The sequence below is a fragment of the Cryptomeria japonica genome, chromosome 8, assembly GCF_030272615.1.
Source record: "Cryptomeria japonica chromosome 8, Sugi_1.0, whole genome shotgun sequence".
NCBI classification, from domain to species: domain Eukaryota; kingdom Viridiplantae; phylum Streptophyta; class Pinopsida; order Cupressales; family Cupressaceae; genus Cryptomeria; species Cryptomeria japonica.
Genome location: NC_081412.1, coordinates 422363073 through 422435161, shown reverse-complemented (window position 1 = coordinate 422435161; position 72089 = coordinate 422363073). Strand labels below are relative to the sequence as shown.

The following is a 72089-nucleotide window of genomic DNA, read 5'->3' as shown; positions in this document are numbered from 1 at the left end:
CTCTACAAAACTTTGCAATATATCCCGGTTTATGACAATGATAACAAGCCATACCAGATGCTCTCCAAGGTCCAACATTGCCTCTACCAATTCTTCTTTTGCAGTTCATAGCTACATGGTCATAGTTATGACAGATTGTGCAAACCATATTCATCCTCTTTTCCATCTCATAAGGGCTAGACCGGTTAGCATAGGGTCTCTGCTAGTTAGGACTTCTCCAATCATTAAAGTTTCTTTGCCAACCACCACCAAACCTATGACTCATGTGAGGTGTAGGATTATTTTCTCCTTACCTGCACTCAATAGCTCTATGTCCATGCATGTTGCAAGTGTAACAATAACAATTAAAGGTTCTCGGCTTATATCCTTGATATGTATTAGGTCTATAACCATTAGTAACATCAGATATGATTCTACAAACATTAGCAGTATGTCTTGGTTTATGAAAGTTGAAACAAACAAGCTTATAGGATTTCTTACTGGTGGAATTTTGAATCTTAGGCGTAGATTTACCTTCATGCATGTTGTCCTTTGTACCAGAATGCTCACCTTTCTCAAATGTATTGTAACCCAATCTAGTTGTATCACCGCTCATCCTTTAAGATTGTATTTGTTCATCAAGCATGGTAGAACTTTTGTTAAACTTATCAGCCAGTTCTTGTGTAAGGTCTTCATTCCTTTTCATAAGATTCTCTCTAAGAGACATTGCCATATCTAGTTCTGCCTTTATTTCTTATTTTTCTTCTTTCTCCTCATGCCAATGTGCATATAGAGTTCCATTTTCCTAATTTATCTTAAAGATCTCATGTTCTTTCTCTTTGATCTTGTCTTATGTTGCCCTCCTCACTTCAAGTTCTTGACTCATCTGAATAGTTAGGGCTTCTAGCTCTCTCCTCAAGTTAGTCTTCTCATCATTTAGTTTCTCCACTTCATCAATAAATGTACCTATGTTTGCTTCATCAAAAGAACTATTCTCAGAAACTTCCAATAGTTGTTTGGTTAGCTCTTTTCTCTTAGCAAGTGAAGCTTTATACTTGCCTCTCAATGTTTCTAGGGCTTCCTTAGTTTCTGCAATTCTATTAGACATCTCTCTATAACCCATATCCCCCATGTCTACCTTAGGAATTCTTCTCAAGTAGCTAAGCCTCAAAGAAGGTTGAATCTAATACCAATTGATAAACTTATAAGGCATAGAGAGGGGGGGTGAATCAGTGCAAGCAAAAACAAAATAAATATGATCACCAACTTAAACAGCTCAAAACTTAACAAGCATAAGAGGAATATCACCACATAAGCTAATACCCAATAAAATAAATTCCACATAACATACGAGATTTATACATGGAAACCCAAAAGGGAAAAACCACGATGGGAGTTAATACCCATAAGATTCACTATCTATAGAATACAAATCTTGACCGGTTAAGGTCTTACAACTATGCCCTTTTAGGAGCAAACCCAGTTAGAAGCTTTGACATGTTAGGATCAACCTCGTAAGAGGATTTAAGACTCTGATATAGATATACCCTATTAGGGGATTTACAGATTAAGGCATGTCAGGACATACCCGATTAGGGGATTTTACTGTTGTGATAGTTAAAATAACAACAATTCAAATGATCTTCATATAACACCTCCGTTTCTGATAAGATCCACTTCAGATTCTCAAAAATTCAACAACACATTAATATAGAGCTTCACTAATCATCAGACAATCAGAATTACAATATTCACCTTCGATCTCATCAACATACACATGTCTATCTCTTAACTCATCACATTTTTATAGACATCAACTTAGTCGGCTACAACCTTGGAACAATTTCCTAGGTTCAATGAATCTAGATAAACTAACATTGCACATCGAACTTATGTCAGCCACCGACATAAAAAACTAAGAATAAAACAAAACTTGTTTCCTTTTACCGATGTAAGTGACTTTATCACTATCGGTTAAGTGTTCGTCAGAATGCTTGCTCTATACATCAAATCTTGCTTTTCTGGTTGAATCTGCCAATGCAGTCATGAACATAGCTCCAAATACCCATCTCCATCATTGCATTAAAATTGCATCATTCAACTCTTCATCAATCGCTTGTACCGGTTGCATGAATGAAACTTTGTTCTTGTTTACCAATTGAGGACCTATTTTCTAGTTCACTAGTAAACTGACATTTGTACTGCTTATACCTTACTGTTTGGCTTCCAAGACTTAGATGACCACAAAGACATTTTTTCTATCAAGGACAACACAAGAACTAGTCATAAAAAATGAATCTCAATCTCTTCATCACATTTACCAATCCATCATTTACCAGTTCAGTCAAATGCCAACAGACTTACTGGGTCAAAAATCAATTTCTGACCCCATCAACTAACCAAATCAAATCCAATCTATCTCAACCACTTTCAAAGGACCAAGGATGAGTTTCATTACTCTGCCATGACTCTATAGATGATTCTCTTAGGTCTCCCATGCTCATTTAATGCAAATTGAATACTTTTTGGGCATGACAAAGGACATTTTGAAACCATTCATGCAGGGATTCTCTCCTTTTTTAGGGATTGTTTCTCTTTCCTAGTTCTGGGAGATATTTTCAAACATGCAACCATGAAATCAATCTGTCTGATCTGATCCTCTTTGTTTTGTATCCTAACCCTAGCTAGTTAAGGTTCTTGAACCTAGCATTCCATCTAAGTTATGCCTGATCTATAACGGAAAACTTTGTAGCTCTTTCAAAGGGTTCTTCTCACTTTTCTATTGAATTTTTTTTGTGTTTTCAGCAATTGTAAATTTCCTTAACTTTATGTTAATAAATAATTCGTCTTAGCTTATCTTTGTTTTCCAATACACTATGTGTTGTGCACCTCTTATTCTGCAATCTTTCTCCATTCCATCTTCTAATTTCACTCTATGTTAATTATTTCCTGCGTATGTTGTTTGTGGATATCTCTCAGTCCCTCTCAACAGTCAGTTAGGTTCTAACATTCCTATTTTCACTTGAAGATACTTGTTAAGGTTGAGATTTGTGTATAACATTGGGTGGTTTATTGATGTTGATTTAGAGCCCGACCCACACACCTAAGGATAAGCCCAAACAAGGTTAGACTTCTGACCTCTCAAATTATCACAAGGGTCCTGTAAGGACTATTGGCATTTTGAGTTTGTTGGTATTTTGCATCAATATTGCATTAATGATATGTTGTCATTGATGTCAATTGAACCGGTAAATGGTATTCATGTTATTGCTGATATTATTGATTTTGATATTCTGTAGTAACCAATAAAAAGAGATTTGTAGAAGATGTTATAAACCTATATGTTAAGTTTGTGAGTTGAACCGGTGTAAAGAGTTAAACATTTCTATGTAATGTAACTGGTAAACCCTATCAGCTCTTAAACCCTAACTGACTAAGTTTGATGGTTTGTTCTCTGATAAGTAGTAATGATGGAGACACATGTGATCATTTGATTAAGGAGATATTCAAATCATTTTGGCGAGTTTGTTCTTGTCTAGGGAAGGAGAAAAGTGGATTGCATCTAATGCACAACATGTGATGAGTTACAAAGTCCAATAGAGTGGTGATCATCGAGTGGTTGAAATTGTCTTGAAGAATGTGAAGAGATTAATCACATTCCATTTGGAAGGTAATGATGAGATGAGTAATTGTTTTGTAGATGTAATGAAAAATAAATTTTAGATGTCATTGGTAGGGGAAATAAAAAATTTCATAGGTTTACATATACAACAGATGAAAAATGGTATTTTCATTACTCAATCCAAGTATGTGAAAGAGGTTTTGAAGGCTTTCAGTATGAGGGACTGTTAACTAGTTGGAACCCCAATGGTTACAAGTTGTAAATTTTCTAAGGAAGATGCATCTAAGTCTGTAGATGAAAAGGAATACAAGTCAATGATTGGCAAACTACATTATGTTGTTCATAGTCAACCGAATATTGCCCATGCAGTTGGTCTTGTTGCTAGATTTCAAAAGAATCCAAAGGAGGCACATCTGATGGCAACTAAAAGAATTTTTAGATATCTAAAAGGTATTATTGACTATGGGTCGTGGTATCCATATGGTAGAAATTTTGATCTGAAAGCATACACAGATGCTGATTGGGTAGGAAACATTGATGACCGAAAAAGTACTACTGGTGGAGCATTCTTTTTAGGAGGAAGGCTAGTCTCTTGGAGTAGTAAAAAGCAGAGTTGCACTTCACAATCTATTGCTGAAGTTGAGTATGTTGCAGCTTATATGAATTGCACACAAGCTATGTGGATGAGGCATATTTTGGAAGGTTTAAAGATATAAATCTTAGAACCTATAAATATTTTGTGTGATAATACAAGTGGAATAAACATTTCAAAAAATCTTGTTTTTCATGCAAGGACTAAGCACATTGAATTGAAATATCACTTCTTGAGGGAAAAAGTTCAAAGTAAAGATGTTATCTTGGAGCATGTTTCTACCAAGGAGAAGCTTGCAGATATCTTTACCAAACCTCTTCCTAAGACCACTTTCGACTATCTTAGAAGTCAATTGGGGGTTGTCCCTCTTCATGAAGTTAGTTAAGCATGATGCTAATTGTATTAGTCCCTGAACCACTTGTAGAATCTTATATGGATTGATGAAGGAGTGGATGTATTCCATAGGGGGAGCATCAACATCATAGTGAGAGAAAAATTACATGTTTTACTTTCATTTTGGCATTGCTATCAAAGGGGGAGAATAATTATGTGATTGGGGAGAGGAATTATGTGATTGGGGAGAAGAATTATGTGTCTGATTAAGTGAACCAGCGACAGGCTAAAGACAGACAGAGCAAGGTGAATATTTGGTAATGTGAACCAAGATTCCTATTCACCAATCTGATCAATCTCAATAGAAACCAAAGGCGTTGATATTTGTATCGCCATCAATACCAAAGGGGGAGATTGTTGGCATTTTGAGTTTGTTGGTATTTTGCATCCAGATTGCATTAATGATATGTTGTCATTTATGTCAATTGAATCGGTAAATGTTATTCATGTTATTGCTGATATTGTTGTTTTTGATATTGGCTAGTAACTGGTAAGAAGAGATTTTTGGAAGATGTTGTAAACCTGTATGTTAAGTCTGTGAGTTGAACCGGTGTAAAGGGTTAAACATTTCTATATAATGTAACTGGTAAACCCTACTAGTTGTTAAACCCTAACCGACCAAGTTTGAAAGTTTGTTATCTGATAAGTGGTAATGATGGAGACACGTGTGATCATTTGATTAAGGAGATATTCAAATCATTTTGGCACGTTTGTTCTTGTCTAGGGAAGGAGAAAAGTGGATTGCATCTAATGCACAATGCATGATGAGTTACAAAGTCCAATAGAGTGGTGATCATGGAACAATTGAAATTGTCTTGAAGAATGTGAAGAGATTGTCATAATTTCTAACGGTCAAGATTGTACCAACTTGTTTGTAATCTTGATGATGAGAATTAGGTTTTTATTGTGTTACCGACCTATTTGATTTCTATTTAAGGTCGATGAAGTTGTTTGTTAAGGTTGTTGGCAAGGTTGGTAGAAAACCTATTGAGTGTATAGTTTCCAAATTGGTGAATGGATCTGCACTTTGGGTAAAGGAGGATTGAAGGTTATAAAAGGATCTGATCAAGCAAAAGTAGTGTTATTCAGATAGATCAACTAAATTGTTGTTTTCTAACAATTATAGCAAAAGTTAAATCCCTTAACCAAGTAAGCTCTAACAATCTTGGTTATTCATTAAATCCTCTAACAAGGTGGTCCATTAGCTTGGATTCTTAAATCCTCCAGCAAGGTTACTCCTAATAGGGTATTGTGCTTCTGACAAGGCATATTTGTAAATCCCTTAGCTGGCTGATTCCTAACCCGAATTAGTTCTTAACAGGACTTATTGTAAAACTCTAAGTGGCTTTGGCTCCTAACAAGGTAAACTTTGAAAGAGTTCAAATAGCTATCCTTGTGAGTCTTATATCATAGTGGTTTTTACCTATTTGGGTTTTCCATGTATAAACATTTGTGTCAAGTGGTGAATGCTTTTGTGGTTGTGATCTTATTTGTTGATTTGGTGAATCTTTGATAAGGCATGTTAAGTAGAAGCATTAAGAGATGAATATGTTGAGTTATGATTAAGCATTGTTGATATTCACAAGATTGAAGTTGTTTACTGTTAAATTTGTCATAACAGTTAAATCGGTTGATGTCAAGTATTCCTATGAATATTGATCTTGACTGAGTTTGAGTTTGGGAACTTTGCATCAGTTTTTCAGTATATTGATTCAACCCCCCTCTTAGTATTCTACCAGATACTTATTCTTTCATCATACCATCAATTGGTATCAGAGCATCTCAAGTCCTCTTAATCTAAAAGACTAACAACTTCAGGAGAAGATCTTGTAGATCATGATGAAGAAATAAGGTTCAAATTACAACAAAGATAACTATACAATATGGAGTGACAGAATGAAGATTTACATTAAGAGTCTTGGTAGTCAGTATTGGGAGAATATAGAAAATAAGTATACTACACCTACTGGACCTTTGATTGATGATCAGAAGAAAGAACAACAAGAAAATCACCAGGCACTAGAAGTTATTATCAGTTCCCTGCCTGATGTTGAATATATAGATTTTCATGGTCTTGAAACTGCATATGAAGTATGGAAGAAACTATAAGAGATTTATAGTGGTGATGAATATGTTAAGATTGCCAAAGAGGATAGTCTAAGAGGCAAGTTTGATGACATGATAATGTCTGAAGGTGAGAATATCTATCAGTATGGTCAAAGGATTAAAGAGATAGTTGGTGAGATAAACAGTGTAGGAGGGAAAGTGGAAGATGCCACAGTAATCAGTAAGGTACTGAGAACCCTGCTATCTAAGTTGCAACTATTCAGGAGCTGAAATCCATTGATAAGACAAAGGTAACTCTTGACTCTATTATTGGCAAACTTACTACTTTTGAACTAAATGGCTATGATGGTAGTGTACTGAAATCAGAATCTGCATTTAGACCTTTTGTCTCTAACCCATGTGTGAGAAGAAGTAGATATATCAGCCATAACTATGAATCTAGACCCAACAGAGATGCTGAAGATGAAGACAACTTAGTAGAACTTGAAGCATTGTTGGAAAAATGACTGCCTAGAGGTACTGGTAAATATAGAGGTAAGCTACCTTTAAAATGTTTTGCATGCAACAAGATTAGTCATATAGAAGCAAATTTCCCTAATGGTGAAAATGAATACAAGAGAGACAAATTTAAGAAATACAAGGGTATAGGTAAGAGAGATTGTCTTGTTGCTACTGATAGTGGTGTTACTGATGAAGAATTGAATGATGATGCTAGTGAAGGTATTGTGTTTGTAGCAATTAAGGAAGAAATATCAGATCAAAAGGCACTAGTATCTAGAATGGATAACTCTGATGATTGGATCATTGATAGTGGTTGTTCACATCACATGACCAGTGATCAAAGAAAATTTCTTTCTCTGAAGGAATTTGATGGCAGTGTTGTTAGATTTGGCAATGACTCACCCTGTATGGTTAAAGGTAAGGGAGTTATTTCTCTTAATGGGAAAAGAAGTGCTAACGATGTCTATTAGGTTGAATGCCTAAAGCACAATCTTCTTAGTGTGGCACAACTTAATGATAGAGGATACCCATTAGAATTTGGAAATGGTATATGCAAAATATTTGACAACAAAGGAGAATTGATTGCAACTGGTAAACAGACTAGAGGTAATCTATTTCATCTAAACCTAAAATTAGCAATTGTTTGATTGCAAAAGTGGATGATAGCTGGATCTGGCATAAGAGATTTTGTCATATTAATTTTGACAATATTATTAAAGTAAGCAAGTCTAAGACAGTAAGAGGTCTGCCTTAGCTAGACAAACCAGTTAATGCTCTTTGTAAATAAAGTCAACTAGGAAAGATGACTTCTTCAACTTTTAAGAGCAAGTCCTTCTCAGTAGGGCACTTGTTATATTTGGTTCACACATATCTATGTGGACCAATAAGAACAATAAGCATTCAAGGTGACATATACTTCATGATCTTCACTGATGATTGTTCAAGGATGATGTGGGTCACATTCTTGAAGGATAAGAATGAAGCTTTTGGTAAATTCAAGGCATCCAGAGCCTTAGCTGAGAAAGAGAGTGGTAAAATGATAAAATGTCTAAGAATAGATCAAGGTGGTGAATTCACTAAATATTATGATGATAATGGTATCAAGCGGCAGCTTTCTGCAACAAGGAAACCACAACAAAATGTTATAGTAGAAAGAAACAACTGGTCAATGGTTGAAGCTGCTAGGACTATGTTGATACAAGGTGGTGTATCAAAAAAATTTGGGAAAGAATCTATAATTACAACTGTGTACACAATGAACCGAGTTCTGGTAAAAAGAGGTAAGGACAAGACCCCATATGAGTACTAGTATGGGAGATCACCTGATGTTAGCTATTTTAAAATATTTGGTAGCAAATGTTTTATTAAAAGAGGTGATTACATAAGCAAATTTGAAGCTAAGAGTGATGAAGGCATATTTTTTGGCTATTCTACCAAGACTAAGGCCTATAAATGCTTCAACAATTGGACACAAAAAAATGTTGAAAGTGTTGATGTTCATGTAGATGAATGTCCTGAAATTACAGAAGGAACTAGTTCTGAGAAGAAGGATGAAGATACTTGCATTTTGCTTTTGGAACCTGAAACTGTTAAATCAGAAACTAGTAAAGAAAATCCTGATGAACTTGTTCAACTGGAATAAATAAATTCAGAGGAAGATGACAATGATGAAGTTGAACCTGAAGAGAATGATCATGTTATTCCGAGGTATGTGAGACTGAATCATAGTCCTGAACAAATAATTGGGGATAAGGATGTTGGAGTACTAACTAGAAGGAGAATAAGAGAGAACTCTTGCATGATATCCACCTTTGAACCTAGAAGTGCTAAAGAGGCATTCGATGATGATCATTGGGTGAAAGCTATGGAGGAAGAGTTAGATCAAATTGAGAAGAACAACACTTGGACCCTGGTACCCCGACTGGTAAACAAGAATGTTATAAGTACTAAATGGGTGTTCAGAAACAAGTTAAATGAAGATGGTGTTGTAGTTCATAATAGGGCAAGATTAGTACACAAAGGTTATGCACAAGAAGAAGGAGAAGACTATGGAGAAACTTTTGCACCAGTAACAAGACTGGAAGGTGTCAGAACATTGCTTGCATTTGCAGCTCATAAAAGTTCAAGGTATACCAGATGGATGTTAAGTCTGCATTCTTGAATGGGATACTGGAAAAAAAGTTCTATATAGAGAAGCCCGATGGTTATGCATTGACAACTAAGGAAGACATAATATGCAAATTGCATAAAGCCTTGTATGGATTAAAGCAGACACCTAGAGCATTGTATGAACAACTTTATACTCATTTCATGAAGATGGGCTTTACTAGAACCAGTGATGACAACAACATTTATCTCAAGTCTGAAGGAGATCAAATACTGGTTAGTGAAGTATCTGTAGATGACATTATATTTGGAGGTAATGATGACATGAGTAATTATTTTGCAGATGTAATGAAAAATAAATTTGAGATGTCATTGGTAGGAGAAATAAGAAAATTCATAGTCTTACATATATAGCAGATGAAGAATGGTATTTTCATTACTCAATCCAAGTATGTGAAAGAGGTTTTGAAGACTTTCAGTATGAGTGACTGTAAACCAATTGGAATCCCAATGGCTACAGGTTGTAAATTGTCTAAGGAAGATGCATCTAAGTCTATAGATGAAAAGGAATATAGGTCAATGATTGGTATACTACACTATGTTGTTCACAGTCAACCAGATATTGCCCAGATATTGCCCATGCAATTGGTCTTGTCGCTAGATTTAGAAGAATCCAAAGGAGGCACATCTGATGGCAACTAATAGAATTTTTAGATATCTAAAAGGTACTGTTGACTATGGGTTATGGTATCCATATGGTGGAAATTTTGATCTGAAAGCATACATAGATGTTGATTGGGTAGGAAACATTGATGACCAGAAAAGTACTACCGATGGAGCATTCTTTTTAGGAGGAAGGCTAGTCTCTTGGAGTAGTAAAAAGCAGAGTTTCACTTCATAATCTACTTCTAAAGATGAGTATGTAACAACTTATATGAATTGCACACAAGCTATGTGGATGAAGCACATTTTGGGAGGTTTGAAGATAGAAATATCAGAACCTATAAAGCTTTTGTGTGATAATACAAGTGCAATAAACATTTCAAAAAAAATTGTTTTGCATGCAAGGACTAAGCACATTGAATTGAAATATCACTTCTTGAGGGAAAAAGTTCAAAGTAAAGATGTTATCTTGGAGCATGTTTCTACCAAGGAGAAGCTTGCAGATATCTTTACCAAACCTCTGCCTAAGACCACTTTCGACTATCTTAGAAGTCAATTGGGGGTTGTCCCTCTTCATGAAGTTCGTTAAGTGTGATGTTGATTGCATCAGTCCCTGAACCACTTGTAGAATCTTATATGGATTGATGAAGGAGTGGATGTATTCCATAGGGGGAGAATTAACATCACAGTGAGAGTAGAATTACATGTTTTACTTTCACTTTGGCATAGATATCAAAGGGGGAGAAGAATTATGTGATTGGGGAGAGGAATTATGTGATTGGGGAGAAGAATTATGTGTCTGATTAAGTGAAACAACGGTAGGCTAAAGACAGACAGAGCAAGGTGAATATTTGGTAATGTAAACCAGGATTCCTATTCACCAATCTGATCAATCGCAGCAAAAATCAGAGGCATTGATATTTGTATTGCCATCAATGCTAAAGGGGGAGATTGTTTGCATTTTGAGTTTTTTGGTATTTTGCATCAAGATTGCATTAATGATATGTTGTCATTGATGTCAATTGAACCAGTAAATGGTATTCATGGTATTGGTGATATTTTTGTTTTTGATATTGGCTTGTAACCGGTAAGAAGAGATTTATGGAAGATGTTGTAAACCTGTATGTTAAGTTTGTGAGTTGAACCGGTGTAAAGGGTTAAATATTTCTATATAATGTAATCGGTAAACCCTATCAGCTATTAACCCTAACTGACCAAGTTTGATGGTTTTTTATCTGATAAGCGGCAATGATGGAGACACATGTGATCATTTGATTAAGGAGATATTCAAATCATTTTGGGCGTTTGTTCTTGTCTAGGGAAGGAGCAAAGTGGATTCCATCTAATGCACAACAGGTGATGAGTTACAAAGTCCAATAGAGCGGTGATCATGAAGCGGTTGAAATTGTCTTGAAGAATATGAAGAGATTATCATAATTTCTAACAGTTAAGATTGTACCAACTTGTTTGTAGTATCGATGATGAGAATTAGGTTTTTGCTGTGTTACCGACCTAATTGATTTCTATTTAAAGTCGATGAAGTTGTTTGTTAAGGTTATTGGCAAGGTTGGTAGAAAACCTATTGAGTGTATAGTTTCCAAACCAGTGAATGGATCTGTAGTTTGGGTAAAGGCAGACTCAAGGCTATAGAAGGATCTGATCAAGCAAAAGTAGTGCTATTTAGACAAATCAACTAAACTATTATTTTCTAACAATTACAGCAAAAGTTAAATCCCTTAACCAGGTAAGCTCTAACAAGCTTGGTTACTCATTAAATCCTCTAACAAGGTGGTCCATTAGCTTGGACTCTTAAATCCTCCAGCGAGGTTACTCCTAACAAGGTATTGTGCTTCTGACAAGGCATATTTGTAAATCCCTTAACTAGGTGATTCCTAACCGGAATTTGTTCTTAGCATAACTTATTGTAAAGCTCTAATAGGCTTTGGCTCCTAATAGGGCGAACTTCAAAATATTTCATATAGCTATCCTTATGAGTCTCATCTCACCATGGTTTTTACCTATTTGGATTTTCCACGTATAAACATTTGTGTCAAGTGGTGAATGATTTTGTGGTTGTGATCTTATTTGTTGATTTGGTTAATCTCTGATAAGGCAGGTTAAGTAAAAGCATTAAGAGATGAATATGTTGAGTTATGATTAAGCATTGTTGATATTCACAAGATTGAATTGGTTTACTATTAAAGTTGTCATAACAGTTAAACCAGTTGATGTCAAGTATTCTTATGAATATTAATCTGGACTGAGTTTGAGTTTGGGAACTTTGTATCATTTTTTTAGTATACTGATTCACCCTCCCTCTTATTATTCTACTGGATACTTATTCTTTCATCATACCATGAAGGACTCAACACCTTGGATGATTCTACACTCCAAAATTGGTCTTAACTCCAAAATTTTCCACACACCCATACAAAAAAGTTACCATTTCAAACACCCTTTTGGAAGTTGTACTTATTCTCAAAATGGTTTGATCACATCTACAATTACAAGGTCTGAACCCTTTAGAGGCCAAGAGACCTAATAGGGGCAATCGGGCCTATTTTTCAAAGCAACTACCAAACAAAGGACTCAAAATAGAAAAAAAAATCTATGGGAATGTGGGATATGGTGAGTAACCTCCAATTACAGGGTTTCATGCCTAGAATCCATCACTATGATGTTTTAGGATGACTGTCCTAAATCTTGTCCTAGGTAGTCACATAGAGATGCCTACCTAATTTTGCTCCTTTCTCCACACAGCCAAATTTCCCCTGCAAAAACCCATGAAAACCTTAAATTACAGAGGCCTATCCAGCATACCACCAAAGGAAGAGTCTTCTAGTGGACTAGAATACAGGATAAGGCCATTTTTATCCAAAACCCTCTCCAAACCCTCAATTTTTGAGTTACAGTCAGAAGAATGGAGGGTTCTCACTACTCCGGAACAATTAGGACCTCACACCACCACCAAAAAAAATCTATTTCACCCCTCTATATACTCCATGGATGGAGTGATTCAAACCAATCCATATAGGCACATACAACTCCCGCAAACTCACAATTTTTGGGAAAACTGCAGTATTTTAGTGCTTTATTGCTTCACAAACTCCAATCACCACAGTAGCAACATTGGGAATCATGTCCACAAGGATTATACAAATCTCTAATAGTTTCCTACCAAATTTGGAGTAGGTTGGAGCTGTTGAAAGGCTTCCCCCAATTGTATTTCAAAAAGTTGCACTTTTGTACTCAAAAGTTGCAATTTTGCAATTTTGCACAAAATGTTGTCAAACTTGCTAAGGTTGGGCTCCACACACATGGATCAATGAAAAAACTCCTAAAACATGTCTGAAACCTAAAAAACACAAGACTATACCATCTACTACCCCTATTGACCACATTGTCCCAATTGGCTTATCAAATTGCCTAATTGGTGACATGGGCTTACAAGGTAGGGTTTATTGAATACATGGAACACAAGACACACTAAGACACTATAATGTTCCTATTATTAATCCTTATAGTCATAATTGTAGTTTTAATGAAGTGCCCCTACACCATACTCCCTGGGAGAAGAGATCTCAAGCCCACTTGAGATCAGAGTTTGTAAATCTGCACCATGGTTGGAAATTTGTTCATCTGTCATCCAAATTGCCTCAGAATTTGGTTTGTCCTGCCAAGCCACCAAGTACTCAATTTACTCCTCGTTCCTTGTCTTCTTTGTGAATTTGGTGTCTAACACTTTGCTCAACTTAGGTTATTCATGCCTTGGAATTTCATTGTCTAATGCAACCTGCATTGGTTCCTCCCCTTCATTGTCACTACCTTTGAAAAGTGTAGGATCACACACATTAAAAATGGGTGATAATCCAAGATCAGGAGGAAGTTGGATTTCATAGGCATTTTGTCCACATTTCTTAAATATTTGACATGGTCCAATCTTCCTCTGCATGAGCTTGGTGTATTTTCCTTTTGGGAGTCTCTCCTTCTTCAAATGTACCCATACCAAATCCCCAACACTAAACTGTACATATCTCTTTTTCTTATCAACATATGCCTTAAACTTCATTGTAGACTATTGGAGATGAGACTTTACTTGGTCATGCACCTCTTATATGGCTGATACAAAAGCTTCACCATCTGCACTAATGGGCTCTTCCTTGGGTAACTCCCTTAACTCCAATACTCACCTTGGGTGGATGCCATATACAATCTGGAAAGGATACTTCCTTGTCTGTATGAGAACTTTTCCTGTGACAGTATACTCTCTCATTTTTCTCCATGTTTCCTTATCAAACATCTTAATAGGTTTCCCAATGACTGATTGACAACTTCAGTTTGCCCATCTGTTTGAGGATGGTAGGCTGATGAGAAAGCTAGGTTAGTTCCCAACTTCTTCCAAAGGGTCCTCCAAAAGTGACCTATGAACTTCACATCTCTGTTTGAACCAATGTTTAGGGGCAATCCATGTATCCAGACTATTTCTTTGAAGAATATGTCTGCAACATATGATGCATCACAAGAAGTCTTACATGGAAAGAAGTGAGCCATTTTACTAGACCTGTCCACCACTACAAAGACACTGTCAAATCACCTCCTTGTCCCAAGAAGACCCAACACAAATTCCATGCTTATGCTCTCCCATGGCCTAGAAGGAATGGGTAAAGGATGATACAAACCTACATTTGTGGACTTCCCCTTGGCTTTCTGACATATTACACATGTTTCCACAAACTTCCTTACAACTGCCTGCAATTTAGGGCAATAATAGTGTCTCTTCACAAGGTCTAGGGTCTTGTCAAGGCCAAAGTGACTTGCCATAGCTCCACAATGTTTCTCCCTAATGATATTCAACCTCATGGAACACTTAGGAATACACAAATGTACTCCTTTAAACAACAATCCATCTTGTATCAGAAATTCAGAAAACTCAATATGATACCTCTCACCAAAGGTTTCACATACCTTGTATATCTCTCCAAATTCTTCTTCATAATCATACATACTCTTCAAGGAATCAATACTAACACTCTCCATCTTGATTTGGTTGACAGTTAAGACCCTCTTGCTCAAAGCATCTGCAACTTTGTTCTTGACTCCCTTCTTGTGTTTGAGGGTGAAGGTGAAGGCTTGTAGGGTCTCTACCCACTTCATGTGCTAGTGGTTTAGCTTCTCTTAGCTATTTACAAAACTAAGTGCCTGATTATTAGTAAAAATTATGAACTCCTTAGGCAATAAATAGTTCCTTCATTTTTTCAAAGACTATACTAGAGCATACATCTCCAAGTCATAAGATGAGTATCTTTTCTTGGCATCATTTAGCTTTTCATTGAAAAAAGCAATAGGCCTTCCTTCCTAACTAAGCACTACCCCAATAGCCATGTGGCTTGCATCACATTCCACCTAAAATATCTTGTTGAAGTCTGGTAAGGCAACGACTGGTTGTTCTGCAACTTTCTTCTTCAATGTTTCAAATGAATCATCTGTCTCTTTGGTCCAACTGAACCTGCACTTTTGCCCTCCCTTTATGGTGTCAAGCATGCAGGGTGCACAAACATGACTAAATACTCTTATGAAATTATTATAAAAATTTGCTAAACCATGGAAGCTCCAGACATCATTTATAGTCTTAGGTGTTGGCCAAGATAGTATAGAACTCACCTTCTCTTGGTCCATTTTCAACTCACCTTGTGAGATTACAAAACCCAAGTAGATGATCTCCTTATGCATGAACAAACACTTATCCAAATTGATCATTAGTTTCTCTTCATGTAACCTCTTGAGAACCATATCTATGTGTTTGAGTTTTTCTTCCCTTGTGTGACTGAATATCAAGATATCATCTAGGTATACTATGACAAATATTCCTATGAATTCCACCAAGACTTCATTCAACAACCTCATAAAGATACTAGGGGCATTGGACAACCCAAATGGCATGAATTTCCACTCATACAACCCCTCATTGGTTTTCAAAGTTTTTTTCCATTCATCCCCTGGCCTTACTGTAATCTGATGGTATCCACTTTTTAGATCCATTTTGATGAAATACTTAGCACTCCCCAAGCAATCAAGTAAATCCTTTATCCTAGGGATTGGTAACCTATACCTTATAGTTATCTTGTTGATGGCCCTTGAGTCTGTACAAAGCCTCCAAGTACCTTCTTTCTTGGGTGCAAGGACAACAAGTACTACACATGGGCTTAAGTTCTTGCCAATTAGGCCTGATTCAAGTAATTCTTCAATCTGCCTTGCCATTTCTGCATTTTGGTCTAGAGTGAGTTTGTAGGCTACTTTGTTTGGGAGAGTAGATCCTGGGATCAGATCAATGCAATGACTGGTGTCTTTCACCAATGGTAGGGATCTTAGCATTCCATCTGAGATGATGCCTTGATGCTTATCAAGTAATTGTCTAACTAAAGGGTCTATGTGCTTCTGTCCTCCTTCTTTCTCTTCTGCAAACTGCTCTTTCTTTGTCATCTTGGGGCTAGGAATGAGGGCATAGCAAACTGCACCTTTCTTTGTAATCTCCTTCATGAACTATTTACCTTCTCAACACCTTAGCATCATTCCCTTTTGATTCCATCTCTTCCTCTATCAGAGGTAAGAGTTCTATCACCTTACCATCCTTGGTGATTGAGTAGGTGTTTCTCAACCCATCATGATGACCTTTCAATTCATACCACCATGGTCTCCCAAATAAGTGATGGCATGCATCCATCTTGGCTATATTAAATAGCAATCTATCATTGTATGATCCAATCTAAAACTCTGCTCGAGCCTTCTCTTCTACCATTGCTTTCTGACCTTGGGTGAGCCATGAGACCTTGGAGGGGTAAGGATGAGGTAGCTTTCTAAGTTTAAGCTTCTCTACCATTTAAAGTGATACAAAATTTTCAGTGGATCTGGAGTCTATCAAGACCTTGCGTACCTTTCCTCCTGCCTTGCAAGTGGTTTTGAAAAGAGATTTTCTTTGTGTAGGCTCCTTGTCGGGTACCTTCATGGTGTTTACTACTCTCATCATCATCAGAGCCTCTCCTCTTTTAGGATAGCCATAGATATAAGGAGCATTAAAACTTTGATAAGTGTTTGCACTTGCCACACTTTGACAATTAGATTCGTGCACCAAATTGCTTCTCTTTTCTCCCATGGAGCTAGAAGTCTTCTCTGGACACCTATTGGCCATGTGCCCATTTTGGTTGTAGTTATAGAACTGTAGCATCGTAAATTGTACGCACTTGCTAGGGTGGTACAATTTCACACCTAGTTTAGCACCCGCCTTGGCGCATTTTACATTTTGCATTGCATTTCCCCTTTAGCACTTAATTAATTAAATTAATTAGGTCTAGGGTCTTATTTTATCATCTCCCACATCATAAAGTTGGGCCCTTTCATTAAAGTGTGCCCTTTTCATTTTATTCCTCCTATACATCATTTAATCAAAAACCCTAATTAGGTCCTATTTTGAACTGGGGGGCTTGATTTCGGGGGTCAAAACATCTCGAAATCAGCTGTAACTTCGGGATTCTCTCTAAAATCATCATATTCGACGGCCCTGAAAATTTGGTGAAAAGTTGTCGGGACCATGGCACTCGGAGTGCAACATGGTCCCGGACATTTTTCCCAAAATTTTAGGAGCACGATCCAATCATAAAATAAAGCTTAACCCCAAGAAATTGGCGGGATATTCAATCTCTAAGTCGGCCTAAAGTCGAAATTAAGACCTAGGGTTTCATACATAAGAGCTCTCTTTCTTCATTTGAAAGGATCCGATTTTTGTTTTCAAGGAACTTCATATGCAGCGAAAGAGAAGATCTTTGAAGACTTCAACAACATTCAACATCCTTCTATCAAGCATTTATCAATTTCATTCATCCATTTAGGGCTTGGAAGACATTGAAGAACAATAGGAGATTATCGACTGAAGATTGGCTTGTACTCCTCCCTTGAGGGTTGGGTATGATTTCATGTTGTTTTCATGTCTTTGCATAAGCTTCAATATATCCTTTATTCATGCTTTAGATCACTTTGCATCTTGATTTAGAGCATTTACATTATCATTTACAAGCAATTAGGGTTTACTTTCTAGGTTGCTCTAGTTTGCTTTCTTGCATTTTAGGACCTTGCACACACACTAGGTCTGCACACACAATACATTTTACAATACAACTTGGCTATTCGTGGAGGTGGAAATCACCAAAGTGGGGGTTTGACTAAGGCAAAACCCTATATAGCCACCCAAAACACCTTTTTAGATATAAGTGTAGGTTTCGGGACTCGGACGACGCCGCAAGTTACAGATCCGGAAGAGGCTGACGGAGACCGAACAACACACCAAATTTCAGAGAAAAAGACCAGGACAGGGGCGTGGGGCACCCTGGTCCTGTCAGGACAGGGGCGCTGGGCGCCCTGGTCCCTGGGACAGGGGCACTGGGCGCCCTGGTCCTTCTGACAGCAGTTTTCAGCATTTTTGACAGCTTTGCAAAACAGCAGTTTCCGGAGCAGTTTCAGGGGCAGAATCAGGACAGTGGCGCCCGCGCCCCCGTCCCGAACATTTTCAGTCAGATTTTAACTCCGGGTATGCATTTTCATTCTTGTCTTGTCCTTGTGTTTATAGCTTTCCATCATTTAAGTTCAATTATGTAATCTTGTTATTAGTTCATACTTGCACTTTGAGGTTAGGGATTGAACTTGCATCATTTCATCTTTCAATTACAACAAAGGAATAGAAATCCTAATAGGTAGCCCATGGCTCTCTCTTCCACAAGAAGAAGTAGCCAATTGTGTGATACCTCTAGGCTCTTTCATATTCCACAAGTGTGTGGTTGAAAGTGGGATTAGGGCATGCTTGCTTAGTGTCACTTTTTCTCCCACACAAGAACCTAGGAGGTCCTCTGCCTTGGGATCTTCCTCTAGAGAGTGGTCTTCTACCTCTAAAGTTCCCTCTTGGATTGTAGCCCCCTCCTTTCTTGTAACTGCTCTTTCCTCTATTCTCTTATTGGTTAGAGTCACCCTGGTATCTAGAACCATTTCCTCTACCTCTAAAAGGGCCTCTTCCCCCTCTTTGTTGTCTCCCTTTACCTCTGCCATTTTTTTCCTACCTTATCTTCAACTTCTCCTCCATCTTGAGTACCAATTGAAAGCACTTTTGGACTGTCTCTGGGGTGTGGAGATTCAAATCTTCTTCGATTGTAAATCTCAACCCATTGAGATATCTTGCCACCTTCTCATCTTCATTCTCTTTCACCTTAGTCCTCACACACAACTTCATGAAATCCTCTGTATAGGAACTCACATCCATCTCCTTCTACTTCAAATTATGTCTTCTTCTATGTAATTGGGAATTGTAGTCCATTGAGACATAGGTTTCTTTCACCAAAGCCATCATCTTCTTCCATGTAGAAACTCTTCTCTTTCCCTCTTTCACCCTCTCATCTTGGATGAAAGTCCAAACAGTTAGTGCAACCCCTTTCATTTTGGATTGGGCCAGCTTCACCCTCTGGTACTCCGGTATGTCTTCACTTTCAAAAAAATTGTCCAAGGAATCTATCCACTCCATCACTGTATCTGACTCCATCTTGCCTGCAAACACTAGTAGATCCATCTTCACATCCATTGTTCTTCTCTCCATGGACTTGAGGACACTCATCAGGGATCTCTGTTCTGCAGGAACCTCTAGCTCTTCATGCCTAGGGATCTCCTCTTCATCCCCTTCTTCTCCGGAGTCTCTCTCTCCCCTCTCCACTTTGTCCTTCAACCGGTCCATCTCATTTATCAAGGTCTGATTCTCAGCCCTGATTGCTCTGCTCTCTACTATCTTCTTCTTCTCTAGGACATTCAACTCAACATTGGTCATTCTTGAAGGTACATCTTGGGATCCCTCTTCTTCTAACATATTGTCTTCTCCTTCTATCCAAAGAAAACCCATGTGCTCTGATACCACTTGATACAGAGCCCTACCCACAAACATAAGGATAAGGCCAACAAGATTAGACTTTTGAAACCTCAAATGATCACAAGGGTCCTGCAAGGAAGGACTCCACACCTTGCATGAGTTTACACACAAATCCACTAGGCTTGGGCCTACTCAAGATGAGTAAATTCCTCAATACCTACCCTACACCATCCCATAACACCCTACTCCTAAGGGCTTATAAATTAGTTCATTTAAGGCCATTAGAAACTAGTCCAAGCATTGGTTTTGGGATTAGGCTCCACTTCCTTATACTTCCTTTAGAAACCTACCCCCTAGGCTTGTAGCCCTATTTGGTGATAAAATTGGTCTTAACTCCAAAATGTTCCACAAACCCATACAAAAAAGTTACCATTTAAAACACCCTTTATGAATTTGTACTTATCCCCAAAATGGTTCGATTAGGTCTACAATTACAAGGTCTGAACCCTTTAGAGGCCAAGAGACCTAATAGGGGCAATTAGGCCTATTTTTCAAAGAAACTGCCAAACAAAGGACTCAAACTAGAAACAAAAATCTATGGGAATGTGGAGGATGGTTATTAACCTCCAATTCCAGGTTTCCATGCCTTTAATCCACCGCTATGATGTTTTAGGATGATTGTCCTAAACCTTGTCCTAGGTAGTCACATAGATATGCCTACCTAATTTTGCTCCTTTATCCACATAACTAGATTTACCCTACAACAACCCATGAAAACCTTAAATTAAAGAGGCCTATCCTACATCCCACCAAAGGAAGAGTCTTCTAGTGGACTAGAATGCAAGATAAGACCATTTTTATCCAAAACCCTCTCCAAGCCCTCAATTTCTGAGTTACAGTGAGAATAATGGAGGGTTCTCACTACTTCAGAACAATTAGGACCTCATACCACCACCAAAAAATATATATTTCACCCCTCTATCTACTCCATGGATGGTGTGATTCAAATCAATCTATACAAGAACGTGCAACTCCTGCAAACTCAAAATTTCTGGGAAAACTGCAGTATTTTAGTGTTTTATTGTTTCACAAACTCCAATCACCACAACAGAAACCTTGGGAATCATGTCCACAAGGATTATACAAATATCCAATAGTTTCCAACTGAATTGTGAGTAGGTTGGAGCCATTGAAAGGCTTCCCCCAACCTATTTCAAAAAGTTGCACTTTTGCACTCAAAAGTTGCAATTTTGCACAAAATGTTGTCAAACTTTCTAAGGTTGGGATCCACACACATGGATAAAAAAAACACTCCTAAAACATGTCTCAAACCTAACAAACACAATACTAAACCATCTACTACCCCTATTGACCACATTGTCTCAACTGGCTTATCAAATTGCCTAATTGGTGGCATGGGCTTACAAAGTGGGGTTTATTGAATACATGGAACACAAGACACACTAAGACACTATCATGTTCCTATTATTCATCCTTAGATTCATTATTGGAGTGTTAATGAGGTTCCCCTACACTAGATGTCTTGTGCATTCACAGGTATTTCAATCTAGGTGCATCACCTCTTTTCCCTTTCAACATTCCTTCTCCTCTTTTCCCCTCAAATTATTAAAATAGGTTTTATAAGTTTTGGGTTGGTCCAATACTGCACCCTAATTGATAAGGAATTTGGCCTTCTCCAGAGACTCAACCTCACATCGATAAGGTCCCACACTTAGAGGTTGTTTCCATGTTTCACAAATTTTTTGAGAACTAGTGTTCAATAGGGGTACAAAATTTTATGACAATAGTCTCCTCAAAACCAAACAAGGACACAAGTGTCAACACCCATATTTATATCTTATATTCCTACCTTCTAATATTATACCCACTACTATACATTTTGATAATACTATTCATAGTAGCTTTGGATTTAAAAGTGAGAATCCTATACATCAATATAATTGTGTCCCACCCTCCTCTACCCTTCCATTTAATCCTCAAAATACCCCTCCACTAATTCTAGAACACCTTGTTAGACAATGACCTCCATCTTTCACATGTTTCCACAATACCATTCAACCTATAGTTAGTTCCAATTTAACACATTCTATTGATTCACCTAGTGATACCATCATAAACCAAATTTTGCGAAATGTCACATCCTTACAATAACAAGTAGCCAATTTAAAAGAAATCCAACCTCAACCTAACATTCCATCACATTTCACTCATAGTCCATTGTCATATACCATCATAATGACTCTCATACCCACCCACATTGAGACACCTCATTTTGAGAACTATAACAAAAAGGAGAACCCAATAGCCTTGTGTTAGCCTTTAGTAAGATTTGTAGTGATTTCATATTTGAGAATGTTCTTCTTGCAAAGCTTTTTCCTAGTTCATTGAAAGACATGGCATTGGATTGTTTTTGTTCTCTACCTAATAATTTAATCATTCTCTACCTTATAATTTAATGCATTCTTTCTCACAATTGTTAACTTATTTCTATGACACTTTCAAGATAGCATTGGATATCAAGTCTTCTTGATTGATTTGGTTCATTACAAGCAAGGGGTGAATAAAAAATGGACTAATTTTATAGGGTTCTATCAATACCTTTTCTCCTAAATCTCGTATCCCCTTTTGGATGTTGATGTGCAATGAATTTTCATTGGAAACTTGCAACCACACATTCATGAAAAGGTAATGAAATATCCTTCATTTACACATTTGTGCACAATGCTTCATGATTATCATTATTGGTTAGCCAATATTAGGCCTCTTCCTCATTGACTCTTGTTGAACAATCTAGAGCTATTTTCCAATCATTTAAGAAGAAAAAAAATCATTAAATTAAATCCTTCTAATCATAAACAAACTCATATTATGTCCCCATCTCCTCCTAGACTAAATACGTAATAGTTTTCCTATCCTTCTAATTCCCTCCATTTCATCATGCTATAGTTGCTTAATAGTAACCTAATCTGGCTTCCGTCTATCTATCTCACATTCACCTCAAAGACTTTACCTCCTTTCTCTAATGTCAAATAAATTTTCAATATCATTATGCTCCTATGCATGATATTGAATGGTATATGCATCTTAAGAATAAAATTCAAGACCTTATTGCCTCTAATGTCATCCATGTGGCTAGTGTAAATAATAAAGGAAATAAACCCATAGCTCCTCCTACCAAAAATTTGTAAACTTTTACCAATCCTTTACAATCTCATTCAACTAACCATATAGATCCTTCTATAGAAGTAGTGCATATTCATCCTAAATCTCAAGATGAGCAACTTGTGAACATTGTCAATATGATAGATTCACATCTTGTTAAAATTAAACCTAACCCTAACTTACCTTTACCCACATTGATGATCCTATTCATGTATTGATAGACCTCTATGGGTTGACAGGGGAGGATGGGATGGCAACATCATTATAGCTTACTCTTTTGGCAGGTGAATTAATGAACTACAGTCAACCCTAGGGACGCATAACCACTAGGATTAATGATAAACCCACATAGGAAGTAAAAATTCATTTTGTTTGCATGGTGAATGGTATTATAGAATAATTCCTCTATGTGCAATAATTACCCAAAGATGTGTATGAACAATAACAAATCTTGGCTAAGATACATGATGGTTCTACCTATCCTACCCTTGGTTGCATAGCCCCTTATGTCCAGGTTGGAACCAAACACTTGGATGTATCTTGTGTCATGATTCCTACCTCGTATCAATTTCATGTGAATTTGGGTCACCCTTGGCTCACCTCCATTAGAGTGGTCCCTTTTGTAATCTACAAGTGTTTAAAGTTCCTGGTTGAAGGCAAAGTGTTTATTGGTCAGCACATTGTATTTAAACCCCCTAACTCATAGTGGAGACTATTCACTAGACTACCTTTAGCCTTATGTAGTTGAAAATCCAAAACCTCATGAAGACTTTCTCTTCTTATCCTACCAAAATTTCAAAGCTAGTAATATTTCCTGATTATCTACCTCTAGTTCCTTAGGTCTCATTTTGATTTTTGCTCTTATGGATACTTCATTTTTTGTGGTTTCATTAGCAGTTCCTCCTATCCCACTAGAAGTGAATGAAATATAGCTTGAAGATGGAATCTTTCCCCATCCCTAAATCCTTGTGTTTATGTTGTGGTTCCACCTCTACCATCATATAGATTACCACGAGGCAATTGCTTGATAAAATCTAGACCTCCTCTTGACACTTTGACTATTGCTATTTTCCCTCTTATTTATTTTTAATAAAGAGGAAAACAACCTATTGTGAAAGGACCTTCCCATCCCATTGTTTCCCAACCTTTAGCAACTCATATTCCTCCTTTTTTCTAGCATGCATGATGAGCTTCCTATACTAAGTGATACTTGACACATGGAACTAGGTTATTCTCCTAGTACTGCACTTGATATAGCTCATTTAGCATCTTGTCTACCATCTCTTTGTGATGAGAAATATTAGGATGTAGATCATTTTTTATAGATCAACTCGCAAGAATGGTAGCCTTTTATGTTTTGTGACTTACTTATACATAATGTTATCCCTCATGATGAGTTGTCTAGTGTGTATTTTTTCTTGTGAGTTATCTTTGGATGACCCTTGATTCTCCATTAGCAATTTGATACAAAGGGAATGTAACTCCATTATTCATTTTTTCTTAAATATTTTTTTGTTTCATCTTTTGCAAATATTGCAAAGCTTTGAAAAAATTATCTCTCTTCCATGTTGACCCAAAATATATTTTTTATTTTGTGTTCTTCCTCCTTTGTACTCATAGTTCCATTATATTTGGGAAATAAGGTCAATTCAAAACAATTATATTAATATACATTATTTATCACATATTCATACTGACCCCAAATATTTTGATCCCTTATGTGCTCTTGTATGATCATATTTGATTATATGTGGTATTACCTTGATTTTCCCACTTTGGGGGAAACTCAATGTGGGGACATGCTTATCTTTCTACATATCATTCTTATGCAAACAATTTAAGTTTGATTATTGCAAGGTTGCAAACATATGAAAAAAAATCATTCGAATATCAACATCAAGCATATCAAAGCATCATCCTTGGGTGGACATCATGTTGCATTAAGGGCTTGAAAATATACATCATATTCATCATAAGATAAAAGCTAGGGTTTTGTGTATGAGATAATTATTTTCATTTTGTCTCATTCATTTGCATCTACTCCTCTGAGGGCATACACTCTTTATCAATCATAATTGTTGTTGTGGAGGTGGGAACACTAAAATGAGGTTTGACTTAGGCAAGCCCCTATACAAAAAGACAAATTTTCCTCTATTTTGTGTGTGTAATTTCAGTTTTGAAGATTGACAATCATCAAAAGATACAAATAGATTGTCCATATTGAGATAGTGTTTATCATCCCAAGTTAAAAACAAAACCATAGGATATGGGCTCCCAGTAAATGAAGTATAAGTCACATTTCAAAATGTGTTTTTTATTTTATGTCATATTTCATGTATATATTGGTAATATGTTTGAGTAGTTTCAAATGAGTTATAATGTGGATTCTATGTTTTAGATGATCTTATAAATTTTTAGACTTAGTAAAATTTCACTAATCAATAGGCTTCTATCAACACTCTCTTTCTCTCTCTATCTCACTCTCTTTATCTCCCCAAAACTATAGACCTATCTCTCTATATCAATCTTCCTATGTCCCTTTTCTAACTCCCATTTTCTCACTCTCTCCTCTCTCCCCCAGTATCTAACCCTATCTCTATACCTCTCTCTCACCCTTCACTCTCTACTATATTTATTCTCTCACTCTCTTTACACACCTCCCCCCTCTCTCTCTATGTCTCTCCTTCCTTCCATAAAGTTACCTCTTTTCCTATCCCTCCCTATCTCATTACCCACCTCTCTCACCCTATAAGTCCCTCATCCTTCTCTTCTTAGGATCTAGGTCTCTCACCTCTACATATCTCCCCTCTCTAGTTCTTTCCCACCATCTCCACCTTTATCCCTATCTCCTTACCCCTCTCTCTCTCTCATATTAAACTTATTTCTATCATTTTCTTCTCTCCCTCACCTCTCTACCTCTCCCCTATCTAGGTCTCTTAGTTTCTCCCTCTCTTTCACTTTGTTCTTCTCTCTCTCCTCTTCTCTCTACATCCATTTTATTTTGTTTAAGCAATAGGTTGTAGGATTTAGGGTTTAGGGTTTAGGGATGAGGGTATAGGATTTATAGTACGGGATCAATGGTATAGGGTTTAAGGTGCATAGGGTTGAGGGTATTTCTTGTATTGATACTTCTCTCTCTCTCTCTCTAGGTCTCCCCCTCCCTTTCTTCCTCTCTCCCTATCTATATACCCCTCTTTCTTTACCCTGTATCTATCTCTCTCCCTCACTCTCTTATCATCTCTTCATCTCTTATTCACTCCACCATTGTTTATGTCATCACCTCTCCCTCCCACCCTCTCTCTCCCCTCTCTAGTTTCTCCATGCCTCCATCTCCCTCCATGCCTCCTTACCCACCTCACTCTATCCCCCTCTCTCTCCCTATCTAGGTCTCTCACCTCTCTCTCCCCCTCTAGGTATCTCACACATCCCCCCTTACCCCTCTCCCTTTATGAACTCTCTCATATTCTCTTTGTACCCTCACTTATGTATCTCCTTCCCTAGGTCCCTCACTCCTTCCATTTCTACCTCTCCCTCCATTACTTCCCAATCCTCTATATCTTTTCTATTTTGTCTCTCCTCATATCCCTATGTCCCATCTCTAGGTCATTACCTCTCCCTCCACTTTATATTGTATAGGGTTTAGGGTATATAAACTATTTAGGGTATAGGTTTTAGGGAATAGGGTGAAGGGAATGGGAGACTTATGGAAGGAGGATATAGAGAGGTGAGTGGAGAGGGAGAATATAATGAGATAGTTCATAAATGGATAGTGGTAAGGGGGGAGGGGAAGAGAGATGGAGATGAAGGGAGAGAACTAGATAGGGGATAGATAAAGGTGATCACTTAGAGAGGGGAGGGAGAAAGAATAATAAAGAGAAATAGAGGGATAAGGAGGGAGAGAGGGAGGGAGAGGAGAGAGATAGAGAGGTGAGTGAGAGAGAGAGAGAGAATAAAATGAGAGATAAAAGTTCACAAATAGAGAGACAGGTAAGGAGGTAGGGAGAGAGGTGGAGAGGGGGGGAAATAACTAGACAGGGGATAGATATAGAGGTGAGAGACCTAGAGAGTGAGGGATAGATGTGATAGAGATAGGGGGAGATAGGTCAATAATGAGACAGGGATGGAGAGGTAGAGAGGTAAAGAGGGAGGGAGAGAGAGGTAGTGAATGAGAAAAATGAGAGAGAGGGGAGAAAAACAATTAGAGAGGGGGGGAGAAGAAGAGAGGATGAGGGATACAAGGATAAAGATGGGGTTAAGGAGGAAAGGAAAGGTAGAGAGGGAGAGAGGGTTGGAAATACCTCAAGAGATGGGAGAGAGAGAATATAGAGATAGAGAAAGAGAAGTATCAAAAGAGAGGGAAGGAGGAAAGGAGGGAGTGAAAGGTAAAACCTCGCCTATGAATCATCAATCATAAACCATAAACTCTAAACCTTAATCAAAGTGGGAGAGAGAGACAAAGAGAAAGAGAATAGATTTAATGTAGGCAACAACATGCTAGCATTATTTGGCACTAGCATTATTTGGTTTTAGTGTTATGTTAGTACATTTTCATAATCCTATACCAATACCATGAGCCCTCAACCTTATATCCTATACCTAGATGGATATAGATAGAGGAGTGAGATAGATAGAGGAGGATAGAGAGAGGTAGGTAATGAGACATGGATGGAGATGTAGAGAGGTAAATGAGGGAGGGAGAAACATATAGAGGATATAAAGAGGGTGAGAGGGAAAGGTGATTACCTAGAGAATGGAGAGATAATAAGAGTGAGTGAGGAAGGGAGAGATAGATGGGGGTAAGGAGTGAGCTGGAGATAGAGAGGGAGGCATGAATAATTGGAGGGAGAGGAGGAGAGAGAAAATAAATAGAGAGAGAGGACTAAAAAGGGATGGAGGGAGAAGAAAATATGGAGGGAGTGAGAGATCTAGAGGAGGATATAAAGAGGCGAGGGAAGAGAGAGAGAAAAGAGGAGGAGAGATTTCATAAAGTGATGGGGGTAGGGGGAGGGAGAGAGAGGTAGATAGCTAGGGATAGAAATAGAGAGGGAACAAATAGATAGGTTGGAGACCTAAATGGAAAGAGAGAGGGTTGATATATAAAAAATGGAATAAAGATAAGTGAGTGATGAGGAACAAATTTATCATAGGAAAAGAGGTGGAGAGGGAGGGAGAGAAAAACCTAGAGAGGGGAGAGATAGAGAGAGAGGTGGAAACCTTGTTAGGATAACTAGTGAATAAATGAGAGGGGAGGGTTGAATCAGTTATTAATAGATTATGTTAATTAAAGAACTTAAAACCTTATATAGGAATAACTGATAAACCATTAAAGCATAATTGAAAACCAGAGAATCAATACCATGCAACCATAACACATAACACCATGATTTATATGTGGAAAACCCGGTAAAGGGAAAAACCACAGTGGGAAACCCTACCCACAATCAGATGATACTTCTGCAAAAAGTATATGATTACAATAGGGGCCTACACATGTAGGAAGGCACACTTCCTAGAGTACACTACTCATCACAATGGAGTCTCATTGACTAAAGAAGAGGTGAACCACCTCAAAATATTTGGATAAAAATCCAAAAAGAAGAACTGCCTATCATAGCATCAAACATGTCAAATTACAGTTCTGATTAAGATAAATACCGGAGGTCTAAAACCTCCTACATAAACCCAAATTGATCACTTATGATCGACCAAATCCTCTGCATAAATGATTATTACATTATTTGCTCCTTGTCTATGATCTACAATGAGATCTTACATATATTTATACCAACCCGGGACCTAACCAATTAGGTCGGCCACCCAAGTGATAATTCAATAGATCCATTACATAATCTTAAAATAAAATCATAAAACATGTCATCCTAAAGCCAAACAAACATCTTCCAATCAATAAAACATCCCGGAAGTGCATTGGAGGATTCACCAAAACATTACATGAAAACCGGTCCATAACCTAGATAGAACCAGACCTAAATTAGATCCACACACGCTAAAGAAATGATACCAATCAGTCAAGGTACGAACACAATCACCATCAGCATCCTGAATCCCTTCTAGAAGTTGCACCAACACCACTTATGCATTACATCAAAGATCTTCAATAAACTAGAACATAAGATAGAATTTGATCATCAAGTCAATAGCAACTGACTAAAACATACTTCAGAAGAATATGAACCATCCATACAAACTTATGCCATCATCCAGATCATATCGGTGACAATCAACTGATAATGTTCCCAATCCAATCCTTATACCGGAAGCCAGTAAACAACCATAATAGCTAGTGTTAACATCAATGACAAAACATCAATGCAACACATAATCAATTCCATCATATGACCAACAGACCTAGACAATAGAGAGATACAATAAGAGAGAGTGGCGGAGGAAGAGAGAAATGTAGGTAAACTAGGAGGAGAAGATAGAGATGAAAGAAAGAGAAGAGAGAGAAGAATGGGAGAGGAATAGGGAGAGATAGAGGGAAGTATCAACATGTGCACTACCCTCAACCCTATGTACCCTAAACTGTATATTGATACCCTCAAACCTCAACCCTCAACCCTATACCCTAAACGACATATCCTACACCTTATTACCTAAACCCAATACAAGGGAGGGAGAGGTGATGACCAAGAGAGGGGAGAAGAGAATATGAGAGAGAGAAGAACAAGAGAGGGTTGATGGGGGAGGGAGGGAGAGATAGACATGGAGTGACTGAGAGACCTAGAGAGGGGAGAGTTAGATAAGTGAGAAAGACAAAATAAAATGAGAGACAAGTTCACAAAAAGAGAAATCGGAGTAAGGAGGGAGGGAAAGAGGTGGAGAGAGAGGGTAAGAACTAGAGAGGAGAGAGATATAGAGGTAAGAGACCCAAAGCCTTAGGAGATAGAGGAGAGATACCTAGGAGAAGAGATAAAGGTGAGAGAGATAGAAGAGAGATAGAGGTGGGTAATGATACAAGGAGGAAGAGGGAGAGAGGTTCATACCTAGGGAGGGAGAGGTGATGACTTGGAAAATGTAGTGAGATAATAAGAGAGGGAGAGATAATGAGAGAGAGTAGGGGAGGGAGGGTGGGATAGAGAGGGAGGAAGAAAAGTCACCCACATGATTCTAGAATAGTCATCAATAATCAACATGAAATACCTATCACCTTGAAAGCTTCTAGTCCTTGTTGGACCACACAAGTCAATGTGAATCAAATCAAGTACATCATTATATTTATCATGTATTCTCTTAAAAGAAGTTCTAACTTGCTTTCCCAATTGACATTCCTTACATACCAAATTATGAGGATTCATAATCTTAGGTACATTTGTAACTGCTTTAGTTGAACTGATCTTAATAATACAATCAAAATTAACATGACACAACCTCTTATGCCCATAACCAACTCTCATCAATATGAGCAATCAAACATGTCTTATTACCAGTGTTCAAGTGAAAGATATTACCTCCAGTCAGAGTACTGGTTGCAATCTCCAAACCAGTTTTGTTAATGATTTTGCATTTTCTCTCTTTAAACTGAAGTTAGAAATCCTTGTCCACCAATTGACTAGCACTTAAAAGATTATTCTTTAAACCTTCTACATAATAGACATTGTCATCTCCAAATCTGACTTGACCACCATTGTATTTGTGTAGGGACAATTTTTTTCTTTTATCTCCAATCATATGATGTGAGCATCCACTATCAATTATCCATTCATCCTTATCTTCAACTTTTGCTGCCAGGGCCTTTTCTTCATTCATGATAGCCGGTTTCAGTTCATATTCCTTTAAAGCATAGAACACCCATTCCTTTCCATTGCCGGATCCACTAACAGAGTCTGCTACTGGTTCATCCTCGAAGTCATCACTTACTCCTTCCTCATTGGCTATGTATCATTGTTTTCTTTTATTGAATCTATATCTGTTCTAATTAGGCTTAAATGATTTCTTAACTCTCTCTTCAAATCTTGCATTCCTTTCAGGACATCTAGATACAAAATGACCAATCTTATTACATACAAAACATTTAAAAGGTGCTTTTCCTTCATACTTACTTATTGTCGGTCCTTTAGGTACTCTTCTAGCAAATAAGGCTTCAAGTTGCTCAAATTCTTCATCTTCTTTCCTCATATCTTCCAATTCTTTTTCATATAGGGCTTTCCAATCACTTTTTCTAGTAGATGATGATGATGCATGAAAAGAAGGTTCAGACTTTATAGCTCCAGAAGATCCAAATTCTTCAAGCTCAAAAGCAGATAATTTCCCAATCAGAAGGTCTTTGTTAACTGAAGTGTTTGCCATTATTCTCAGCTCATTAATTGTCATTGCCTTCATCTTCTAAGCCAGTGGGAGGGCTCTCAAAACTTTGGAAACTATTTCATCTTCACTCAGAGATCCTCCACAATATTGAATTCCCATAACAATCTCATTTACTCTTTCCATAAAAACAACAATTTTTTCATTATCTTCCATCTTCAAGTTTTCATACCTTACCCAGTAACCATCAAGTTTAGCAATTTTGACAGTAGGATCACCTTCATTCAAAGTTTGCAATTTATCCCACATAACCTTTGCCGATGATTTATCAGTCAATCCCATGATTTGTTGATCAGTAAGTGCACACAAGAGGGATTCTCTATCTCTATAATCATTTTCAATATTCTTGTCCAAGTTTGCAGGAGAAGGATTGCCAGATGTCGAATCATAAGGTGTATATCCTTTCTCAGTGATCTCCCAAATATCCTTGCCAAGACATCTAAGATGAGTCTCCATTTGGATTTTTCATATCCCATAATTTGTTCCATCAAGCTTAGGGATTTCTCTTTTGAAAATAGTTGTCAGTGGATTTGAAGTGTTAGCTCTGATACCAATTGTTAGGATAACTAGTGAACAAATGAGAGGGGGGGAGGGGGGGGGGGGTGAATCAATTGTTGATAGATTATATAAATTAGTCCACTTAATAACCTTTAACCGGATCACATAAAAATTAAGTACTAGAATATTAGAAACAGATACTGGTAAGCAATAAAACTTAACAATGAAACAGATAATCAACACAATGCAACCATACCACATAACACCATTATTTGTACGTAGAAAACCTGAAAAGGGAAAAACCACGGTGGGAAGCCTACCCATAGTCAGATGATACTTCTATGGAAAGTATGTGATACAATGAGGGCCTGCACATGCAAGAAGGCACACTGCCTAGAGCATACTGCTCATTACAAAAGAGTCTCACTAACTACAGAGAGGTTATAACCACCTCAAAATAAATGGACACAAATCCAAAATAATGAACTATCAGAGATAGCATCTACCATGCCTGATTACAGTCCTGATTAAGCTCAATATCGGAGGCCTTTGACCTCTTCCTTAATCCCAATTTGATCACCCATGATCGACCAAATCTCCTTCTCATATGATATTGCATTCCAAGACCAAACCAATTAGGTCGGCCACCTAAAAGATATTACAATAATATTATTACATACATCCATTTTACAATGATATGCCATGTCGTCTTAAGACTAAAACAAAAATAACCAATCCATAATTCATCCCGGTAACATGTAGAGAACACGTTAACATGATATTGGTCCATAACCTAGATAGGCACCAGACCTAATCTAGGTCAACCACGCCAAAGAAATATCTTCACTCAGTTGAGGCACGATCAAAGAACATATTCAATATCCAGAAATCCATCTAGAAGACACACCAACACCACTTATGCATCTTGTCAAGATTTCTCAGTGAAAGCTCTGCCGGTTAAACCTTAAACCAATGTCGATATGGGTTTACAAGAGTGTATGATAGCATCTGATTACCAAGTCAATACCAACTAACCAAAAAATGCTCCAGAAGCATGTAACACCTAAAATCAAACATACTCCATTGATCCAAACATATCAGAAGTGTCCAACATATAGTCTCTTCTACCAGTAACACTAGATCTTCTACTGGTAACCAAAACCTATTTGTTGGTAACCAACCATAATAGCTAGTGTTGACATCAATGACAAAACATCAATGCAATACAAAATCAATTCTATAATGTCAACATTGAGATGGGAGTAAGGAGAGAAGCAAAGGTAGAGAGGGAGAGGGGGTGAGACAGACCTAGAGAAATAGAGGTAGGGAGGGAGTGAGGGAGAGATGTGTAAAGAAAGAGAGAGATGAGACACATAGTAGAGAGTAAAGGGTGAGAGAGAGAGTGAGAGAATGCTGATAGAAGCATGTTGATTACTGAAATTTGATACAGTGAATTTATAAGATCTTCTAAAACCTAGAATCTACATTATAACTCCTAATTTTCATAAACCACTCTCAAACATCCTACCAATATATACATGACATATAACTTAAAGCGTAAGAAAGGAAAAAGACATATTAAAATATGACTCATATTGAAATGTTATATTTCATGTATAGATTATTTTGGGAAATTGAATCGGACTTGAAGACAAAGATAGGGGAGGGACAAAGATAGAGAGAGAAGTAATTGGTACAATGCATACCATTTGGCACTCACCAAATATGGTGCTAGTATTCTAAATATGCATTTTTATTTGGCACTCGCCAAATGATTTATATTTAGAAATTCCAATCCTTTGGATTGGATTTTCGTTGGGCATCCAACCCAAAGTATTGGACGACCATTTCATGCCAAAGACATATTTTTTTTTTAGAAAGTAAAAAAAACATGCATTATTTGCCATGCTCTTTGTCAAGGTTGCACGTGTTACAACACAAATTTAAAAAGAATACCACAATGTTAAGCTCTCTCATGGCTATCTAAGAAAATATTTTTTTTAACATTTTGATTATGCTAAGGTTTTCATTTTTAATTTCTTTTGTTAGTGTTTCCAGTTTTTGTTAAAAGCCAACATGGTATTTTGGGTATAGTTTTTTACTTGTTCACCAAATTTTGAAACAAATTGTATTTTTAGAAATTAGACTCCATCCTATATATTTTGAAAAAATAAATGATTTTTTATTAGTTTTAAAAAAATTTAGGGGGGAGCACACTCAAATTTCTATTTTTTAGGATATGTCCACTTCAAAAGTTAGTAAAAATCATATATTCGTTAAAAAATTAGCCAAAAAAATTGGCATAAACTACATGGTGTTAGTTAATTTATCATTGAAGAATTTTTTGAAATTGTAAAAAAGAATTAACATTTTAGGGGGAGCACACCAAACACTATGTTATGTTTTTTTTAAAAAGGACCACTTTGTGTGCTCCCCCTTTTTAAAACCCTTAATCTTCACCATTTTAAAAAAAAATGAGTAGTTTAGAAAGTAAATTCATAGCACTACAACTCTTGTTCTTATTGCATATTTAAATTTTGAGTGTAACTATCTTCATTTTCTCGTCCAAGATCGTACTTTGCTAATTTCAAAATAAAAGTGGCATATTAAGACCCCCTTTTTGTGTCACAACTTGGTACACTTACCCCTTTGTTTCATTTCTTATATTAATCTAGTTCTTAAGTTCCTTCTTTACACTACTTTGTTACATACTTTCAATCAATCCCTAATAACAACTAGCACATAACATATTAGGTGTGTATCCAAGCCTATTTAGATTTCCCTTGTTGATTGAAATCAAGCCCATTTATACCTATTCTAAATGAAATATGTGAAAACAATATTGATTCTAGGTTGATGCATGTGTTATCCTAGGATCACATTATTTACCATTTCATGAGAAATTTGATCAAAGCCATTAATATCAACCAACTTAGAATTATTCCTTGAAGTATTACCTATAATATTAAAGATCTCATCTATGATTCAATTAACTCACTAACATCCTCCTTTTTTATATTGCAATAGACCTAATTTCAATGTTGGATAATATCAATTAAAAATGAGGTTAATATTTTTTCTTAAGAAATATAGCATTAATAGTATCCAAATGCACACAAATCTAACTAGCATTGTCATTAGTCAATGATACTTTCATCATTTTGTCATAGACAAAATGAGGGACACCGTACCCTCTCCAAAAGATGAGTAGTAAACATTATAAATTATGTAGTCTCCCAAGTGAAAGTATGAAACCAAGAAAATCATACTAAAGAGATGGGGCATCTCCATCCTTTATGCATCACACATCATAGTGTGAAAAGTTAACTATCACAACGACTAGGGAACCTAAACCTAGTTATGGATGTGAATCCATTATGGACTTGAAGAGAAGATTGTCATTTATTATAAGCCTTAATTTCTTGGTATTATATTCTCATGACAATCTTGTATCCTTCTCTTGTTTTTCTTGGCAAATGAATGATCTAAGAAACCATTCGCCTAATTATTAGATGCATTCTCTATTTAGTATCTTGTCTTCTAATGTATATTAGTCTTTCATATAGTGGTTCTAAGCACACATTGATAATAAGATGCATGTTTATCTATATTTCTATTATTTTCCTTATTTTTTATCTTGAGCTATGGATATAGTCCTAAGGACTTAGTTGGAGAGGCATAGGAAATTGTTTGTTTCTTTGGGCATATTCTCTTTGTTGTGGGAATGATTGGTTTTTTTATCTATCTTTGGTATGAGAGTTATACCTCTATATCTACCATGCTTCATTTAACTTTAATGTTAGATGTTGATATCCTTTCAATTTATGAACGATGAAGCAAATCTTACTTTACATATTTTGGTACATGTTAGTGTGGAACAAGGGTATGGTTTTATAAGCAGGTTCTCTTTGGTCCTTTTCTTATTGGTCGATGTTTTTATTCACATGGTTGAGTGTGAAGAACTTGGGAGAGCTATGGAGACTAATGGTGAGAGGGGTATAACAACACATTTGTTTGTAGGATTGCATATCACTATTTATTTCCTCAAAATTGTAACAAAATAATTAACCACATCCTCTATGTGAAGTACTATAGATAGACTTGGTATGCTTTGATCTATTTTTAGATTTGTCATTGCTCATCCAATGGGAGTTCCTAGATATATGTTTAGTTATCATCTTTGATATCTTGGTATGTTGAATACATATGTGATTATGAGTTTCCATGTTTCATTGGATTATGATCTATGAGTTATGCAGTTTATAGATGTGTATAGCCTATTTATTCTAGTGGGATGACACAGTTGTGAATTATCTATATCCACAAGATTAATTCAATGTTAATATAGACTTTGTTAGTTGGCATTGACTATGGTAATTTGTACATTGGTATGTCATATTGAAATAGGCGGATGGATATGTAGAGACTTGATTATAGTTTAGAGTTGATATGTTGATAGTATGAAGTTCTATCTACAATGGTATACTTTGGTTTGAGGTACGATTAGCTTGGATGAATTAAAAAATTTCATGGTTACTATTCTAGATGGTATGAGTAATGCAATTACTCAAAAAATTTATTATCATATGAATCTGATGCTTATGATCATGTAAATATTTTTGCATGTTTTTATGACAATTGATATGTTTCACCTTGGCATGTTCCTTTTTCTTCCATATGTGGCATATTAGAGGATGTGAGGATTTTTTTCTTGATGGTGGTTTTCATGGTTTCTTTTGCAAATATCTTTCTCGAGCATGAGAGCACAGTGAAAATTCAGATGGTATATAGATAGATGGCTAAGAAATATTTTTCCCTTGTTTGTGATTCGTATGTGTGTATTTACAATGTATGATGTCAAGTGGGAGAATGTTAGGATCAAGGTGACATAAACCTTGTAAATCCTATGACAATTCCATGTATCATTTTTCTCTATTTGCTCCAGTTCTTTTTCCATGTATCATTTTTCTCTATTTTATGCTCTAGGTACTAAGTTCCATGTATCATTTTTCTCTATTTGCTCCAGTTCTTCTTCCATGGATTTGACCCAGTCATCATCTTTCAGAGCCTCCTTTGTTGTTTTGGGATAAAAATGGAGAGCATACACTCATTCTCTCTTGCTTTTCTTCTGGTTAGAATTCCTACATCCTTGTCACCGATGATATCTTATGCAAAGTGATTCTTTCTGACATATTTAACCAATACCGGTTCACTCCTTGGAGCTTCTTCTACCGGTTGTGAAGGTTCTATTTCATAGGCTTCTTCATTAGCTACTTCAACATGATCTTCTTCAGTAGGTTCCACCGCTACATTGTACTCGAACCCTTTATAGTCCTCCTATTCACTTTTACTGTCTTGTTCATTTTTCTCAGAGTACTCATCTACTCTAATATTTGCACTTTCCACAATCTTACCGGTCCTTTTGTTTAGACACCTGTATGCCTTTCTCTTTATTGAGTAACCTAAGAATCTTACCTCATCACTCTTGTGATCAAATCTTCCAATGTACTTGTCCCTTTTGATATAGCACCTACTTCCAAATACTTTAAAATAACAAACATTAGGTGAGTAACCACTCCATAATTCATAAGGAGTTTTGTTTGTCCCCTTCTTTACCTGTATCTAGTTCAGAGTGTATACAACAGTGATTATTGCTTCTCTCTAGAAGGTATGTGGGATATCCTTTTGTATCATTAGAGTTCTGGCACAATCAATGAGATTTTTGTTTATTCTTTCAGCAACTCCATTCTGTTGAGGTTTTCTGGGTGTAGACATTTGTCTCATGATTCCCTATTCCTCGAAGTGGTTAATGAACTCTTGAGAGGTGAACTCTCCTCCTTTGTCTTGTCTTAGACACTTCAGATTCTTACCGGTTCCTTTTTCTACTCAAGCCTTAAACACCTTAAACATGTGAAAAGCTTCTGATTTTTCCTTTAAAAATACAACCCACATCATTCTTGAGAAGTCATCCACAAATAACATAAAATATCAGTCTCCATAGAAACTCTTGGTTCTCATGGGACCACACAAGTTTGTGTGAAATAAGTCTAGCACACTTTCAGATGAGAAATTTTTATTGCTGAAATTGGACCCGGTCAACTTTCCTAGTTGACACTCTTTGCACATAGCATTTTCAGGTTTTACTATGTCAGGCATACCTCTGACAAATTTTTCCTTACTGACTTTAGCTATGCTATCAAAATTAACATGACACAATCTTTTGTGCCACAACCAACTATCTTCTACCTTAGCCACTAGACAATTACATATGGTGGTGTCTAGATGAAACAAATTGCCTCTTGACTGTTTACCAGTGGCAATTAGACTTCCAAATTTGTCATTTATTTTATATATCCCTTCATTGAACTCTAACCGGTATCTTTTATTGTTAAGTTGTGCAACACTTAACAAGCTATAGTTTAATCCTTCTACCCAAAAGACATCATCACAATTTGTCTTATCATTCAGGGCTATAAACCCCTTACCTCTTACTGCACATGGGGCATCATTTCTGAACCTCACTATTCCTCCATTACAATCCTCCATGTTGAGGAATTTGCTTCTATCTCCGGTCATGTCGTAAGTGCAGCCACTGTCGATCACCCATTCTCCACACCGGTTTGTGCTCGAAATCAATGCATTATCTCCTTCCTCTATGTTATCCTCTTTGACTACCACAAAAGCAATGCCATCTTCATCAGATCTCTTTGATTCTTCATCAGTGACTCATTCTTCTACAAGATAACATTCCTTCTTGCTCTTGTCCATGTAACTTCTGAAATTATCCTTCCTGTCTCTATCATTTTCAAGGCATCTTGAAGCAATATGACCTATCTTATTACAAGAGAAGCACTTTAAGGGTAATTTACCTTTGTATTTACCTTTACCTCTTGGAAATCTTCTTGCCAGTAGAGCTTCAATTTCATATCTGAAAAGTTGTTTTTCAAATCTTGTACCTCAACAAATTCATTATCTGAAAGAGTGCTAACAATCATATCCATAACAACATTATTATCTTGCCTTTCCTTTATCTAGTATGGAGTAAGAGTCCCTAAAGGTTCATTGTATTCTGTGATCACATGGTTCTAGTAGTGTTCACCTAGGGATATTAGATAAAGTTCTAGTAGTGTTCACCTAGGGATATTTTAGAAGATTTCAATTTCAAAATCTCCCACTCTTTCTCTGTGCGCCTTACAACAATTCCACTAAGTGTTCAACCAATTCTACCACCGCATCTTCCAAAGATAGAAACTTTTGAGTCATGTTCAACCAAATAAATGTGAACCAAAAAATCCACATGTAATCATGCTTGACTGCATGATAACACAAAGCTAACCTTACCAACAAATGATTTGGCGTAGATACAAGCTTACCAACTCATCTTTTGCCACCACAACTGAATAACCGATCACTGCTCTGAGATTTATGGCAATCACCTATCTTCCTTATGTCATATCGGTGTACCGGTATGCAACTGCACTTGTTATATTACCTGTTCAACCTTTGATTGCCGGTTTGTTGTGCTAGCACCAAGTCTCTTCCCCTATTTACTAGTGAGTTACCAGTTGGTTAGAGAAAACAAGTTCTCTTCCCTGAGTCACCTTATGTGACTTCATCATCACCAACTGATCTTCCTGAATGATAGATCGATTGACTTAATTTATCTATCCTTGAGCTGAAGTAACCTTTGATCATTAAATACCAATGTTGTTTCCATTCACTTGCTTACTAAAAAAAAAACACCACTCTACCTATACCACTTCACTAGTTAGTGTGTTCACCAGGAAGTGCTAGACATCAATGACAAACCTTAGCACATATACCGGTTTTCTAGATTGACCGGTTTTGTCAATGCCAACAATCCAACATATGGTTGCTTTATCCACTACTGAAGCAAAGTATATGGCAGCTACTCATGCTTGTAAAGAGGCCATTTGTCTTGAGAGACTATGTTCAGACATTTGAATAAAACAAGGAGTCGTGACACTTTATTGTTACAGTTAGAGTGCAATCTACCTAGCTAAGAACCCGACATTTCATGCCCAAACAAAGCACATTGATTTTAAGTATCAGTTTGTTAGAGATATGGTCAAAGATACCAAGGTGAAGCTAGTTCAGGTAGAAACTTTGATGAATGTTGTAGATTCTTTAACTAAGGTTGTGAGCACAAAGAATTTCATATGGTGCTCGGAGTCTATGGGCCTCATGGCCCCTAGCAATTGATTTATTGTGTTGATGCTCTCTTTTCTCTTGCAAGGTGTCCGACAAGTGGGAGATTTTTTGGGAAATGGTGTCTCAACCTTGTAATTACATGAGGTTACTATTTATATTAAGTTTTCATTTGAATACGAAATGGTGCAAAATTTTCCCCGAAGCTTTTGGTTTGCTAGATAAGCATTCTGGTAAAGTTACGTCACAAGATCATAGCTAGTTTTGAAGATAATAAATTTTTTATTTTGGAGGGGTCTAATGAAAGTTTTAAATTTTATTTTGAGGACTTTAGAGGTATCTAAACTCCCTCAAAAGTGGGCATAAATTTCATAGCTATTCATGAGATGATAGAGCAATTCGCGAGCTTTTTGGTGCTTCAAACAACTCATCAATAGGACACACAGTTCTCAAGTTATGGCCTCTGAAATTTTGTACTCCTGAAATAGGAAATATAAAATACATTAGACACATAAATGAGCTATAGAAAGGGAGCTATGTGTCATAGGGAATCTAGAAGGGAGATAACGTTGGCTACACCTTATTGGGTGGTTTTAGCCCATGGTTTTGTAATACCGTTTGATGGTTTCCTGTATTGTATCTCCTATATATGAGGTGCATGAGATAGAGGTTGTGTGTAAGAGTCTTATGGCTATTGAGTTACCTCTAAATCTCTAATTAGTGGTACTCCTATGAAGAGCTTGCTCTATAAGTATATTGTAATCTACTTTTTATTGCGGAATAATATATTGGGCGTCTTTTGGAGTCTGGAGTTTTTCTCCCAAAAGGGTTTTCACCATGTAAATCACCGTGTTATGGTTTGAATGTTATTATATCTATTTTTGTTTTATGTAATTGTTGTAAAGATTTGTAAAAGGTTTTGTATTACCCTCCTCTCAAGGTTAGTGTAGGAAGTTGTTCTGCTACTTAAATTCCTTACACAAGTTAATCATTTCATTCCTTTGACTAAACCTATGGCTAGTGTTACCATCTTTACATCAAACATCATGGCTACCTCTACACAATATGTTATTCCTACGAATGTTATTCAAGGGAGGAATTCATCTTCTTTCATTACTCCTACCATGAGTCTTCTATTTGTTAACCAATCTTCTCCTATACATGTGAATGTTAGTCAAGGGGGCAACTCCTCTTCTTTTATTCCTCCTACCACAAGTCTTCCATGTGTTACTCAATCCTCTCCTATACCTACCTATCATAATGTTCCACCTCCTTATTCTCAACCCCTACCTTCCTATAAAAATGTCCCTCCTTATTCTCAACCTCCACCTTCATTCAACAATGTTACTCCTCCTTCTCAATCAAACATGTTCAATTTCAATCCTTCTACCGAAACTATAATCTATAATCTAGCTCAAACAATGTCTTCCTTACAACAACAAATAGCTTCTATGAATCAATCTAAGTATAATGTGCCCACATTTGATGTAGTGAGCCCATTATCCAATGACATGGTTTGACTTGTCCCTCCTAAACATGTGGAAGTCCCTCAATTAGAACTTTATAATGGAAAAGGTGATCCCTTGAATCATGTTTAAAAATTTCAAACTTTGTGTAGTGAATTTGCTCATGACCAAAGATTGTTTGCTAAATTGTTTATCAGAATATTAAGGGATAAAGATAAAGTATTGTTCTTTGCCTTCATATTCTATTAATTCTTTTCAACAATTGGCTAATGCTTTTATTCAATACTTTCACAATGATATTGGTCCTAAAATCACATTGACCGATTTGATGCATTGTAAGCAAGGTGTGAAAGAAAAAGTGACCTTTTTTATTGGTAGATATAATAATTTATATTCTCAAATTTCTTTTCCTATGCCTGATCAAGATATTCAAATAATTTTCATTTCTAATTTACAAAATGTTTTTATCAAGATATTCAAAGAATTTTCATTTCTAATTTACAAAAGGATATTAGGGATAAACCTCTCTTTTTTGAGTTTACTTCTTTTATGCAATTGTGCGTAGTACTTCACAACTATCATCTTATCGTGAGTCAATTGGAACAATCATCCTCTTCAATGGCTTTGAATGATAAATGTGAAAGTGCTCAATAACCTTTTTCTAAGTTCAAACCGAATAAGGGACTCATCAAATTCAATGACAACAACAACACTCAAGTGGTATTTGCAGTAGGTGTGCCTCCTTTGTCCAAATACTTTAGAAAATAACTCACTCTTGTTAATGAATCTTTGCATAGTATTATGTCTCAATTGTTACAAAGGAATGTGTTGAAACTTCCCCCTATTAAACCAATTGATACAACTAATCCTTTTCCAGCCTCTTATGATGCTAAAGCCTTTTGCCAATACAATTGTCAACCTGGTCATGACACTGAAAAGTGTTATTCTTTGAGAAGTAAGATTTGAGACTTGATTGATAACAATACCATATGTATGGCTGGTGTGAATGATAAAGGAAACAAATTTGTAGCTCCTCCTAATCAAAACCTTCAAATTTTCACTAATTCTTTACCTTCCCATTCAACTAATGTGATTGAGATTGATCATCTTTCCTTATCTCCCAATGATGTTGGCCTTGAGTCTAATAATGTGGTGAACCTTGTTGACAAAAATGAAACTCCTAAGGACTTGAGCATTACATTTGATTCTAGTGAGACAATTAAAGCACATGATGTTGGTATTTTAGTATGGTTTTGTCATTGATGTCAACACCTACTAAAACACTAGCACTTTGGAGATCCAGCAGCATTCACCGGCAAGCAACTATTGCACAGTTACTGGTATATGGTTCACCGACAGGATATAATGATCACCGGCACTTGAAATGATATGGAAGACACTTGGTAATATCAAAGACATCATGTGGACATCTTATCCTAATGAATTAATCATTGGTATATTCATATTTGCATATTTGCTTTTACAGGCAAATAGGTCCAGGGTTACCTAGGGTTACACCGGCAGGTTTATCTTTTCCAGATCAGCATGGCACGCTATGGAAATGATTAATTATTGTTGTAAATGCATTAAGCTGACATGTTCAATTGGTTATTGTATTGGATATTATATTATTTGTAAAATGTTTTTATTGTAATATCTTGTAGAGACAACCTACTAAAATTGGTCTTAGGTTATGGTATAAAGGTAAGATCTTATTTGTAAGATCAAGTGTGGAATGCAAAAAAGAATTGTGTGAAGGTATATGCGAGATTAAGCAGTACAATACATGCAGACATCATTTGAAGGTGAAGCTAGGTTTTTGTGAAAGCATATCAGTATTACACCGGTACTGAATCCATCATATGAAGATGCTATTTTGTGCAGTACATTCTTATTGGATTTAACCATCCAACTGTAGTCAGTGTGACTCCCATTTTGTGATTGAGCAGTGAGCTCTAGGTTGTTGGCCTTTCTGCATGTGCAGACCCCATTTATGTACACTTACTATCTATAGTAGTATCATATGATTGTGGGTAAGGTTTACCACCATGGTTTTTCCCCTTACAGGATTTCCATGTACAAATATTGGTGTCATGTGTTGAGGATGACTTTGTGTTTATGTTTCATGCATTAATCTTTATCGGTATAGCAATTAACTATTAAAACTATCTATCAGCATACTTAACTGATTTACCGGTATTAAGCATTAAGTTGGTTAAGTTGTTTTTGGTTTGAATTTATTTCACAACTGATTCAACCCCCCCTCTCAGTTGTCTCCGGGACCTAACAATTGGTATCAGAGCTTAGTCCTCTTTTACAGAAGTTTAACAACTTGAGGAGATCCAATGTCTACTAATTATTTCAGGAAGGACAATCCTAAATTTGATGGAACCAATTATGGTATATGTAAGATCAGAATGGAGACACATCTAAATTGCATTGGCAAAAATGTCTGGGAAGTTACAAAGAAAGGTTACACTGTTGTTGTACCTGGTCAGCCCAGTCCAACTACCTTGGCTAAAGATGAGGAAAATGATTGCAAAGCAAGAGAAGCACTTTTGAGCGCATTATCAGATCAACAAATCATGGGATTATCAGATAGGTCTACAACTAAAGTTATTTGGAATCATTTGGAAACACTGAATGAAGGAGATTCCACAGTCAAAATTGCAAAACTTGAAAGCTTCCGGGTCGAGTATGCACATCTAAAAATAGAAGAAGATGAAAGGATTTCTGCTTTTATGGAAAGAGTAAATGAAATTGTTTTGGGTATTAAATGTTGTGGAGGAACCTTAAGTGAGGATGAAATTGTTTCAAAAATTTTAAGAGGATTGCCACCGGCATATAAAATGAAGGTTACTGCTATAAATGAGTTAAGAACAATGCCTAATACATCAATAACTAGGGATACATTGATTGGGAAACTTTCAGCTTTTGAAATTGAAGAATTTGGTCCTGTTGCTACTATAAAGACAAATTTGACCTTTAAAGCATCAACATCATCTGCTCCATCATTTGACAAATTTGATTGGAAAGCCTTTTATGCAAGAGAACTTGAAGAAAGTAGGAAGGAGAATGAAGAACTTGAAGCACTATTTGCAAGGAAAATGCCTAAAGGTCCAATTGGAAGTAAGTATGAAGGTAAAGCACCCTTTAAATGTTTTAAATGCAATAAGATTGGTCATATGGCTTTGAGATGCCCTGATAAACATGCTAGACTAAGAGAAGAAGCTAGAAGAACATACAAGCCTAATCCTGAATATCAGAGATAAAGATTTAAGAAGAACAAAAACAAATCTTGTTACATTGTTGATGAAGGTGTGACTGATGATTCTGATGAGGATCCAACAGACAATGGATGGGTTTGTTTGCTATAATAGAAGATCAACCGACACCTACTATTCAACCAGTAGAACAAGCCCTAGCAGCTAAAGTTGAAGTAAAGGATGAATGGATCATTGACTCAGGATGCTCACATCATATGACAGGAGACAAAGGTAAGTTCTTGAAATTTCAAGAATACAATGGAGGTTTAGTAAGATTTGGAGATGACAAAGCCTGTTCAATCAAAGGTAAGGGTACAATATCTCTTGATGGTAAGCATAACACTGACAATGTTTACTATGTTGAAGGATTAAAGCATAATCTTTTAAGTGTTGGTCAATTAGTTGAGAAAAGATTTCAGTTACTAGTAATCAGACTAGAGGTAATATCTTTCATTTGAATAACAGTGAAAAGGCATGCTTGATTGCACATATAGATGAAAGTTGGTTATGGCATAAGAGACTCTATCATGTAAACTTTGATTGCATGGTAAAGATCAGTACTACTAAGGCAGTTAGAGATCTACCTAAAATTGTCAAACCTCATAATACAATATGTAAGGAATGTCAATTTGGAAAACAAGTTAGAGCTAGTTTCAAAAGTATTCCAGAAAAATCCAATAATGCTCTTGATTTGATTCACACTGATTTATGTGGTCCAGCTAGAACTAAAAGCTTACAAGGTGATAGATATTTCATGCTAATCATTGATGACTATTCTAGAATGTGTTGGGTTACTTTTCTCAGAGAAAAATCAGAAGCACTTGGAAATTTCAAACTATTCAAAGCAATGGTTGAAAATGCAACCAGTAAGAAAATCAAATGCTTAAGATAAAATCAAGGAGGAGAATTCACATCTAAGGACTTTAATACATTTTGTGAAGTGAATGGAATCAAAAGACAGCTATCAACACCTCAGACACCACAACAGAATGGAGTTGTTCAAAGGAAAAACAGAACTATCTTGGATGCAACAAGAAGTATGTTATCAGAAGAAAATTTACCACATGTGTATTGGAGAGAAGCAGTTAGCACATCGGTCTATACATTCAACAAAGTTCACATCAAAGGTGAAACCAATAAGACCCCTCATGAACTATGGTTTGGTAATACTCCTACTCTTAAATATTTCAGAATTTTTGGAAGTAAATGTTATATTAGAAGAGATGAGTATATTGGCAAATTTGATCCTAGAAGTGATGAAGGAATATTTCTTGGTTCTTTATCTAAGAGAAAGGCATATAGATGTTTTAACAAGAGATTGCAGAAAATTGTTGAGAGTACAAATGTAAAAATTGATGAACAATTCAGAGGAACTTCAAGGTATATAGACTTTGAACCGGCAATAGAAATTGTGACAAATGAACCTACACTAAATCCACCAGTACAAAATGAAGATCCATTTACCCCGGTACCATCTGAGGATTCCACAATAATTGAAGAACAACAGCAAACAAAGACACCTCGGTATTTAAGATTGAATCATTCCGAAGATCAGATAATTGGAAATAAATTTAAAGGAGTTATGACAAGAGGAAGTTTGGAAAATGAAGAGGTATGTCTTATTTCTCAAATTGAACCATCATTTGTTAATGAGGCATGTGAAGATAAATTTTGGATTAAAGCTATGGAAGAAGAATTAGAACAAATTGAGAAAAATAACACTTGGACATTAGTTCCCCGACCTAAAGATAAAAATGTAATTGGAACCAAATGGGTATTCAGAAACAAACTTAATGAAGATGGTAAGGTTGTCAGAAATAAAGCAAGACCAGTGTGTAAGGGATATTCTCAGAAAGAAGAAGTTGATTACAATGAAACCTTTGCACCAGTAGCTAGAATTGAGGTAGTCAGATTATTCTTGGCTTTTGCAGCACACAAGAACTACAAAGTTTATCAAATGGATATTAAATGTGCATTTTTGAATGGAGATCTTGAAAAGGAAGTATACATTGAACAACCTGATGGATTTTCTTTGACAGATGACAATGATATGGTTTGCAGGTTAAGAAAAGCTCTATATGGATTAAAACAAGCTCCAAGAGCTTGGTATGCAAGATTGGATAAGTATCTTTTAAAGATTGGTTTTACTAAAGGAAATGCAGACAATAATTTATATTACAAAATAACTAATGATGACATCTTGATTATAGAAGTATTTGTTGATGATATAATCTTTGGAGGAGAAGATGGTGTATGTAAGGAATTTTCTACTAAAATGCAGCAAGAATTTGAAATGTCTATGATTGGAGAAATAAAATTCTTTTTAGGATTGCAGATTTCATAGACTGATAAAGGTATATTCTTGAGTCAATCCAAATACTTGAAAGAGTTACTAAATAAATTTGGGATGGAGAACTCTAAACCGGTAAGCACACCTATGACTACAAATGACAAATTATCTCAAAGGGATGAATCTACACCTATTAATCCAACTAGATACAAATCTATGATAGGAGGTTTACTGTATTTGACACAAACTAGACCTGATATTATGAATGCAGTATGTATTGTTTCTAGATTTCAAAGTAATCCTAGAGAAAATCATGAATCGGCAATAAAAAGGATTTTTTGGTACTTACAAGGCACTATAAATCTTGGATTATGGTATCCTAGAAATGAAAACTTTGAATTATGTGCATACATAGATGCAAATTGGGTAGGAGATGTGGATGATAGAAAAAGCACCACCGACAGAGCATTCTTTCTTGGAAACAGACTAGTTTCTTGGTTGAGTAAGAAACAGAGTTGTACATCTTTATCAATAGTAGAATCAAAATATGTTGCAGCAGCAACTAACTATACACAGGTACTATGGCTTAAGCAAATGTTGAAAGACATAAAGGTAAAATGAAAGGAACCTATTACCATATATTGTGATAACACTGCAGTAATTGATATATCTAAGAATCCAGTACTACATTCTAAAACAAAACATATTTCTATCAAACTGAATTTTCTAGGGGAAAAAGTTGAAGAAAAGGAGATAAAACTGGTTTATGTGAATACTAAAGAATAGCTTGTAGATATTTTCACAAAACCTTTGCCTAAGGAGACTTTTGAATATCTCAGAGATCAACTTGGAGTGATACCACCACTGGTAGAGACTTAGACAGTTGATGATTGTCATCAACCGGCAGACTTAAAAGACAAATCTTTTACTCTGGTCTTTGATGAGGAAGCTACTTCTCAGGGGGAGTAGTTGGTATATTAAATTGATTGGTATTTTGTATATGAACTTGGTTTTATTATAACTTTGGCATTTGATGTCAAAGGGGGAGAGATATATATGGAAAAACACATTATCTTTTGGAGAGATTGGTATGGAAACTTTGGATAACACATGTTTCTCCCAAGGGGAGAGATTGTTGTTTAGGAGAGACTATTACTCTCTGTATTCTGGTTATGATCTTTTTGGAGATTGTTGGTTTTTGGCATTTCTGTTTTGGCACTTTGATGGTTTTTCCATCTTGTGTTGCCATCAATGCCAAAGGGGGAGATTGTTGGTATTTTGGTATGGTTTTGTCATTGATGTCAACACCTACTAGAACACTAGCACTTTGGAGATCTAGCAGCATTCACTAGCAAGCAAGTAACTATTGCACAGTTACTGGTATATGGTTCACCAACAAGATATAATGATCACCGGCACTTGAAATGATATGGAGGACACTTGGTAATATTGAAGACATCATGTGGACATCTTATCCTAATGAATTAATCATTGGTATATTCATATTTGCATATTTACTTTTACCAGCAAATAGGTCCAGGGTTACCTAGGGTTACACCGACAGGTTTATCTTTTCCAGATCAGCATGGCATGCTATGGAAATGATTAATTATTGTTGTAAATGCATTAAGCTGACATGTTCAATCAGTTATTGCATTGGATATTATATTATTTATAAAATATTTTTATTGTAATATCTTGTAGAGTCGACCTACTAAAATTGGTCTTAGGTTATGGTATAAAGGTAAGATCTTATTTGTAAGATCAAGTGTGGAATGCAAAAAAGAATTGTGTGAAGGTATATACGAGATTAAGTAGTACAATACATGCAGACATCATTTGAAGGTGAAGCTAGGTTTTTGTGAAAGCATGTCAGCATTACACCAGTACTGAATCCAGCATATGAAGATGCTATTTTGTGCAGTACATTCTCATTGGATTTAACCATCCAACTGTAGTCAGTGTGACTCCCATTTTGTGATTGAGCAGTGAGCTCTAGGTTGTTGGCCTTTTTGCATGTGTAGACCCCATTTATGTACACTTACTATCTGCAGTAGTATCATGTAATTGTGGGTAACGTTTCCCATGGTGGTTTTTCCCCTTAAAAGGTTTCCACATACAAATATTGGTGTCATGTGTTGTGGATGACTTTGTGTTTATGTTTCATGTATTAATCTTTACCGGTATAGCAATTAACTGTTAAAACTATCTACCAGCATACTTAACTGGTTTACCGGTATTAAGCATTAAGTTGGTTAAGCTATTTTTTGTTTGAATTGATTTGACAACTGATTCACCCCCCCCTCTCAGTTGTCTCTGGGACCTAACACATGATAGCCCACTTTACATAACTACAAAAATCAAAGTTATACCTTCTTGAGGGGTGCTTATTGATCCAGCTTGCATGGTTAATGTGATAACTGAAGAATTTCTTTATACTTTTCAATTACATCAATTGATATATTATGATACTAATGTGGTAGTTAAGGTTTTCGATGGTTTTTTTTGTCCTGCTATTTTTTCTATCACACTTCCTATTGATGTTGGCACTACATGCATAGATGTTGTATTTTCTATCATTCCTACATCCGATCAATTTCGTGTGAAGTTGGGACGTCCTTGGCTCTCTTCCATGAAAGTGATTACTTCTACTATTTATAAGTGTTTGAAATTTCCTCATAATGATAAAATAATAACTATTAATCATAACATATATCAACCTACAGTGAGGCATGGATATGTTTGTCTTGATTATTTTTTGTCCGAACAATTCCAACCTCTTCAACCTAGAAGTGATGCTCTCTTTAAATCATATCAAAAATGGAAAAATGAGATGATTTTTTCTTTGAGTAATCCTAGAAATCCAACACTTAGTCTTTCTCTTGATGATCATATACATATTCTTAAGGATAAGATTATTCTTCCTCCTAAGGAAAGAGATAATCTTCTTCCCAAAGAGGAATCTATTCCTTTTCTTATGGATGAGTTTGTTCTTTCTCCCATGGATAGAAATTCTCATCCTCCCAAGTATCAAGTTATTCCTCGTAAGGGTAGATCTATTCCTCCTCCTAGTGATGGACTCGGTCTCCTTCCTACAACTCCCTTTCCTCCTTTATATAGTGAGGTTCTTCCTCCTACATCTTACAAAGAGAAGAGACTGGCCTTTCCTATTGTTCAACCTAAAAGACCTCAACTTGTTCATCCTTCCTTAAAAGAAGAAAACAAGCCTATACTTGATGAACCTAAACCTTCACAACCTTCAACTAAAACTAAATGAAACTGTTGTGCAAGAGAATGCCAATGGAGTTGTGATGCTAGAGCTTGTGAACTTGCTTCCCAAGCCATTTCTTCTCCTAAGACAACTATTGTTGACATAATTCCATTTTCTCCTAATGAGGATGTTCAACCTAATCGTCCAAGACACAAAATACTTAAGACAAATAATGGTTCAAGTTATTAGAGATCCTATTGTTATTAATCTTGATGAAGAAATAGGTGAGAACGTTTATCCTAATATTTTTAATGATGAATATGAATATGTTGATGTTGACAATGATAAATTTGAGAAATTTTCAAAAGCATTAATCCTAGCTCCTAGTAGCGAACAAAGTGATCCATCATTATAGCATGGTCCTTGTTTGGAGCTTGTGATAACTTCATCTACTATGCTTGGCGTCACTCCTCTTGCATGTTGTCCACCTTTGCAAAATAATGGTGAGCAAGATCGAAGGTGGATAACATGATTGATCAGCTTCATTAGCAATGTCGATTCTCTCTCTCTCTCTCCTCTCTTGATTTTATGTGACATTCTTCTATTTGTTGTCCCTAGTATTGTCTACTTGAGGATAATGCAAAGTGTTGAGATCTCTTTTGGTCTCTCCCATGCTGACTCAAAAGACACATGTGTTTCCTTCTTCCATGGTTGTTTCCTCTCTTTGGGGGATGAGGACAATTCTATGCATATATATACATGATATACATAAGTTATCATAAAAATCATATTGACTCCAAAGTTAGTAAAACCACCTTGTGTTTTGTGTTCATTATTCTTTGATTTGTCCTCTCTTGGGGGTTAAATTATTGTGATAACACACTTGTCTTTTTGGGTGTATCCTACCTTAAAGCAACTGCTCCTGATAAGGAACGTGCAGTCGCTTTAACTTGGCAGCATACACTCCACTCAATGATTCTCTCACTTGCATATATTGATACTTAAAGTTACTTAGCCTTTGCTTTGTAATTTTTGACTCATAGTAAGAGAACCTTACTAGTTGCAGTAATGATTCTCTCTTTCTCTCTTTCATGATCTTCCCTTTTACCTTGTTATTGAAGTTGTGAGATCCTAAAGTCCATTAGGGGCTTAGCCTATCTTGCCTCCTTGATGACTTGGTGAAATTTTTCAATCTGAACCCTTTGTACTTTACCAAGAGTATGATTGACTTCATACTCTTGCTAAAGTGAGGGCTAAATGTAGCATCCTAAAATTGCACCTCTTACAATTTTTGACCGCATTTGGTCTTCGCCTTAGTGTTTGCACCCCTTGGCATAATTGAAGACCTAACTATGTTCATACGCATCACAAGTGCCAAAAATTTTAACTTTACACTTGTTATGCACTTGATCCTAGCCCAAAAATAGGGCAGGATGAGGGTGTAGCACCCTAGTCCTCACTGGGACTAGAATGCCATTCCCTGGTCCCCCTCATTTTGGGCCCTCTTTAAACCCTTTTTCCCATTTCAAATTTGGGCATGATTCTCCTCTCCGTGTCGGCCTATATCAGAAAATTAGCCAATTAATCTGATAGGTGGGTCTATAAGGAGGATTTCCCCTCTCATTTTAATATACATAATCATCCACAAGAATCTAAGAGAACTATCAAGCATCTGAAAATCACAAGAGATCAAGCATTCAAGCGTTCAAGAGAAATTGAACATTTTCAGTCTTTCTTCAAGCCTTGGAGCATCAATAAAGTCAAGGATCAATCATTGAAGTGGAGATCTACATCCTATTTCATGAAACCCTGATTCTATGTGGAGGCAAGAAAAACTTCACAAGGAGGTATAATCCTTTCATTTGTCAGTAATAATTCAACATCTCCCTCAAAAGGAGAACATTTCCTTTCAGTCATTTCAATTACATTTATCTCAATTTCATGGTTAATTCCAAAACCAAGGTTTGACAAAAGGCAAGCCCCTATTCCCAACCTTTCCCCCTTTCTTTCTATGTGCAGGAAACATGTGCACAGTTGTACTTTTGGAATTAAGCTTCAGACACAGAGACATAACAATCCTTTTCAACGCACATAAAATTCAAAGGACCAAGAGGCAATGCCACGGTCCCTTCTTTTTCGGGGCCTTCTGGCAAGGCAGATCTGAATCAGCTCATATTTCTTAGATCTAGGTGCACAACTGAATCTTGAACCTGTAACTCAATATTTTCTCAATTTTACCTTCAATTCCAACACTTTACCCTAAATCAGAATTTCAAGTTACAAAAAGGGGAACACACATCATAATCAATCAATCCACTTAGCATTCAGTCCTTATCTGATTTATGATTGGATCTAGTGGATTCTTTCCCTCTTTTGAATGTAAAGGAAATCTCCCCAAAGCGAAAATTGATTCAGTGATTTCTCCTTCTATGTTGCAAATTGCCAAATCAAATTTTTTCCCCTTTACAGATTATATATTCTTAGAGTAAATATTGCATATGAAGTTAACTTCTATCTAGATTAAATAAGACAACCCATATCCAAGAACATAGCATCCAAAACTACTTTTTTTTGCAACCAAAGCCATAAGTTCCTATAGCCAAGGATCTTAGTTACCAAAAACTATTCAATGGTAGTAACTTCTTTTATGTAGTTAAGGATGAATTTCAAACAATAATAATGGAAGTTCAACATGTGGTAGACATAATTACAATTTTCTAGCAATGATCATAGAAGGATTAATTAAAAATGTCAATTATCTTTATGTTTCCAACAAACATTTTTTTTTCCCATGAATAGATTCGAATATTATAGTATGAGTTATTAAAAGTTCATTATGTTGGCATTGTGTTGTCATTGATGTCAATCAGTATGGGAATATAGTTAGTGTGATGTATTTGATGTCACCTAGCTTAGCAAGCTACCAGTAAGGGAGAGAATGTCATTCAAAAGAATGACCTTTGGAGTCACCGGAACACAAGTCAATGTTTGACTTATGCTGAAGATATGAATAGGTTATCGGTACAGACTATCACCGGTGAGGAAAGGATGTCAACTGGTAAGTGATGTGTTGATAGTGAGTGGTTTCCAACCGGCAAGCTTATGACTGATGTGCAAGAAGGGTGAGCAAGATGCTTTGCAGTTGATTGTGATGAAGAGGCGGAATGTTACTAGAATCACATCAACATGTGAGGAGAAGGATGTACAAGTCACCAGTATGTTGTGTGGATGCAGAACTGTAGGACTCCCACCAGATAAAGATGTAGTCACCATGGAAAGAGATGAATAGCAGTGAGTGTACCCCACACCAGATCACATGTGAATGTTTCAAGATATGTTGCACAAAGAGGGAATCCACATGAGTGCATTGTAGGATGCATATGACAAGGATCCACTCCCACCGGTAACTGGAACTTATCTCCTATTATGCAAAATGTGCATCATAGTTTTGTGAGATAAGAGAGAAGAGTTAAAGGAAGGTGTTTGAAGGCTCACACGAGATCTATCCATGAAACAAAAGGATGCCTCAGGTGCATGAAAGCAGAGATGTGCACCGAATCAAAAAGGGTTGGCATGTTGTGCCACCAGGACAAAGGAAGAGTAAATAAGTGATTGGTTGTCACCTTGACAAACCGATTCAGATGATGTTCAGGATGATGAAGAAGAAGGCAAGGCTGAGCAGTTGTAGATAGAGAATGCAACCGGTATGCAGATGCCTCAGATGAAACAATTGAAGGTTGATGACATGGTGTCATCAAGGTGTTTACCGGTAAGTATGTCCACTAGTAATGCCACAAAGTGCAAATGCAGAAGACTCCCATCTGATGAGGATGTGCATAAGGTAGGTTAGAAAGGGTGTTGATCAGTTGAGTGTTCCACTGGAAGAAAAGTAAGGTGCAAGGTTGAAAGAAGACCGGTTTAGGGTTTAACTAGCAGGGTTTGTGAATCGGTAGATGAATCCGTTATTGTGTGTTGGTCAGTGACCAACACAGATGATCTATTAGAGGTGGATGTCGACACAGTTGCCATGTGGAGGTGAAGTACCATGCATGCAAAAGTCGGCATGTTGAGTTGGTGAAGTATCAGGCGGTGATGTAGATGGTGATAGGTTGACTTTTATGTCAACTGTGTGATTCACGAGATACACAGCAGAGGATTGCGGCTCGATGTCAGGAAGACAACAGAGATCCAGCATAGACTATTTGAGAAGATCGAGGTAGGTGAAGGAAACCGCAAAACCATTCTTGGTGATCGACCAAGAAATCCGCTGACAGGTCAAAAGCAGATTGCAAAGATAGAAGGCATGATCAGGAAGGCATGACAATGGCGAGATTGATAGATGAGTTACAGTTCATCAATCTAGGTGATTAGATCAGATGAGATCTTATTAGTTTTGGCTTACCACAAGGTTGATGAGGAAACCCTAACCGCCTGGAATTTGAACTGGCTTTTGGCGGGAAAACTAGTTTATAAATATGGAAGCTAAAATCGATGAAGGTTTTCGCTGAATGAGAGAGTGTTGTTGCATGTGAGAAGAAATCAGTCAAGTGCCCATGAATATCAGAGGAGAGACTGAGTGTGAGAGAGAATCGGGTTGAAGGGTTCAACGGGCAGTAGTGAGGCAACCGGTAGTCAGCCATTGAGTCTGAAAGAGGAGTGAATCAATAGTGACCAAACCGGCAGAGAAGAGTTGCAGAAGATTGCAGTGAAGGCAAACATAAAACCGACAGAGTGTAGTACTGGTGGAAAGAAGAAATGTAGTTGAGAGAAGAGATAACCGGTAGAGAGCAAAACTGGTAGAGAAGGAGAAGAGGCTGAATCGACAAGGGTGCAACAAAGATCAAGGTGCAGTAGAGAGTAAGTTGCATCTGGAGATAGGTGGCAACAATGAGGTGAGCAGAGAACCGGTTGTGAATTGGTAAGCAGAGAACCAGCTGTGAATTGGTAAGCAGAGAACCAGTAAAGGGATTTGCAAAAGAGTTACAAAATTCATTTGTAACAAGACTATTAATTTTGTATTTAAATATACTCATAGTAGACCACTGAGTTGGAGCTCGATGCAGTGGTTGTAGCTCCTTGGGTTGGTGCCCTAAATCAGGGGTTGGTGCTCCTTGGGTTGGTGCCCTAAATCAGGACTTGGTGCTCCTTGGGTTGGTGCTCCTTGGGTTGGTGCCCTAAACATTGTAATCAGAAATTCATTGTGAGGCTGGATTAGAGCAGTAGACTCCAGCAACATTTCTCACCGATGTTTTTCCAATCTTGGGTTTTCCTCGTATATGTTGGTGTTATGTGATGTCTCTTGTGTGTGATTGCATTAAGTAATCCCTCCCTATCACACAGGTAGGTTATATTAGCTTTAGTATGTTAACCAATATACACACATAGGATAGATAAAGAAGAAAAGTTTGCAAACCACTAATTCACCCCCCTCTCAGTGGTACATTGTGTCTATTGGTAGATAAAGAAGATTATTGTATCTATTATACTTGACTTTTATTTTAAAAATAATAAAATTATCCTATATCACACAAAGTGAGTATATAATTATATATTAGTCATTAAGAGTCCATAAATATATAGTAAGTCTATTGCTTGTGTGTGCGTGTGTGTGTGTGTGTGTGTGTGTGTGTGTGTGTGTGTGTGTGTGTGTGTGTGTGTGTGTGTGTGTGCGTGTGTGCGTGTGTGAGGTGTGTTGTTGTATTGTAACATAATTCCTTGCACATGTAATATTGAAATTTAGCATACTCAATGTTGCATTTGTAGTTCAATAAAATATTTGATTTTTATCCATTCGTATCTTAAGAAAATTCTTAGGGCATTACAATTGTTTTTTAGACAATTTTTCTCTTTTGAGGGTGATATGATAGGATTCATTGATGTAATGTACTTATATAAAATATATCATATCCTAAATAAATATGTTCAACTTGTTGACATATTTGGAGGCCTTTTCATCCTCTTCTTCCATATTTCCTTCCACAATGTTGAGTTGGAAGAACTCTTCTAGATACATCTACAAGGAGAGATTCAAGAAAACATATGCACCAAACCCTAAGGAAATATACAAGTGTAGGTGAATATCCAAGAAGTTAATGTGATAAGAGGATTCATTATTGAAATAAATATCATGAATAATGATTTTATAAGGAGTAGAAAGTGATAGAATGAGACATTAAAAATTGATAAAAGGGTAGCAACATGTATTCTAAGAAGTATAGAATGTGGAAGATCAAAAGTATTGAGAAAATTTGGACTATTTCAAATAATTGTAATGAGTGTTGAGAAACTTATGCCACAAATAAGAGAAGAAATTTTGAAGGAGGGGGGAAATATAAGTAAATACTTTGATCGTCAAGGAGTGGGCATGAGTTCAAGAAATCCAATTCTTAGGAAGGGGGGTTAATCTATACCCTAGTTCTTACTCACGAAACTAGATAGTGTGCAAGAAAATATGCAAGTTTATTTCATTTTTTGTGTTCAAATTCTAAGAGCTCATTGATGTTAAGACACCAACTAAAAATATGTCTCTACCATTCACTCCTTATTTGCAAACTCTAAGCTTGTGAATTTTCTACCAAAGGCAAATGATGCATATACATTTCAAGAGTCCTAAAACTTTTTCAGATATTAAAAATATGTCAATGTTAAAGACACCAACTAAAAATATGTCTACCATTTAGTCCATATTTGCAAGCTCTAAGCTTACAAAATTTTTACCTAGGACATGTGATGCATATGCATCTCAAGGGTTAAGCAAAATTCCTTTAGTCAAAAAAGATTGATGGACTTTTTATTTTTTATTTTGGTTAATTTTTTAGTTCACATGAGATTTTGGCTTTATAATTCTTACAATAGTCTACACCAAGCCTAATCTTGAATATGCAATAGCACAAGGTCATATGGTTGTTGTTCCTTTTTCTTAGAGGTCAAGTTAAGTATCTAATGTTGTGTTGTAACACCTAAGGGAAACTTATCATCTAGAGGTTGTGTAATAATATGATAATCATTGTTAACTTATTCATTATGATCTAAATTGCACAAAAAATTAAATATTCAAATTTGATCCATTTTTATTAAATTGGTGGATAAAAGAACACATCCCACGGCTTGCAACAAAGAAGGGGTCAACTAAAATTTGGGTTCATGTTGATCCTTATTTTTGGGCACAATGCTTCCTTATGCCTTAAATATATATGCACTGAAAATGATGATAATGTGACTTATTTCATATATGAGTTATAGAGGAGGCTCATGTTAAGTATTTGCTAATCTAAAATACCTAGCATTTATGTCATTGGTTAAGGCTTCAATTTTTATTGCAATTCCATGTGGCTCAATGTAACAAAATACATCATTTATTTGTTTATAGTGTTGTGTATATGGAAGTTTCCATCATTGTTAGTTAGGCATCTTTTAAATAGGATCACTAAACACAACTACATCATGTAATATATGCAAAGATGAACAACCAACAAAGATCAAAACATGTGAAAATAACCAAAACTACACATTCCAAGACTAGATTGAGGCTTTACAAGTTTCAACATAACTCTATAGTAAACTCCAAAGGATCGTTTCAATACCGATTGCAATTTCCAATTTTCTATTGCAATGTCGCAGTCAATCAAATAGGTCAAAAATCAACATAGGTAACAACTTATGCTAGATAATGCCATGTACTAAATCATTAATTTCCTTCTCAATTGTTTATCTTCCCCTCCTCTTGGTTACTTGAATCTTTAGTTATTTCAATCTCAACTCATTAGATTTATTTTTCATCTAATTAGGTCCTTATTTGAAGGTGCATTTATTTCCCTATAGTACAAACAATAATTTATACCCTAATCTGATAAGAAATGAAGGGTATACAATCAAATAAAAAACCCTAATGGAAAAGGACAAAACCCTAAGGAGTGTAAGCAATATGGGTCCACCATTTTATGTAACAAAAATAAATATGTTAATACAATTTACCTAAAGAAATAATTAAATAGTTATGACTCTTAGGAGTTTGAGTTGGGACTAATAAACGATAATGTAATAAAGACTAAAATTAATACAAAAATGAAATGAATATAACAAGTGTACTTAGTTCTAGCGCTGGCATAGATTTTGACTATTCAAGGTGCACAAACTAATTCAATAATGTGCCAAAAATTAGTGCATGTTAGATGACTATTGTAGAACTAAAAAATTCTTCTCCAAGTTTGGAAATGATCTTTGTGGGTGTGGAACTAAACCTACAATCATAGATATAGAGTCTCTAGTTTTGGTGTCTATTAACTTATTCATCTCTTCCTCTGTGATTTGTAGGAATTGATTCTCAATGTTTAGTAACATTATCAAATAGTTTGATAGGTAAGGGGATTCTTCATTCGTCGACACCTAAGAGGTTTAACTCAATGACAATGAACAAATATTAAAAGGAATGGGACCATGCAAAATACATATGGTGATGATGTAAGTAAATGATACAATTTTCATGTTCTATGATGTTGTATATGAATCCTTAATGATCCTTGACCAATTCAAATAAAATGGTACTAGTCTTTAAACACACAATCCTAATGTGAAATTTAAAATAATCTATATTTTAGTAAGCTCATAATAACTAGTTAGGGATGAAACAGACCCAATTAAAGGAATTTTAATTAAAGGTTCGATGTTTAGATCCATTACTGTTGAAATTAATTGGGTCAATTCTACACATACAAATTTAAACTAAGGTGATGAATGCTTAAAATGTGGAATTAGCATTCAATCTTGTTGATAATGATAATAAAAATAAGTTATGAAACTTATTTGCCAACTTCCATACAAAATAGACCTACTTAAATAATTGTCAATATATAAAATACAACCTTACCCAGATGAACTTAAAACATAAAGGAAATGGAGATGACTATGTTGTTTTCACTATTATAATATTACACAATGAAAAATAAAAATAGAAAGAAAACACAACTTGACAATTTCTATGCATTTTTCTTTGTTAGGCGAGAGGGGCCAATAGTTGTACGGGGTCTAATTGTTGTATAGACATTTGTGCTTACAATATTCAACCTTGACACATATTTATACTATTTATTGTAAATAAATAGTCCACATGCAAATTAAAAATAACCAATGTTGGTCAAGATGGACTAATAATTGAGCACGTGAGAAACTATGAATGTTATATTAAAAAAACATAAATACATTCATTAACAAGTGAAATGAATATTTTTTTGTTTCAAATAAAATATCGTAACTATCCACTATAAATGTGTCATATAAAATAAGATGTCCATTTAAGCAAGTGGTGTTGTTATAGTAAAAACTATTATTCCTATGTGTACAATATTGGGGTAGCAATATATATGCATTGGAGTATTTCATAATTATAATTTGTCTCATCACAAATATAAAAGGTGAGCACGATAAATATTATGTAAGATAATTAGTTTTCCACAATACCTTCCTTTTGGATTAGATTGTGTATGTTTATTTTCATCAATGTTTCATATCACACTGTATGATCCATCATTAGGATGATAGAAAGATCATGGAGAAGAAAGATACATTGTTGCATATCCATTGTTTTCTTTTTTCCTTTAGTGTCTCTCCTTGTTTGAAGTGCAAACCCTCCTTTAACCTACTCTTTATAGCCACCTTGGATCTGCAAAAGTTCATCTTTCTTCTCCATGAGCTTTCTATCATCCTAATAGTGGATCACAAAGTGTGTTTGAAATGTTGATGCAAATAAACATACACAGACTAATCCAGAAACAAGAACAACGAATACCATGTATTTTTCCATGAATGTAAAGGATTATCAATAAAAATTAATGTTCAACTATTGGTCCATTTGTGTTGAATATAAGTTATATTTTATGTGTTGTTTTTACAACAATTATTTTTTTGTGGTCAACTATTGATGCATTTGTGTTGGATATAAAAGTTAGCGATAACAAATACTTATGATTACTAATAGGTATTTGGTTCATCTAGATTGCATATAACTTACATTTTAAATAAAAATATAATATTCTACTAGTGACAAATGATTTTTTGTTCAACTACTAAAGATTTATGAATTAAGTTTTGATAAATCTTCAAAAAATTATTTTTAACACACTTCATACCTCCATAATTAGACAAATGTTTATTTTACATTTGACAAACTTATTCCCGTACCAATCTATCTTTCATAATTAAGCATTAACTATCAGTGGTACTGTAAGGATGGCCGAGTGGTCTAAGGCGCCAGACTCAAGTTCTGGTCCTCTAACGAGGGCGTGGGTTCAAACCCCACTTCTGACAATACGAATCTCTTAAGAGCTTTTTAATTTTTCTCTGTAGATTAATTTACTGATTTCAAAAACTAATGGCGTGTGAGAGAACAACTAAGGGCATTTGGTCTAGTGGTATGATTCTCGCTTAGGGTGCGAGAGGTCCCGAGTGCAATTCTCGGAATGCCCCTTCTGGCGATAATAATTTATAAATTGAGAGCTGTGAGTTGCAAAATCAAGTTCTGCTTGCGGAAAGAGAGTGGATTGGTTATTCTCAATTTTTTTTTAAGGCCAATGGTTTTTTCGTAGTCACTACCCAACAAATGAGTAGATGAAATCGTTTCATGGGTTTATTAAGCTTAACATATCCTAAACAAATTTGGAGGATTTGCCCTTTGCGGGTGGCTCGATAGTTGTTGATGGGGTTGGTGATTGTCTGCAAGTGTTGGGTGTTAATGTTTGTTGGTGGAGTTTTGCCCATGTGGCCAAATCTGCTATTGCTCAGTCTTCCAAAGGGAAATCTCAACCTCTTCTTTGTGCCAAGGCCTCCCTTGTTATCGTTTGTGCCCAATAAGTGGTGGAAAATGTTTCCTTCTACCAACATTGTGGGTTGGTGTGCAGATTCACTGGGCTTTGGCCTTCCCTCCTAGATCTACTTCATTGGGTGAGTGACTCTTGAAAGCCATTTGGTTGCTAGTAGCATCGAGTTTTTCTTTTGTGCTAGTAGTTTTATTATTGCTTCTTTTGATGCTCGTCACCTGGTGTTGAGTAAGTTGTGGGTTTGGGGAGCTTACTCTCTCTCGATCAAACCTTGGACAACTTCTTTCAACCCTCATACTGAACCACTCAATGTGCATCCAGTATGGGACATTCATCTTCCCAATCTTCCTCTTCATTTTTGGGAGCATTCTTGTTATGAAGCCATTGGCAACTCTATCAGCTGCTTCTTGAAGGTTGATGATACCACTTCCTTTATGAGTCATTCTATGTTTGCTCACATTCAAATGGATATTGACATGTCTATGCCTCTCCCAAGGGATGTGGTTCTAATGGTTGGGAATACATCGTGGATCCAATCGTTGGATTATGAGGACATCCCCTTTCAATGCTGCAGATGCTTCTCAACTAGTCATTTAGCTACGGATTGTTCTCTTTTGCATCATAAAAGTTTTGCTACTTGATGGAAGGATGCTAATGGTGATCATTTGATTGTCAAAGTTTTTGATTCTAATGACTCTTTCTAGGATGAGGTTGTACCTCTTACTGTGGTTGTGGTCTCCCCAATCCCCCTGGATGTTGCTGATATGGCCTCCTCTGGCCCTATGGTTACTCTTGTTGCTCCTATTCTACAACAACCTTCTGCTCTACATGTTGCTCATGTTTTGTAGCAACCTTTTGCTCCATGTGTTGGCACACCTTCTCATGGGATTCCCCCCTTTGATCCCACTTGTAATGATGGTCCTAATAATGGTATTTCTTGGAATGTTGTTTGTCGTAGGCATAAAGGTATTTCTTCCCCTCAAGTGGTGGGTGTTCTTCCCACTCTTTCAAAACGTTCCTAGTTGTTCTACTTGTGTGTTGTCCAAGGTCTGTTTTGCCTTTGTTTTTAACAGTGGTCTTGTGACTTGCTATTAATGGTCTGTTCAACTTGGGTTTGTATAGGTTAGCACCCTTGTTTTGTTTCTTTTATTCATCAAAAATATATCTCATAGATTAAAGTTATACAAGATCACATGTTACATTTGAAAGAATATTATTTTAAGGACTTTCCTTGCTTCATATTACAAATCAATGCAACATCCTCACTTTACTACTAGAGAGCTAAGCTTAATTTAAAATATTTCTTACAAGTGATCTTATCCAAACATTTTTCAATTAAAAGAGGGGTTAAAATTTATTCAAACAATAAGAAATACAAAGCAGAGGCATCAAACAACCCTATCAAGTTCCACTAAGTGATCTAACTATTGCTGCAAACCCAAGGGTAATTGACCCTTGTCCACAATATTCCAGTTTAGCATTTGATTAGAAGACCATTTGGCGAGACAATCTACTACTCCATTCCACTCCCGAGGGATATGTGTGAAAGTAACAGAATCCAACGATGCACACAAATTGAGAATATGGTTAACAACCAAAACTAACTGCCAACTAACATCTGCATAATGTTGTTGAGTCAACAAATGCACCACCTATTGGCCATTTGGTGAAATTGGTTATGTGTTGCATTGATGTTTTGTCATTGATGTCAACACTAGTTGTTTGGATGCTTTACCGACACCCTTCTGGTCTCAGTAGGATGAGTGGTTTCTGGTTAACTTGGATCCGACATTATCTGACAGGCTCCGATATAATCTGGTGATGGAATTGGCTTGTTCATGATACTTATACCCATATTTGGTCAGTTGGTTTTGGTCTGGTGATTGGATGTTATCCTCCTTTCTTAGAAGATTGGTTTCTGGTTTCGACAAGGGTTTCACCGGCAGAGCTTTTGGTGGAGATCTTTGATGAATTACATAAGTTGTGTTGGTACAACTTCTGATGGAGTTTCAGGATGTTGTTGGTGATCATGTTCAAGATCATTGCTGAAGTGTGTGGACCTATACTTGGTCCTAATTGATCTAGGTTATGGACCGGCTTTAATGTAACGTGTGGATATGACCTATTGATGTATTTCCAGGATGTCTTATGTGTTGATATTATTTGTTTGGTCTAAGGCCGACATGGTTTGTAATTATGTAATATGTTTATTGTTTGGTGGTCGACCTGATTGTTTATGGTCGAGGGTTTGTATATATAGATGTAAGATCTCATTGTAGATCATCATGGTTAATGTAAGAGGTCATGATCAAGGAATGTAATGTGTGAATAATGTAATATCATTCAGGCAGAGGAGTTAGTCGATCATTGGAGATCGAACTGGGTTTATGTAAGAGGATTTATTCCTCCGGTATTGAGCTTAACTGCAACTGTACTCAGGCATAGGAGATGTTATCTTTTGCAGTTCAACACTTCTCTAGATTGTTGTATGGATTTCTATGTAGTCAGTGAGGCTCCTTTTGTGATGAGCAGTGTGCTCTAGGTTGTTGGCCTTCTTGCAAGTAAAAGCCCCTTCATTGTAATTCACATACTTACTGTAGAAGTATTATCTGACTGTGGGTAGGCTTCACACCATGGTTTTTCCCTTTATCGGGTTTTCCACGTACAAATCTTGGTGTTGTGTGGAAGGCTTTTATTCTATGATTATTGTTTATACTTTATTGGATTAACTGCTATTCCGGTATTATTGTTTTGGGTTCTGGTATTAAAAAATTAATTGATGAATGTTCCTATAATCTGTGACAATTGATTCACCTCCCCCAGTTGTCTTCCAGTTATATGAACTGTCTAACACCACCACCTGCTAATCTGATTCACAAATGAGCCTGCTCCATCCAAGAGCACAAGAATGCTCCACAGCATATAAAATAGCAAGAGCCCCCATCAAATTATTAGTATGATGACATTTATAAACAAAAATAAATAAACTTAACAGTCCCCAAGCTATCTCTACCAACTCCACCAATTCTAGCAAGACCAGTATTTCCCCGAGAAGATCCGTTCGTGGATTTTGAGAATGTCCTACGGGGCAGGTCTCCACCTCCCCATCCTAATAATCTTTCAAAGAGGGTGTTTGCATATATTTCTCATAAGTTGGCCTTGTGAAGGAGGAAGATGGAGACAGTTGTAGCAAATAACATCACTAGGATCCACAACCTTCATCAAGTCACATTTTGCCGAAACAATTTCTCCCAAAGAGTGGAGAATTTTCCACCACAAGTGGTGGGCCCCCAACAACACATCTTGAAAGATTCGATGATTCCTCTCCAACCAGATATGCCAAATAATAAAAGAAAGGCCAAGAGTCCAAGCAACTTGAAGAAAACGGGTTTTGACAGGGGTCTTGCCCCATCAAACCAAACACTCAACTAAAGAAGAGACATGCCAACAAGATTGGTTCCACACATCCCACCAAAAGTGTCAAATATGTCTAGTGAAGGAACATTGGAAAAAGAGATGAGAGACACTCTCTTCACTATTACGACACAACACACACATTGAGGGACCCTGAAAACCACGCTTGCATAAATTATCCCAAGTAAGACACCGGTTGTGGACCACCAACCACATGAAAAAATTGCACTTGGGCCATGAGAACTTATACCAAACTTGCTTCCACCAAGGAAGCTAAATGTCCCCAAAAGTCTGTCGCACCAGCTCAACATAACCTACAGAAACAGAAAACTTTTCAGACAGATTAGTACTAGTCCAAGCCAAAACATCAGTCCCAGCAAAGGTGGTGCACTTACAAGACTCCAAAATTTGTGCCAACTCTTTTCTATCTTCCTCAAATCCTCATGGCGGTTATTCTGAAGAATGTTTCCAGCAAAAACGAGCCGCCAACTCACAATTATGAGCAATCTTATAATGGTCAACATGTCTTAGGCAATAGCAGTAAAAGTATCACAAAGAGGTTGAAGGTGAGGATGGGTAGAAAGGATAGAAGGATGACCATCCCAAGAATCTAGCCAAAAAAGAGCTTGTGAACCCGTATGATAGATCCAAAAGAGATCATTCTTAACTAATTGAGCTCCCAGTTTCAAAGTATTTCATTTTTCATGGAGCGTAGTAGATCATTTAAAAGAGTAAATCAGTTTCACATTAGATTGACTCTCAACAATCCAAACAAATATAACAAAAATAATCACAATATAATATTATTAATTATAAGAATTGAAAGTGTCCCTACCTAAAATCCATTTTTGAGATAACCCACTAACCCTTCAACAAAGAGCTTATCAAAATGAACAAATGAAATTTCTACAACTATGAAAACAACCCATTTTTTAGACAACCCACAATTGTTTCATTTCAAAAGCATGCATTTTAGTTAAAGAGGAAAAAAAGAAAATTAGTTAATTAGATATAATAAAAATGAATTTGTATCATTCGAAACTATAATTGCCATTGTCAAAGGAGCGCTGCCTAAAGGATATAATTAATGTGCAATAAGATCTGCCAATAAACTTGCTCTAAAAAATGGGAGAAAAAGTGGAAAAAAAAAATGTTAATTTCTTTTTAAATTGATTGTTTTCATAATTCCAAAACATATTTTAAATGTAAGTGCATAAAATCTTGTTATAATAGCCACATCTAGTTTCCAAGTTTTCAATTAATTTAAGTTTCCTAAACTTTTGTATTAAGGTTTTTATTGGGCAAAGAAAAATTCTAATAAACATGATTTGTTTGTGATTAATTTTAAAAAAAATATTGGTGGAAATGTACTTCATGTTTGACAATCCGAAAAATCTATTTTTATAATACTGATTTTAGTCAATAGAATTAAAAAATAAAATATGTTTAATAAATTATAAATTTCAAATTTTCATTTATCAATTATATGAAATTGATTTTTTAAAATTAAAAAAAAAAATTGATTAGTGAAAAATAACTTTTAATAATTTAAATTAAGTACATTCATTATCATTTAAATTCCATTTTCATAATAAATTAAACATTTAGATATTAACAAAATATAAACCACAACATAATAAAGTTTAAGCTAATTAAAATTTAAAAATTATTTAAAATTAAAAAAATTAAAGAAAATAATTTAAATTGAATTAAATTAAATAACTTAAATTAAATTAAATTAGATAATTTAAATTAAATTAAATAGCTCAAATTAAATTAAATTAAATAACAAACATTAACATACAAACTATAACATTAATAGAAATTTAAGAATTGTTTAAGAATTAAATAAGTTAATTTTAATAAATTAAATTAATATTAAATTAAATAACTAAAATATTTTTATTATAACAACTTTTCATTGTATTTGTCTTTCTTCACCATACATTAGTAGTTTACAATTTATTTGCTACTTAAACTACTCATGTAAAAGTCTTGATGTCAAACTTTTATTTTTTATGGTAACATTTATGAACCAATTTTATGAGTTGGGCTGAAGTTTCAAAAAAAATTATATATTTCTAAACTATTGTTTCCTATCCCACATGGTTGACAGAGAGAAACGGAAACATACACATGGAACAAAATGGCAGTTACATTGAAATTCAACACCAAGATGGAAGAGAATTGTATGTCTTTGTTTAGAACAATGAAGTCATTGTAATTTTTTTATATATATACATTGTTTACACAATAGTCATGCAACAACAATTTTTAATAATCCAAGAATCGAGTCATCTTAACAATAATTGTACTTTGGTTATAAACAAATTATTGCTCTCATGGTTAATTCATTGCATTTTTTATGCGTGGTGCACATGGTGAATATTTTTCTTTTGGTTGGTGAGTTATGAGATCATATTTTATACACATGTCTATTAAGTTATCATGCACTATGTTATTTCTTTGACATATTTATTCTATCTTTGTTATTAGTACTTGTCGTCAGGCTAGTACTATTGATATCGGTTGCACCCAATTTTCATTAACTAGTTATTACTAGATTATTACCGGATTTCCCTAATCCACTTTTCTAGTATGAGTTTTTTTAGGCAAATTTTTAGGTGATTAAAATAATATTTAATAATATTATTATTACAATTTTATATAATCCATATGCATAGAAGTATCCCACCAATAAGATTACAATAAAATAATAATGATAATTATTAAACTATTATTTTTTTCTTTAACTAATTCTTGAATGGTTCAACTGTGTTCACAATTTTAAATCTAAATTTCAACTTTATTTTCTCATTATCTCTTCAACATTTTTGATCTAGACATAAATACATTCTTGAATTAGGTTTAAGCACAAATACAATGTTTTTTATATTAAAAGCAACCAAAACAAGGGGGTTGACCCAAGAACAGAACAAAGAAACAGTGGTAAGCCAATTGTCAATAGAGCAACAACAAAATTATAGCCCCCTCAACTTTTCTCTATCAAAAACAATAATCATTCTACGCATGTTCATCAGTTATATAAAAGTCTTAATAAACATTTTAAATATTTGCCATGCAGGGCAATAGGTAGATAAGTTCAAACATAAACAAAAATTAAAACTATAATCCCAGAGGCTACTAGGGCCGAACAAAAAACCAGAGGTCTGAGATATAGGAGCGAACTAATTCTTTTTTCCATGGCTCCTCTTTAGGAGGAGCTTCCTAGCCCATTCCTTGGTGAGAAATTTGAAGAGGGCCCTGTAGTCATCGTCCTCCTTGCCTTTGCCTTTGATAGTACTTTCCTATAAAAGACACAAAGTGGTCGTCGAGAAATGCATAACGTTCAAAGAAAACCTGGAGACGTCCTACTTCTTTTCCATGGCCTCCATTCTGTTGGTGATTTCCTGCAAATTATCAAACAAACCGTCCATTTTCTTACCCAACTCTGCCAGGTTGTTGTCCTCTTCCTCCTTTATGCTACTCACTTCCTCCGCCACCATCATCTTATCGAACCTGAGGGTTGGGGAGGGAGAGTTTGTCTGGGATTTGGGGTCAGCCTCCATAATCATGAAATTTTTTGGGCTCTTAGAAGCGTGGGTGGAGCTAACAGAGTGGGGGGTCAAGGTAGACTGAAACGGGGTCACATTCTCAGAGGGGATGGAATTCCCAGTTTCATGGGATGAGGAGGGGTCTCTTAAGGATTTCTCAGGGGGTTTGGAGGCCAATCTCACAAAACGGCGAGGGGTGTTGGCCTCATCTGTAATCTCCACATCGGAATCAATCTCCTGAATTCTAACTTTGTTTGGGGTTCTAGCATCCTCATGATGGCACTTTTTGTTCTTTTTATTGCAGGAGCCAATTTCAAGCAGTCGACGAGGACTTGTATCGGGTTTATCAGTGGCAATGGTTAGGGGATGGTTTTTAGCCACATTCTGGATAGAGATTGTGTGGGGTGGGCAAAGGGCCAGGTGGAAATTATAGAGGCGAAAGATGAGTCCTTGGTGCAGAATGGGAAAGTCTTTTCCTTTTTTCTTGGCCTCGGATATATCTTTAACATTAGAGTCCAACGAGTGCAGCAGAAAAAAAGGAATGGAGATCAGATATTTATTTCTAAGATGGTTAAGGAAAGGGAGGTGATAATAGTAAAAGATCCCATACCGTCCTTCCAAAGTGAAGTATTTCATAATGATATAACAGACCTTGTCCCACGATTGTGGAAGCTCCTCCCGGTTGAAGTCCCTGCCCTCTTCACAGGGTTCTCCCCTTCATAGAAAAACTGGTTCAGGTTGGTGGTATCCAAAATGCAGCTTTGTTTCTTCCATTTCCTCCCCTCCATGGATAGACCCGTCGCTTGAGCGATCACCTCTTCATTGATTTCGAAGGAAATACCCCCCATGGTAACCCTTTTATCCTCCTAGGAAGCCACGAACTGCTTAGACAATCTCTCATCATTTCTTTTCACTAATACATTTGGTCTATAATTCTGACATAGAAGGTATATTGTGACCAAATTTGATTTTTTTTTAAGAAATGCATGAATTCGTCAGAATTCCAACGATAATTTCACATTTGGTTTCGACAGAGAAGACATTAGCAATGATTTTTTTTTTTCAAAAAAGTGCCCGCGTTCGTCAAAATTGCGATGACAATGGACATTATACTTTAAAAAAAAGAGGGCAATTCATTTGTGACATTTGCAATCCCGCACAGGCTTCCACATCGAGCTCAACCCCTGGCAAGATCAAACAACACACTCACCATTTGAGGTAGAATCTTCACCTTCATTTTGGATTTGTATAATATGGGGAATTTCTAAATCTTCACCTTCATTCATTGAATCTTTGGATTTGCATAATATTTGCATGAGGAATTTCAAATTCGCATAATATTTGCATAATTTATGGAATTGCTTGGGTAGAATCTTCACCATTCAAGGTAGCTGAATCTTCACCTTCTTTCATTGATTTGCATATATGAGGAATTTCTTGCGTCCCACCCATTGCTTGAGCTATCCACTACATTTCATAACTACCTATGCTTTGTCGTTCCTAGGTCAACATCATCGGAAGTCTTTTAATGTTTCCCCCATGCCTTGGTTGTCGATGTTTAGTCTTCCCCTTTTGCCACCATGAATTCTATATGCCCTGGAGGGCAATCGACCTTTGTTTCTCTTTTCTCGCTCTCCCACCCTGCCCCTACCATGACACTAGGACGTATACACAGCGAAGAACGAGCTTACTAGTTCTAGGGAGGTATCTAGCAGAGGAAGCAGATATGCTTAAGTCTGAGAGCATACTATAAAGCATCTAATTTAAAGAGACTTGATTATTACAGTCATGATAAAAAACAACATGCATCTTTCCAAAGAATTAGTTTCATGAAGATGTATCTAGGCCTAGAAGACAAAAAAAGAAGCTATAAGTTGCAACAGTCAAAATCACAGGGATATATACCTATGAATAAGAATTAAAAGGAGTAAACGATAGTCTAAGTCATATTTTATAGTGAAATGAAGTGCATGTTATCACAATAGTCTTATCAATGAAAATGATTGTCATTCATCATTAACTTCAAATAAAACAACGACATCATCACCATGCTAGATCATATTTAAAATAGTTTCAGATGGGAGTCATAGTTATTTTTAACTGTCACAAAGTACACATTCATGAAGTATTAAATAGAATAGCCAAGACGGAGGTCCTCATGAGAGGAATACAAGAAGTTCATTGTATGTGTAAACAGTCTTTAGGATTACAACACACAAATTTTCATTTACAGTCAAAGATCACAATGATAATGAAGACCTACACAGTCATAGAGGAAGTAAAGGGACAACCCAGGATTGTGATTTGGGTTCAATATCAACATCAATGAGTACCATAGCAGTAGTGAGAGAAAAAAACAATGATCACCCCATACCCAAAACATGGTGATCTTGCAAGCTAAGGATTAGAACAAAGATGGAAATACAGTGCACAATTAATTCTACAAGAGCCTTCATCATCATTGAAAAGACAAGATAGAGTTGCAGACCAAGTCCTATGTTCAATTATCCTAAAGTGTTTTGGTGTTTTGAGACTGCTTTCTTTCCTGTTTGATAGTGAACATTCGTCCTACTACTTTATCTCTATTCTTAGATTTGGTATGAGTCTTTTATGTATATAATTTGACAATGATTTTATCATTTTGACTATGTTTCCAATGAAAGTGATGGCTCTTTTTTACTGTGTTTGCCTATATGCTGCCCTCTTACCAACCAAATATATAGTCTCTCTACTTGAGGATTCTTCATGACTTATCTCACTATCAAAATCAACTTTTGGGTTTTCTTTTCATGGTATTAAGGTTCATGATTTTAGTTGTTCTATGATTTATACCATGGATTGATCTTTCTTATTGTGTATAGACTACTTGTTACTATTTTGTGGCTATCTCTTTTTTATAGGCTTTGTCCTAACTTTTTCTCTTTGGTTGGGTTGTCATTGAGATTTACATTTCAAATCTTTGCCCATGATCTCACCATTATTAATTTGGCTAGGACTGTTATCACTTGTACTTTGCCATGTGTATTTGGTTCTTATTGTGTATCATCTTCTCATGACTTCTTCAGGAGGCCTTATGTCTGCTCTTAACACTATCCTAGAAGATCTTTACTATATTTTCAATGAAACTCGGCTTCGTTTACTTCGTATTCACTATTTTGTTGGTGTAGCTATTCATTTCTATGTCTTCTTTTAATGTGTGCTTCAAAGTGATGTGTTGCTCACAATTATTTACCTTAGACCTATACATAAGGCGTGTCATTGTCATCTATATACCACAGTTATACTATGCTCTCAGACTTAGGCATATATGTGTTTCCTTGCACAATTACAAATGTGTGTGAGAGTCATCTTGAACCAGTTCTAGGGAGGTATCTAGCAAAGGAAGCTTCATAACATTACAATTTGTGTTAATGTGTTCCAAACATATATGTAAATAAAAAATTGACAAATATACCTCAATTTGGAAATGCTTTAATGTTTCTAGAACATGTTAGTGTATGCTTTCATCATGGAAAAACATAATGTAGTTGATCATAACTGATGTAACAAAGTTGTATCTTTGAATTCTTTGTTCCTTGATTATAGATATATGCTCAATTGATTTGAATTGCTTGATTGAAAAATTGGTAGATGTGGGTTGGAGTTTATAGGGGTTTGAAATGAGAAATAGACTTGTATCTATATGCAACTTGCACCTTTTCAAATTGAACTTTTGGAAAAGTCCAAATTTGGAGAGGAAATTCCTACTATTTGTGAATCAAACATTCATCTTTCAAATTTTAGGTCCAATTTCCATGAATAAGGGTTCCCAAGACCCTAGTCCTAGAAAATTGAGCCATGAGGAACATCATGAATAAGGGAATGAACCAAATTTATGGAAACATTCTGAAACCTAAGTACAATTAGGCATAAATAAGGCACAACCACTAAAGTGAGTCCAAACCTAGTGTATATTTATAAAGGGATACAACTTATGATGCAATATTTAGCCCCCTCTTAGCAAGAGTATGAAATTATGCTCATGTACTCTTGGGAAAATATGGAGAAACCAAATATTCTTTCACCAAGATATTGAAGAGTCAAG

The 72089-nt window shown here is 36.0% G+C and overlaps 2 non-coding genes across 2 annotated transcripts; both read left to right on the top strand.

The window, feature by feature from the left end:
- The first annotated feature begins 60444 nt into the window (after positions 1–60444).
- TRNAL-CAA (transfer RNA leucine (anticodon CAA)) lies at positions 60445–60528 on the top strand. The gene has a single exon. It is a non-coding gene; the product is annotated as a tRNA-Leu (tRNA).
- Positions 60529–60615: 87 nt separating this feature from the next.
- Positions 60616–60687, top strand: TRNAP-AGG (transfer RNA proline (anticodon AGG)). The gene has a single exon. It is a non-coding gene; the product is annotated as a tRNA-Pro (tRNA).
- The last annotated feature ends 11402 nt before the right edge of the window (positions 60688–72089 follow it).